Source organism: Delphinus delphis, chromosome 5 (assembly GCF_949987515.2).
Source record: "Delphinus delphis chromosome 5, mDelDel1.2, whole genome shotgun sequence".
Taxonomy (NCBI): Eukaryota; Metazoa; Chordata; class Mammalia; order Artiodactyla; family Delphinidae; genus Delphinus; species Delphinus delphis.
This window is the reverse complement of record NC_082687.1, coordinates 20,736,093-20,807,975: the sequence shown is the minus strand read 5'-3', so window position 1 is coordinate 20,807,975 and position 71,883 is coordinate 20,736,093. Positions and strand designations below refer to the sequence as shown.

At 44.2% G+C, this 71,883-nt stretch overlaps 1 protein-coding gene and 1 pseudogene across 1 annotated transcript; both read left to right on the top strand.

Annotated features, from left to right (window-relative positions):
* The first annotated feature begins 1,955 nt into the window (after positions 1-1,955).
* On the top strand, positions 1,956-13,225 carry LOC132425683 (transmembrane 9 superfamily member 1-like; annotated as a pseudogene).
* Positions 13,226-21,984: 8,759 nt separating this feature from the next.
* Positions 21,985-71,175, top strand: SETD7 (SET domain containing 7, histone lysine methyltransferase). The gene is made up of 9 exons (XM_060012072.1): positions 21,985-22,114; positions 22,803-22,935; positions 31,481-31,610; positions 42,546-42,747; positions 46,654-46,843; positions 53,149-53,230; positions 55,459-55,576; positions 60,235-60,392; positions 65,478-71,175. Exons 1-9 carry the CDS (start codon positions 22,085-22,087, stop codon positions 65,656-65,658), a joined length of 1,224 nt encoding a protein of 407 aa, XP_059868055.1. The 5' UTR covers positions 21,985-22,084; the 3' UTR covers positions 65,659-71,175.
* The last annotated feature ends 708 nt before the right edge of the window (positions 71,176-71,883 follow it).

The following is a 71,883-nucleotide window of genomic DNA, read 5'->3' as shown; positions in this document are numbered from 1 at the left end:
TCTCTTGTTATGGAGCACGGGCTCTAGGCATGCAGGCTTCAGTAGTTGTGGCACGCGGGCTCAGTAGTTGCAGCTCGCGGGCTCTAGAGCGCAGGCTCAGTAGTTGTGGCTCACAGGCTTAGTTGCTCCACGGCATGTGGGATCTTCCCGGACCAGGGCTCGAACCCATATCCCCTGCATTGGCAGGCAGATTGTTAACCACCGTGCCACCAGGGAAGTCCCAGGCTCTTTCTTCCTTAGTTAACTCTGACCAACTGAGCTGGCTTCTTGCTACAAAAAGGGGAGGAAATGAGCTGCCACGGCCATGTGATTTTCTTTCCTCTGAAAGCATCACACAAGAAAACATGTGAGGAATCAAGCATTTGCTGCCCATGGCAAGGGTTGAACTCAGCTTTTCCAGTTTCTAAGGCCAGAGAGCTTTCCACTTCACCGTATTGCTTCCACTAACAAGTCAGCCTAGAAATCATTCAGAGTGTAATTGAAACTAATTCCAAATCTCTTAGAGTCATAAATTGAAAAGGACATGAGAGATAATATAATTCAATCCGACATTTGCAGACAAAAGTGAGACTCAAAATGGGCATTTATTAGGTTACCAGTATGAAGTGGCAGAGTCAGGCTTGAACCTTCATCTTCCAAATCCCATTTCCTCCTAAACTGCAATAAAGTGCAATGTAAACTTGTTTAGCACACAAGTCACATAGATCCTATTAAAAAGGGCTTTGTGGCTTTAATGTACAAAGTTTGAGGAAAAGACAACAGCTTCCAGAGTAAACTGAGAGAGTAGCAGAGCCAAAGATGATTGATTCATTTTGTTCAAACCCTTGGAACCTCCTAAATAAGAAAGGAAAGCTAGATAATTTAGCAAATAATGATCAAGAGAACACTACTTATTAACATCTATGAGATGTAGTCAAAGATTTATTCAGAGGAAAAGTCATAATCTTAAAACCTTTTTAGCTTAAGAATGAATATGAAGGAAGCGACTATTCAAGAAGACTAAAAGAAGAATAACTTTTAAAATCTAAGGAAAATAGAATTTAAAATGAAAGCAGAATATGATGATGTTGAAAACAAAGTCAGTGGAATTGATTGTTGGGAGACAGTGCTCCCATGGGTGGCTTGCATTTCTGCACATCTCAGGAGCAGACACACTGACTACTTTTGTCCTAGACTTATCTTTTCAAGGAGGTTTGTGTAGCAAACAGCTTGGGAAGCTAGAGAGAGTGCCCCTACCTGGAGCCAAGGGCAGGCATTCTTACTTTCCTTATGAAAGAGTTGAGTTTGCTAAGCTTAGGATTCGGATTCCTCTCCTCCAACCTACTACGTGAGAAAGCATCACGCGGCCTCCATGGCAAGGACCTGTGGGAAGTGGCAAAAATGCTGATACTCTAGCTGTCTTGGACCTGGGAGGCTTGCATCCTCTACCAACAGACTAACTAACCTGTTAGCTTGCAAATAGGATAAAATCTCAGACCCTTTGCAGGTCTTCATATCGATAAAGAAATCCAGAGCTGGTTCATCACAGAAAGGAGAAAACAGCTACAATAATAAATAATCCACTAAGTTAGTCTAATCAAGGAAAAAGGGGAAAAATACAAATAAAGTTAGGAATTAGAAACTGGATTAACACACATATATAGGAAACTATAATTCTCTTTTTTTTTAACTTTATTTATTGAGATGTATTTGACATATAACATCATATTAGTTTCAGGTGTAAAATAATGATAATGACTTGATATTTGTATGTAAGAAATTAAAATTCTTGTAAAAGAATCATTTGTACAAATATGTATTCCTATTTTCAAAGTCTGAGTGAAATGGGTCGTTTTTGAGGAAAATATAAAATATCAAAATTCATTCAAAAAGAAGCAGGAAACTTAAACAGGCCCATCTCATACCAGAAATTGAGAAGCCAAAGCCAAAGTCTTGGTCTACTTAGCAGATCAGCCATGTTCTCCCAGGACTTGTCTGCTTGCTTTTTCCTGGCCATCGATCAAAGGTGGATACCTCAGCCGGCAAGGCCGGTGTGTGTCTCTGGCTGGAGTTGAAAGTGGAGGTGAAATCTGCCAGTCTTGACTCCAAACATTACGATGTGATAAAATGACCTAACAAGTCACACTTTTTTCACTGGAGAAAGGGGTGGGGGGGAGGGAATAATTTTTATTAAATAATATATACACATATTTCTTATGAACCCTATCCTTTAAATCTTATGCCATTTTCTTTATTTATAAAATAATACCTTTGCCCTGGAAATGCCGGCTCAGAAGTGACTGATTTTGATTGGACAAGGACAGTAAGATCACCAGAAAGAGTCTTTGGGTGCATGTCAGTGCCTTTCTTGGGTTCAATCTGCTACCATGTACAATGGCCCTTGCCCGGACACTCCACTCACTACAATAAAGCAGTGGTTCTCCAACCCGCAGCATCAGCATTACCCAAAAACTTGTTAGAAATGCACTTTCTCAAGCCCCATCCCAGATCTACTGATTCACAAACTCTGGGGGTGGTACCCAGGAGTCTGTGTTTCAACAAGCCCCTCCCCTCTGGGTGATTCTGATGCACAGACAAGTTTGAGAAGTGCTGTAATAGACCTCATTCAAGTCATCAAATTTAGCATCTATCAGAGCCCACTTCCTGTTGGTTGCATCAAAACGACTCAGAAGGAAAAAATTCCACTCTTTTGCAGCCCCCCTCTCGCTATAAATAGTGAACACTTGCTTACCAGCAGCTGGAGTTGCGGCCCATCCTTGTCGGAGCTCTCCATCTCCGTCAGACAGCTGCTGCAGAATACCAATAGCCAAAAGAACAAGGATATTCAGCTGTACTGGGGGAAAATACGACCATCTTTTAGGTCTTGCCCAATAAAGTCACAAAGCAGATTTGCAGTAGAAGTTTAGGAAAGGAAGGGTTGCCCCACTTTTTTTTTTTAATGAGCAAAGTTAAGATGGAACTAATACACAGCTACAGACCCTACTCCTAACTACATGTGAGATTTAAAGAGACAGCAAGATCTAATGCTGAGGCAACAAAACTGAAAGGACCAGAAACCTGAATCCTTTCCCTGTCTCGGTTACTAATTCACCACCTGACCTTGGGAACATTACTTAAGCTTTTAATTCTTTACTATTCCTGTCTGTGAAATATGAGCGATAATAATCCCTCCTCCCCCCATCACAGATTGATGGGGAGATTCATTTCAACCTCCAGAAAAGAAGTTTTTAAGAGAAAAGAGCCACAGGCAGAGATGGCCCTAAGGTACCTCAGGCCAGTCTCACCCACGTCCTCCCAAACTCAGGGAGAAACTGGGGAAGAGCTAGGATTTTAAAGACTCCCTAGCTCATGCACATGAATAACCTGAGCTTCTAACCCAGCACTGACACCCGCAAGAAGGCAGACGGGGCCACTCCAGCCCTTGGCTTGTCTCTGATTGGGAGGGTGGGGAGAGGTGTAGGGTGTCTTTTTTTTTTTTTGGTTTTCAAAGCACCTTTATGGGAAATGATCTGATTTGATTCTAACTACAGCCTCATGTGGCAGGCAGAGCAGGTACTAGTATTTGCATTTGGTTGATGAAGAAACACACTTGCTCAGAAGTAACTTCAAGATTACATGGATAGTGGATTGCAGAGTTGATATCAGAACCCAGGGCTCCTGACTCGAAGCTTCTCTGTCGGTAATAAGGTCCCAACTATCACTCCTACGTAGTCATTTTCTTCCATTCCTACCTCTCTGCTTTTTTAACTGGCTCCTGTACACTCTACCTAATTTTCTCTGTCATGCTTTTTTCTTCAGCAATTTCTATCTTAGGGCACTTTTCCTTAGTCTACTCCAGACCTTCCTACACCTTATCCCTCCTCTTCTAGGCCTTCATCCTGTCAAGTCATACTTGCTCATTTCGGAGAATCTCAACATACTAGGGTCTAACCAGTGGTTCTCAACAGGGGGCTTTTTCTTTTTTAAAAATATTTATTTATTTATTTGGCTGCACCGGGTCTTAGTTGCGGCTTGCAGTATCTTAAATTGTGGAATGCAGGATCTAGTTCCCTGACCAGGGATCGAACGTGGGCCCCGTGCATTGGGAGCGAGGGGTCTTAGCCACTGGATCACCGGGACAGTCCCTCAACAGGGACTTTTGTCCCTCAGAGACATTTGGAGATATGTCTGGAGATATTGTTGATTGTCACCACTGGGGGACGCTACTGACATCTAGTAAGAAGCCAGGGATGGCGCATCGTACAAGGCATCGGACAGCCTCACAACAAAGAATTATCCAGCCCAAAATTTCATTAGTGCTGAGGGTGAAACCCTGCTCTAATCCAATGCCTGGGGAAGCCTTGTCTGACCCCTGGCTTGCTCTCTGTAGGTGGAACGGCTGCGCCAGGCCATGAAGGAACTATACTATTTTGAATTTGTGGTGGACAACTTGCCAATCTGTGGCTTTGCGGGCTACGTGGAGGAGAGTGGCTTCCTGCCTCACAGCCACAAGGCAGGACTCTGGACCCATTTAGACTTCCACCTAGAACACCTAGAGACTGGATTATATGTGCCAGAGTCTCAGGGCGGGACGTCAAGCCCCCCAGTTTAGATGGGTTACGACCTCAGAAGTTCCTAGGCCTCACCCACACCTACAGCGTGCGCTGGTCTGAGACGTCAGGTGAGCATTGGAGTGACAGGTGCGTGGCGACGATGGCGGTTTCTTTCCCCAAACACTGGAAATCCAATGGTAGTCCATCATCAATCCCATGGTGCTTGTGCTTTTACTGGTGGGTTTTGTGGCTGTCATTCTCATGCGTGTGCTTTGAAAGGACCTGGCTCGGTACAACTTGGATGAAGAGCCAACCTCTGGAGGTTCTGGTGATGACTTTGACCAAGGTGACAATGGCTAGGAAATGATCTATACAGATGTCTTCCACTTCCCTCCATATCGTGGTCTGCTCTGTGCTGTGCTTGGTGTGGGTGCCCAGTTCCTGGCCCTTGACACTGGTGAGGTGATAAAAAATTAATCAGGGATTTCTCTCAAGGGGTAGAACTAAGTAGGTGGTTTGTTCAGAAAAAGATCTGCAGATCTTCTCTTCTGTCCAAGGTGAGGGGCAGACCTAAGGGGTGGATGGCTCTAGCAAGGATGTGTATATTCTATTGTGGGTTTTCTAGACAACAGAACTGGGGGATATTGTTTGGATGGAAGCCCTGGGTCTGGGAGAAAGCGGGCTAGCTGATTCCTCTGAAATTGCCAGAAGAGGGTTGGGTGAAACCTGACACAGGCTTTCCACTACCACCCTGCAGGCATTATTGTCATGGCACTGCTGGGCATGTTCAGTGTGCACCATCCTGGGGCCATTAACTCAGCAGCCATCTTGTATGCCCTGACTTGCTGCATCTCTAGCTACATGTCCAGCCACTTCTACTGGCAGATCAGAGGCCAGTGTTGGGTGTGGAACATCATTCTCACCACCAGTCTCTTCTTCGGTGAGGACAGCCCTTTCCCTGGTGGGCCAATTTAGGAACTTAGAACACATCATGGAACCTGCTTCCTCATCCTGGATCTGCCAGTTCGAGGCTGTGCTGACCCGCAGACGACTGAGCACCGGTTGCGAAGGTGCCTTTTCTTAATTGAAGTATAGTTGATTTACAATGTTGTGTTAGTTTCAGGTGTACAGCAAAGGGATTCAGATATATATATATATATATAATATTCTTTATAATATTTTTAAAATATATATATTTATAATTTATATATATATTCTTTTTCAGATTCTTTTCCACTACAAGATATTCAATATAGTTCACTGTGCTATACTGTAGGTCCTTGTTGTTTATCGATTTTATGCATATAGTAGTTTGTATCTGCTAATACCAAACTCCTAATTTATCCCTCCCCACCCTTCCCCTTTGGTAACCATAAGTTTGTTTTCTATGTCTGTGAGTCTATTTCTGTTTTGTAAGTTCATCTGTATCATTATTTTAGATTCCACATGTAAGTGATATCAGATGATGTTTGTGGAGGGTGATTTTCATGATTCTCTCTTATCCCATGGCCACCCTGATCAAATGTTTAGAGCCCAAAATAGGGTTAACTGCCTCACAAATGAAAGGTAACTATAGAGAAACTAGGTGGGTTTTTCTAAATCAGAGGGTAAAGATTACATCCCACGTCACCGCCTGGACAATCTCTCCCCCAGCACAAGCCCTTCTAAGAGGTCTGTGCTCCGCCCCACCTCCTTCCATCGGGAGCTTCCTCAGAACCTGTCTTTTCTGTACTCTTTCTTTATGCATTCTTTTTTTTAAAAATAAATAAATATTTATTTATTTATTGTTGTCTGTGTTGGGTCTTCGTTGCTGCGCGCGGACGTCCTCTAGTTGCAGCGAGCAGGGGCTACTCTTCGTTGCGGTGTGCGGGCTTCTCATTGCGGTGGCTTCTCTTGTTGCGGCGCACAGGCTTCAGTAGTTCTGGCTCATGGGCTCTAGAGCGCAGGCTCAGTAGTTGTGGCGCCTGGGGTTAGTTGCTCCGCGGCATGTGGGATTTTCCTGGACCAGGGCTTGAACCCATGTCCCCTGCATTGGCAGGCGGATTCTTAACCACTGCACCACCAGGGAAGTCCCCCTTTATGCATTCTGACTGCTCAACACATGTTTATTAAACGAAAGGTAAAAGAAGAGTGAATGGCTTAATTCTTCCCCTTTGAGAGAACGCTCGACACACATTTTATCCTACTTTCGCCTGCTTGGTACAGTCAGCCACGTGCCCTGCATTATCCCCACCGAGGACTGCCTGGGGCCATTGCTTCTCGAGATGTAGGACTTTATCACAATAAGGAGCCTTAGTTGTTGTTCAGACGACCTTCTTTTACGTATTAAACTGAGGCTCAGAGAGAAGATATGACCTGGATAGCTGTTTTGTCTAGAAACTTTGTTGTTAAGGTATTAAGTGATTGAGTGATAATCACTATATCAAAGGGCTTAGAAACCTTCAGAAGCCAAGAATAGATCTGGGATAAAAATAACATCTGGGCATTGTCTTTGAGGCATGAAGAGCGGACTCACGCAGAATTCAGCATTTACCCCTGTGTTAATACAACCCAACCAATTCAGCCACAGTCAAAGAGCGTGAAAGTTTAGAAATAGGGTTGATGCATTTTGGCTCCCACAGACCTGCCTGAGTCCTTTCAAGGGCTAGAGACTGCCCCTTCCAAAGCCCTAGGGGAGAGGGCTTTGGATCCCTCAAGGATCTCTTTTTTTTAAATTGAAGTGTAGTTGATGTACAGTGTTGTGTTAATTTTGGAGGTACAGCAAAGTGATTCAGATATATTATATATATATATTCTTTTTCATATTCTTTTCCATTATGGTTTATTATAAGATACTGAATACAATTCCCTGTGCTATACAGTAGGTCCTTGTTGTTTATCTATTTTATATATAGTAGTTTGTATCTGCTAACCCCAAACTCCTAATGTATCCTTCCTCCACCCCCTTTCCCCTTTGGTAACCATAAGTTTGTTCTCTGTGTCTCTGAATCTGTTTCTGTTTTATAAATAAATTAATCTGTGTCATATTTTAGATTCCACATATAAGTGATATGATACGGTGTTTGTCTCTGTCCGACTTAACTTCACTTAGTATGATAATCTCTAGGTCCATCCATGTTGCTGCGAATGGCATTTTTCCTTCTTTTTTATGGCTGAGTAGTATTCCATTATATATACACCATATCTTCTTTATCCATTCATCTGTCGATGGACACTTAGGTTGCTTCTGTGTCTTGGCTATTGTACATAGTACTGCTATGAACATTGGGGTGCATGTTTCTTTTCACATTAGAGATTTCTCTGGATATATACCCAAGAGTGGGATTGCTGGATCATATGGCAATTCTATTTTTAGTTGTTTTTTTAAAATAAATTTGTTTATTTTATTTATTTTTGGCTATGTTGGGTCTTCATTGCTGTGTGCAGGTTTTCTCTGCAGCAAGCGGGGGGCTACTCTTCATTGCAGTGCGCGGGCTTCTCATTGCAGTAGTTTCTCTTGCTGCGGAGCATGGGCTCTAGGTGCGCGGGCTTCAGTCGTTGTGACACATGGGCTTCAGCAGCTGTGGCTCGCGGGCTCTAGAACACAGGCTCAGTAGTTGTGGCACATGGGCTTAGCTGCTCCGCGACATGTGGGATCTTCCCGGACCAGGGATCGAACCCGTGTCCTCTGCATTGGCAGGTGGATTCTGAACCACTGTGACACCAGGGAAGCCCTATTTTTAGTTTTCTAAGGAACCTCCACACTGTTTTCCATAGTGGCTGCACCAATTTACATTTCCACCAACAGTGTAGGAGGGTCTCTTAATGTATCCCTCAAGGAATACAATCAAGAATTTGATAGCTGTTCTGATCTCGCCTCACGTGTTCTAATCAATGTATGAGGGAGGCCTTGGGTTTTGTCCATCTTAGAGATGAAAAACTTGGGACTTGGGGAGAAGTGCTCAGGTGGACGAGTCATCATCCAGAAAGGAATTCAAAGCTTAAAATGAAGTCCAGGGCTTCCCTGGTGGCGCAGTGGTTGAGAGTCCGCCTGCCGCTGCAGGGGACGCAGGTTCGTGTCCTGGTCCGGGAGGATCCCACATGCCGCTGAGCGGCTGGGCCCGTGAGCCATGGCCGCTGAGCCTGCGCATCCGGAGCCTGTGCTCCGCAACGGGAGAGGCCACAACAGTGAGAGGCCCGCGTACCGCAAAAAAAAAAAAAAAAAAAATGAAGTTCACCCAGCAAGGTAGGCCTAGGTGGAGTTCTAAGGTTCAGAAGCCTGTCCTGTCTTTGTTGGCCCCGCTTTCTCTGCTCCTACATTTTGTCTTACTTTCTTTGTAGATGTTGTGTCCTCAACCTCATGTCTGCCCAACACCCTAGTGTCTGGGGCTTACCCTCTCTGGCCTCACCTCAGGTCCTCTCCAAAGCCAGCTACACTTTTCTACTCGAGGCCTCCCCCTCGATCTCCCCTCCCAACATAACTTGCTTCTCCTGCATTGACACATTTTTGCAAAGTAAAAGGTTGCTAGTTCAGATACAGCAACAAGAGACCAGAAAGGGGAACAGATGGCCAGAGACAGGGCCTCCTCCCTCTGATAACAAAGTCGGGCCATGTTCAATTCATACCACATGGTTTGCTAAAGTGGTATGCTCTCTCTTGGAAGGATATACGCAGAAGGCCTCAAGCAAGACAGAAAAATGTCCCCACAAGTCCCCCAAACATAACTCTTCCATGATCATAGCACCGCCATTCGTATACTGTCTACCAGGTATCAGACACCCCAAGTCTCACCCCCATCCTATGAGGTGCTACTACCCCCATGTTACAGATGAGAAAACTGAGGCTCAGAGACATTAGTATGTGGCTAATTGGTGAGAGAGCTTGAATGTGAAGCCAGGTCTGCTTGACTCCAACACCTGTGTTCCTAACTTTCCTCTACATTCAGCTTAACTGAGACGGCTGACTCATTCCAAGCGGCACCGAGAGCCAGACAGTGTCCTAACATGTGCAGCTGCATCATACTCCCCTCCCTCCTCTTCTATATCCCAAACTCTCACCTCTGTGGGAACCTGATTTCCTGCCGTTTTTTCTTTCTGCCCTGCCCCCGCTCTCTTCGACCTCTCTACCTCTCATGGGTGGTTTCTGATGGAAAGGTGTTGACAGCTCTTTATAACTATCCTTTTAGTTCTCCTTTAAAAAAAAAAGAACTACATTCATATTTTAAAACGTGGAAGCATGGCTCAGTGATATAAAAAATTATGTCAGAACAAAGAACATAAAAGACAGAACCCTTAGAAGGAGACGTATCAACCTGCACAGCCCACTGCAAAGCTACACGACGAATAAATCACAAACGCCTCCGACACCTGCTGTGCCCTGGAAAGGCTCTCTGGAACAAGCAGCAGTGAGAGTCTTCGTGCTTACCTTGCAAACCTCACCAGGGTTAAAGCCCTGGCACCATCGGAGAAGAAAGTTGGAGCATGGAGCCAGCCCTTAACTAGGAGTCAGTCAACTACTAAATACTGAGCAAGCATGCAGCGTCAGTCAGCCTCTCTGGGCCTCATCTGGAGAGCTGTTTGTTTGTTTGTTTTTGTTTTTCTGGAGAGCGTTTTTAAGGTCCAGCTCTCCCCTGCCACTCTGAGTGAATATCTCTCAGATGAAGCCTAGGAATTGCTATATTTTAAAATTTCCCTGAGTGATCCCTACCCACGGCCAGATTTGGGAACCACTGAATGAGATGATATCTAAGATACCTTCCAACTCTAAGGACTTATGATAGTTTCCCTTACCCCACTAAGGGCAACTTGATAGCATCACCACATAGCTGGTATTGCCAAGTACATCCCAAATGTCACAGAAAGCAGGGACACTGGTTTCTGTTGCAGAACAGAGACCATGAGGATGGATTTGAATGACCATTTGAAATCAAGACCCAGGGAGGGGCTTGGCTGCCACCCAGAAGAGAATGGGGTTTGGCTCTTATCTGTCTGGATGGAAGGGAGTGGATAGGGCACTGGTAACATGTACTTGACAGAATCCTGCTGGAAAGGGTGACTCCTTTAAACAAGGCAAATTCCTTGTTTTCAAGTTTATTGACAAACACAGCCAACTTAAGAGTTTATGTTTTGTATCTAAATATCCTTGATGAGCAAAATTTCAGTGATAATAACATCTGGTGGGGAAGAGATTTTAGACAGCAAAACGTGAGATGCTAGTTCTTACTTTAGAGAATTTTTTTTTTTTTTAATATATCTGGCTGCACAGAGTCTTATTTGTGGCATGCGGGATCCAGTTCCCTGACCAGGAATCAAACCCAGGCCCCCTGCATTGGGAGCGCGGAGTCTTAACCGCTGGGCCACCACGGAAGTCCCTGGAGGCTTTTTTAAAAAACTTCTATTACTGTTATGAGTTGAATTGTGTCTCCAACCACCGCCCCACAAAAAAAAAAAAAAAAAAAGATATGCTGGAGTCTGAATTCCGGGACCTTAGAATGTGACATCATTTGGAAACAGGATCTTTGCAGAAGTCAAGTTAAAATGAGGTCATGAGTGTGGGCCGTAATCCAGTGTGGCTGGGTCCTTATAAAAGGAGGAAAATAATACACAGAGATAGACATGCACTCCGGGAAGACCATGTAAAGACACACATGGAGAAAATGCCATGTGCCTGGAGTGATACACCTGTAAGCCAAGGATTGCTGGCAAACACGAGAAGCTGGGAAAAGACAAAGGATTCCCCTACTGGTTTCAGTAGGGAGCGTGGGGGAGGGAGCGTGGGCCCTGCTGACACCCTGATTTTGGACTTAGCCTCTAGAATTGTGAGACAATACATTTCTATCGTTTTAAGCCACTCAGTTTATGGTACTTTGTTACAGAAACCCTAGGAAACGAATACAGTTACCAACCTAGACTTTAAAATAATAATAATAATAACAACAACAATAATGGCCACCATCTATTGCTTGGTTTTACATGCATGGTCTCATTTAATCCTCTCGATAACCATGAAATGGGTTTATTTATCATCCCGACTTTTATTTTATTGTCCTCTCCATTTTTTTAAAAAAGGCGGGTGTGACCAAGTAAGATTAAGAAATTTGCTGAAGATTAGACAGCTCTAAAAAGGAATGGGATGTGAACTTGATCTCGGGCTATCTGACCCCAAAGCCTTGCTGCTGCTGACCCTAGAGTAGCCTCCGTGGAAGAACTAAACCTAGAAAAGTAAACCTAAGCAGTTCCTCAACGACTGATGCCAATATTTATGGCCTAGTGTCATTATTTTGTTTAAAATTGCAGGCCAGATACCTATGATTAGGTAAATACCAAAGCACATTAAGTAAAATGTAAAATGGTTTTAAGTTAAGTCATCTGAGATTTAAATCAAATAAGCGGGGATAAGACCCTGCTTCTATCAATATAAGCTAATCAATGATTGAGTCTACGTATTTATAACAGAGGTGACAAAAACAGTGATATAAGAAGTATGACTGTTTTTATTTTACAGTTGACGAAACTGAGCCACTTCAGAGAGTGAAGTTTTTATCTTAGAGATGCTCTGTACAAACTTCCAGAATTAGGGTTGATTGGAGTTGTTTCAGGATAATGGGTCTTTCCCAAACGGAACACTTTCTTACACAATATAATACAAGAAATTTTAGAAGCTCCCATCAAAGGAGCTCCCCTGTTTTCTGAAGCTTAACTTTTAAGCAATAAAAGCTTTGACCTCAAAGTGGCAGCACAAAGATCAGATACAGGGAAAACATGACTGAAATTACCTTGTGGTATTTTCAATGATGAAATGATGATTTTCAATGATGAAACCAAAACGGAACCTATTCTTTTTTAAGCTGTGTTGTCATGTTTATACGTAGGTAACTCAAGCAGAAATTTCCTGAGAAAGTTCATGGGTCACCAGTATGACATACTTGGAGCTTGACCTTATGGAAGAATTCTCACATGTTGATTCTAGCCTCTAGAATTAAGCGTGTGAAGAGTTGGTGTCAGCCCTGCCTGCCCTCTGTTGGCACACAGATCTGCTCCCTCAGACAGGCTCAGACATGCCCGCGCCTAGGAGATGTGGCTTTTGTAGACCGCCTCGGTCCATCAGATGCAGGAGTGAGGCATGGCCATGACAGCTGGGCATCCCTCTGAATCGTCCACACCCTTCACCCTACTGCCCCCTCCTCCTTTGTTGGGAGCTGCTTTTCCTCAAGCATTAGTATTCAAGGTAAACATTTCAATTGTATTTCTTATTCATTTTCCCAGTTTTGTTTCCTAGATTTCCAAGGTTTGTTTTTTTTTTTTTCCTACTGAGCATGGTAGGTTAAATAGGCTTTTGTGGGCTAGTCTGGGAACATTGTTTCCAGTAAAAAAATGCATTCTGTGTTGGAAACAAACAACATACACAGAGAAACGTGGTGAACACCACCTCTTTGTAGAGTGGGGACTGCCTGTCCAGCCTCATGTATCTGACTGAAAGCCTCCAAGGGTTCTCTTTTGAAACCTAGTCAGCCCTTTTTTTTTTTTAATGTCTCAATCTGGGTTGGAAAGCTATGAGTCTGGCCACATGTGGGAGAGCCTAAGAGATAAACGGTTTTGATGTTTGTATCATCCGTTTTCTAACTGGCAGAGAGGGTTAGAAATAAAGTGATATGACTCCTTCTTCCTCTTTAGGAAAACACCAGCCCTCGGAGAAGGTGGTGGGAAGTGATTGAACTGTTCATTCACTTGACAAAGATAATTTACTTAATTAATTAAATCATCCAGCAACTATATACTGAGTGTTACAACCAGCTGGTCACTGTTCTAGGTATTCCAGCGGAAATTCTGACTGAACAAACAAGGTCTGTGGGGTGACTGACACGAGGTAACAGAATAATACAAATAAACAACAACATGTCGCAAGTGCTATGATGAAAATGAAACAGAGGAAGAATTAAACCGGAGAGGTGCGCCCAGGTAGCTCCTTTTGACTGGGTGGCCAGGAAGGCCTCCCTGAGGAGGGACTTCTACACTAACACCAAAACCCAGCTATGAGGGAAGCCCCATACCGCATTGTTGATAGAGGTTACTATCGGTTGCTAGGATTTCGAGTTTTACGTTCTTCTTTTCGATATTCTACTTTTCTAATATCTCTACAAGTAGTGTTTTTCTCCTAAAAGTAATAAAGTAAATGGTGATTTAAAATTATAGCTTAAGAGTGGATTGTTGGGGGGCTTCCCTGGTGGCACAGTGGTTGAGAATCTGCCTGCCAATGCAGGGGACAAGGGTTCGAGCCCTGGTCTGGGAAGATCCCACATGCCGTGGAGCTACTGGGCCCGTGAGCCACAACTACTGAGCCTGTGCATGCAATGAAGAGTGGCCCCCGCTTGCCACAACTAGAGAAAGCCCTTGCACAGAAACGAAGACCCAACACAGCCATAAATAAATAAATAAATAAATAAATAAATAAAGAGTGGATTGTTGGGACTTCCCTGGTGGCGCAGTGGTTAAGAATCTGCCTGCCAATGCAGGGGACGTGGGTTCGAGGCCTGGTCCGGGAAGATCCCACATGCCACTGAGCAACTAAGCCCATGTGCCACAACTACTGAGCCTGTACTCTAGAGCCCGTGAGCCACAACTGCTAAGCAACCTCCGCTTGCCATAACTAGAGAAAGCCTGCACACAGCAACGAAGACCCAATGCAGCCAAAAATAAATAAATTAAAATAAATTTTAAAAAAATGACTGGATTGTTTTGGGGCATTCCCTGGCAGTCCACTGGTTAGGACTCGGTGCTTTCACTTCCAGGGCCCCAGGTTCCATCCCTGGTCAGGGAATTAAGACCCCGCAAGCCATGAGGCACTGCCCTCCACACCCCCCCCCAAAAAAAGACTGGATTGTTTTTAATTTAATGAAGTTCTTCAAAAAACATTTTTCTGTCCTATTCCATGTCCATAGCTCAAAAATCATCTGTCAGACATAAATTGCTCCCAAGATGGCTATTCTCAGCAACCTGTTCCTGATGGGCTTGTTTGGATTGGTCCTTCAATGGCAGAGAACACCTCCTGGCAACAAGCTCCCACACATCTCCTAGACACCTACGTGTCCAGACTGTACTAGGCACCCCAAGTGCCTAGCGCAGCAGCAAACGTAACTTCTGCCCTCTACCTCAGCCACCATCACCAGAAAAACAAACCAAACAACGTGCGCCAAGTAGTATGTCATCTCAAACACGAGAAGGTCACCCGGGACGCCCCCATAAAAGCATACCTTCAAAGGTGGTCAAAAGGTACAAACTTCTGGGCTTCCCTGGTGGTGCAGTGATTGAGGGTCCGCCTGCTGATGTAGGGGACACGGGTTCGTGCCCCGGTCCGGGAAGATCCCACATGCCGTGGAGCGGCTGGGCCCGTGAGCCATGGCCGCTGAGGCTGCGCGTCCGGAGCCTGTGCTCCGCAACGCGAGAGGACACAACAGTGAGAGGCCCACGTACTGCAAAAAAAAAAAAAAAAAAAAAAGGTACAAACTTCCAGTTACCATGTAAATAAGTACTAAGGATGTGATGTACACCATGGTGACTACAGTTAACACTGCTGTATGATCTATAGGAATATAGTTAAGAGAGTAAATCCTAAGGGTTTTCATCACAAGAACAAAAAACTGTTTTTGCTTTTTCTTTTTATTGTATCTATATGAGATGACGGATGCCAACTAACCATACTGTGGTGATCATTTCACAGTATATCTAAGTCAAACCACTATCCTGTACACCTTAAACTTATAGAGTGATGTATGTCAATTACATCTCAATAAAACTGGGAGGGGGCGGGGGTGAGCATACCTTCAGAGATAAAGTCGAAGTTTCCTCTGCAGTCTGAGGCCAGCCATGTATACATATGCTCTGTGGTTTCATCCCCCATAATTCCATTTTGCCTGACACCATGGAAATTGATGTAGGGCTTCCTCAAGTACTTTTCCTTTACCCAGCCAGCTTCTAGAATTGTTTCTCCACCACTGTCCTGTCATTCCCCTTTCCTCTGTATGTGGCTTGGACAGCTATGGCTCCAATCCCAATACCACTCCTGATACGACCGCAGATGAGTTATTTAAATTTATAGTCTCAGTTTTCCTCATCTGTAAGTGGAGATAATACTCTATAAGGTCATTTTCAGGATTAAAAGAAATCACATGGATCAAAGTCCTGGGATACAGTAGACTGTCTCTGAGCACCATTTTCTTCTCACTTGTCTCCTGCCCTCCTATGCCCACCATCTAAAGGATCTCATCACTCTGCCTGAGACGTGTGGTATGTGAAGGCCCAATGGGCCTTGATTTGAGCTCCATTCAGCCATGTTTTTGATGTGGGATCCTGGGCAAGTCTTTAAATCATCATGGTCTTGAGGATTACTTTGAGATACTAGAAGAGTATGGTAACAAGAGAAATAGGCCCTTGGAAAAAAATGAATCTATAAATGAGATACATCCACTGCATAACCCCAAATTTTTCAGTAAGCATTTTGAAATAGGAAAGTTAATTGCAAAATACCCAAATCTTATACAGGATTGGTGGGAGGTAAGAGAAAATTGACTTGCCCCTCTTTCTTATACACAACTTAGAATGAACCTAGCCTGCTTCAAATCACAATCTTTTGTCACACCTGAATGGGCAGGGAATCCCAGGGGAGGCCAGTCCAGAGAGGGGGAGCATAGTCAGCATGGAGAACGTGCCCTGTCTTCCCAGCTGAGCAATAACTAGGCTGCCCACACCCATAGAAAACCCATGCACAGCCCATGCTTGAGGAACTGCCCAGATGCCAGGTTGGGAAAGGATGCTCAGGGCTTGTAGAAGACCTGCCCACATAACACGGCTGCTCAACTAGCATTGTTCTCCAAGGCCCTGCACTGTCCTGCCACGGGGCTTCTTCTTTGTGTTCCTCTATCTTGAGCACAGGAGCATCTGAGCTGGGTTCTTTAAATTGGGCTGAAAGATATTCCAAAGTTGGCCACAGCACTTTTTCCTGGGAACTGATCTATGGACTCAGCAAGGAGGATCGATAGGACTTTAAATGACCTGAAAGGACACTCTACATTTAAAAAGGCTGCAGGTCCCCAACAAAGTCCATCTGGGGAAGGGGTGGCTTAGCAACAAACCCCTCTGGGTGGGGGCTACCTATGTGTCAAGGATGTCATTTCAATGTCAGGGGTTCCAGAAACACTCTGTCGATCTGTCCTTGTTGGTAACTTGAGTTAACAAGGCCATGTGAATATTTTCATTTCTGGATTGAGTTCAAAATCAGAGTCCTGTTTGCTCTCCATCTATGTTGGAGTAGATAGTACCTGCATCCTCAAGGTGAAATTTCACAACTTAAGTCATCATAGCAAAAGGCCAGCCTCTCTTCTCACGCAGAGAAGAGGAAAGATATCTTTGAGTTGGGTGCCCAGGAAAAGGTGGACAACTCTATCACATCACAGGACCTATGGACCTTAATAAGCCTGATCTCTTTATTCAAAGTGCATGGTGGCCAAAGGAAGGTTAGGTCACTGTTGGTAGCCCATGAAGCAAAATGAGCTGCTTCTCCAAGAATCTGGAAACCAGGTCACCCTCAGAAAGTTAGACTAAAATCTGCGCGTATGATGGATTGGACTAGAATTCAGCGGGAGTAGACCAAGACAGTGACAGAATTTGTGACCGAAGAATTTGGAAATGCCCCAAATTCCCAACAAAGTGACTTGACTGCAATATCAGGAAGGTAGATATGGAATGTGATTATGACTTTAAAAGTGTAAGTCTGCCTAGTTAGGTGTATAGGATGCTGTGTGGAGAAACTGGTTTGAAGAGACTAGTGCATACGGAAAGGAAGCCCAAACTCTCAGAAGGTGGCAGGGCCATATAAGCAAGGATGGATGGGGGTGGGGTGGGTGCCTCATTCTTTCAGGGCATTGTGTCAGGGGCATTTCTCTGTGGACCATACAACAAATTTCATTTATTCTAACTCCAGGCTAAGCAAACATCTGGATGGAACTTGTCTTCTCAAGTACATTTATCTATAGAGACTGATCTTGCATGGCAATGTGAGTATTCTGGTCTGCTGGTCATAATTTGGGTATGTCCAACAGTCTCTGGGGTCTGGTTAATGCGAGTTTATTTGAGGAAGGTCAGGATCTCGGCCGTGATGAATGTTGTGACATTTGTGATAAACAAGACAGCTGGAAATGCCCTTCCATTCACTCTGTGGACAGTAATGTACCCACCCCTGGGTACACAATGTACCCACCCCTGCAATGTTAGCATTTGCATACGACTGATTACAGGACCCAATAACTTTAATTATAGCCCAGTAAAATAATTTTTTTAAAAAGCAATAAAATAAACTGATACTTAAGAAAACACATTTGGTTTTGATGGTCATTGTAGTTTTCAAATTCCTGCATCCTATTGATTTTTCTGAAGTACTTTCTAAAGCAATCACCTCTTTGAAATCGTTTCCAATTTTTCTTTCTTCTTCTTTTTTTTTTTTCAAATCATGTCATTCAGCAGCTTCACCAGACCCAAGCCTGACAAGGGTTTTCATATCCCATAATGGAAGACCAAAAGAAGCAGGCACACTGCGGAGGAAGAATATTTGTCCAGAGTGGACCCAAATAGGGAGACCTGGGCTGTGTCTTCCTTTCCTCCATGCCCCCAAAGGGCTAAATTTAGTTTACAGGATATACTGCGATGACATTAACATGTTGCAAGAACAAGAATCAAGCCAAAGAGAGAAAAATAAGCTTAATGTGGTGCAAGATATTTAAATGCCATGGCAACTGTGATGTCTTCTCTCTTATTTAATTCACTTCCTCAGGTCAGGTCATCCTGCCCTCTCCCCCCTGCACTTCCTGTTGCTGTAATCAAATCAGGTCACCCTGAATTTGTGAGTCCTCTTCATGACCGCAGTCGTGTCTATTTCCAGCAGAATGAATTTTCTCCATCTCTTCCTTTGCTCCCGGACCTTTATTTGGTGCCCTTGATGTTACCAGTTGCTCTTTGCTCCACATGCTGTAAATGCTTCCCTTTCATCCACATCTCTTCCCCCACACCCTTCTCCTCAGTGCTGCTCTCCCCGCCCCTCCCTCCAGCTTCTGCAGTTGTCACTAACACAGTTAGCCATTTGATTAGTAACTCAGTGATTCAGAAGCCAAGAACCTTGGTTCTTCTGAAAGGCCCAGGCTTCTCTTCCTAGAGCAAGATGAAGTTCCTCCCTCACCCCCAGATCTCAGTGCCCTTACTCTGAGATGACACGGGGGCTTGAATATTCCATTTGCCAGGGTTGCCCCTGCTTCTTCCCCTTTCTTTTTCCGTGCATGTCCCCAGAGCTCTTCATGCTCTATTTAGCTTTTCCCCAGGAAAGGTGGACAGAGAAGGTTTGAGCTTAGCATTTTGGTAGCCCAACCTCCTCATTTACAGATGGGAAAACTAAGGTCCAGAGGGCTTAATTGACCAGTTGCATGGCTAGCCCTTGGAGGAACCAAAACAAACAGGGTGAAAACTCAATCACATTGGCAGATGTGGTGGGAAAAAGTCTTGTTAAGGGGTGAGCAGTGCCGATAAGAGTATTGATGATTATTTAAGAGTTCCTTCACTCATTCTGCCCTCATCTCCCTGCCATTAGTGTAAGCAAAAGATCAAAGCAGAGCGGGCACGCCAGTCATAGATCCACCAGGACACCTGACGAGGCTCTGCCTCGTAGGAGCATGAAGACCCTGAAGACCTCCTGGGCCCCTCCAGCCCCTACTAGCAGGACAGGATGAGGGCTCAGTGACAGCCAGACTAATGAATTCCACACAAGTCCCACATCCACTAGGCTTTTCGCTATTTGCCAGCACACATAGTGGTGAATTGACAGAATTTTTCCCCCTCAGTGTAAAAAGACGCATAAAATACATGATGCCTATGAAAAGATATTTATTGCAAAAGTTATATCAGTCCTGTAAGTAAGCACCAGCCTTCTCTGTGGAAAGACATGGGTGGTAAAATGAATAAAATAACTCAGTATTTTGACTGCTTCCTGCAGTGGAAGAGGGACTTCTGTTTCCCAAGCTGAGTGGGAAGAAAAGGATTTATCCTTGGATGCAGAGGAAGAAAGGCAGGGCAGCTCAGAAGAGCCACTCCTTGGCGTGAGCGTGGAAGCCAGTCCCACCCCAGAGCCTGGCTGTGGGGTGTCCTGAGCCACCCCTTTCGTCCCTGGTAGGGCTTGTTCTGGTGCATCGGGATCTGCTGAGTTAGGAGCTGAGCTCTGCTGCCGCTGCCCCACACTGTGATTAAGAGCTCAATGATTGATTTTCTAGCCCATGACCACACTGGTGGGGACAGAGTATGACAGAGGAGACTGGCGGGAAGCCAAGTGGAAAGAGGGTTTATGAAATGAGCTCTCAATGAAGAAAACTGTGGGAAAGAATGCAATGGAAGCAGATTTGGGGCCAGTAGATGTGGGAAAATAGAACTCAAAAACGCTCTTCAGACTCGAACTGAAACAAAGCATTTTGCCAAACACAGGAAGAGGATGCAGTGTGTGAGAAAGACTCAGCACTGTTTATATAAAACAGAATATTCCTCTCTGCACAATCATCACTGACAAAGCTTCACCTTCCTTCTGTACCAGGCACTGTGCTGGGTTCTGGGGCTATAAAGAAGAATCAGTCAGTCAGTCTAGAGAAGGGGATTGAAAACACACAAAATGATGTGTAAAAATGCAAATGGCTCTTAAGGGAGTCATCAAAACATTTTGCCTAAACTTTGGGCCCGGAGCCAGCAGGCACGAGTGGTGGGGGGAGGGGGCTGGGACTGTGTCCCAGGTGTTGCCTGCCTCATGAGCAAACCTTTTTTTTTAAATTTTATTTTATTTATTTATTTTTGGCTGCGTTGGGTCTTCGTTACTGCGCGCGGGCTTTCTCTAGTTGCGGCGAGCGGGAGCTACTCTTTGTTGTGGTGCGCGGGCTTCTCATTGCGGTGGCTTCTCTGTTGCGGAGAACGGGCTCCAGGCGCGGGGGCTTCAGTAGTTGTGGCATGTGGGTTCAGTAGTTGTGGTTCACAGGCTCTAGAGCACAGATGTGATGCACGGGCTCAGTTGCTCTGCGGCATGTGGGATCTTCCCGGACCAGGGCTCGAACCTGTGTCCCCTGCATTGGCAGGCAGACTCTTAACCACTGCGTCACCAGGGAAGTCCCTTGGCATCTTTTTTTTGCCCTGGAAACTGGAGAAGATGATTATCTGGCAGGTTTTTGTGCATCAGTGTAACATGTAAGAGAGGAGATGATATGTTTAAAAGGGGAAAATGACAAAAAATATCATATAACTCAAAACCAGTGAGTGACCAAGCTCAGTACATGATGGCTGGTTTTTGTTTGTTTTTCTTTTTAATCAGAAATAAAATCCTGTTTCTGTGGGTCATGTTTGAAAATGATGTAATCCAAAGTGGGGCTTTCATCTTCCACTGCAAGAACCTCTTCTCTTTGCAGCTTTGGAGCCCAGGTATCTGCTCTGGAGGACTTTAAGGAGGTTCAATTTAAGCCAGAAGACTTCAGAAACGTATCGACTAAGCCTCTCATCAACTTAGCCTAAGCTGGGGGGAACTCAGAGCCTCTAGTCTAAGCTGGAGGGCCTGACACCAGTGTAGCCGAAGCCTGGGATCTCCTAGGGGAGGAATTCAGGCTGGGAAGTGTGTCTTCCCAGGGCCCTTAGGCAGGTGAGCAGCACGAGGACCCAAGTTTCCTAACGCCTGGTCCAGGGCCCTTCCCTCTCTTTCTGAAACAGTCAGAAGGGGTTGAAATTTCTGGCAGTGTATGGGACAAATGTCCCTAGCATTGTTCTCTTTTTTCGCAGAGGAAAAACTGAATTTAATAAGAAACTCACAATACTCGATAAAAATACCTGGCATTTAAGCACAAAGTCAAAAGCAAGGCATGGTCTCCCGGGTACTGGAAGTACTTTGAAATCCACAAAGTCTCATTCGTGGTTCGGAAAACAAAATGGAACAACTTTCTCGGCTCTCTCCTATCCTCCCCCCGCCCCCTCCGTGCAGTAGCTGTTCTTGGCAGACACCCAAAGCGGCACCCGGCAATTCCACGGCACATTGTGTACATTTGCATCCATTTAACCAGCTATTTACAGCCGCCCTTTGCCGCCACCTGTAAGAGGCAACGCCATAATGACGCTAAGTGGCGGGGCTGCAAAGCGGGTGCCCCGTGATGTTCTCCGCTTAAAGAGCCCGAATCTGTGGAAGGTTGGCACTTGGAGAAACAGGGAGACGGCTGGGGACATCACACGTACAGGGGGGGAGGCGTGCCAGACGGAGGGTCCCTCCTCAGTAGCTCCGCTCGGTGGCTCCTTTTCTTTTACCACAAGCGCGAGGAGGGAACTGCCAGGCCTTCCGCGCCGCTTGTTTCCTGCCTGATAAAGAGCCCGCTGCCATTTGGATCTGCTGAATTTCTGAATCACCCGAGACGCCTGACGGTCCCGAGGAGGGTGGGGACGCAGCGCGCACGGGTGGGAGCCGCAGGCCCGCATCTGGGCTGGATGTCACCCCCTTGAGTTTGGGAAACCTGCTCGCGGATGTGATGCGGCAACGCGGAGACACCTGCTCTCCAGTGCGTGCCGCACTCGTGCAGCTCCGGGTGGCAAACGGGGTGAAGTGGGGGCGAGGGCGAGAGGAAGTTGAGGCGCTGGAGCTTTAGGAACGCTGCCTTAGCTTGCCTTGCTCTTTGGAGGCTGTCCCGAGGGGGGACTGGCGGGCACTGCACGCGGACTTCCAAGTGGTCCCCGGCACAGTTGGAGGTCGGAGTTCTGAGCCCCAGAGGGCGGATACCCAGAGGTCCCAAGTGCCCGCGAGGAGCCCGCGGCGCCCAGGACCAGGCTTGGCGCTCGGAGCGCACCAAGCCTCGCAGAAGCAGAAGATAAACCCTGATGGGCCCGGGGGCTGGTGGGCTGGGGCGTAGCGTCAGCGCGGACCCCGAGCGTCTTTCGTTTTAAGGAGCCTCACTTCTGGGAAGGGACGGGGAACTGTCAATCAGCGAGGGAGGGAGCGCACCGGCGCTGGGTGATGTCAGCGGATCAGCTGCTCGATAACAAAGAGGGGGTATTACAGGAGAAAGTTGCAGCGGCGGCGGCGGCCACGGCGGCACCCCGGAGCCTCGGAAGCGAGGGGCAAGTGGGCGAAGGAGGAGGGACGGCTGCTGCGGGAGCGGCTTAAGGCCAAGGAATTGAAAGGGCTCTAGGGGGAGGCAGTGCGAGCCAGCCCCGACTGCTCCTCCTCTTCCTCCTCCTCCAAACTCGCAGGGTTCAGCCCCAGCGCTCGCTCAGCCGCCGGGAGCACCCGGAGGGACGGGAGGCAGCCGCGCGGCTCCGAGCTGGGCAGGGTCCCCAGCCGCCATGGATAGCGACGACGAGATGGTGGAGGAGGCTGTGGAAGGTACAGGCATTTCTCTGGGGCCCGGGGAGGAGGCGCCGAGGGCACGGAACGCGGAAGGAGTGGCGGGCTGCGACCTGCGCGGCGCCGGGCCCCGCGGCCGCCACTGTCCCCTACGCGGGTGGCCCGCTGCTTGGGCAGGGGCCGGACCGCCACGGCCACGCCACTGGGAGCGCGCACTGCGCGGCGGGGCGCAGGCCGGGAACGGGTCTCGGCTGGGCCGGGGTCTCCGGGCGAGCGCTGCTGCTCCATCCCGCCCGGTCACCGCCTGCATCCGCCTTCGGAGTTGCGAAACCTGCCGGGCACTCCGGCCTTCCCCCTTTCGGGGATGGGAGGTGGAGGTGCGCAGGAGTTCAGCCCCCCGCGGCCGGCCGTCTCCGTGGAGCAATCCCCCCGCCCGTTTTTGGCAAGCCCGAGCCCCTCTCCGGGCGCCAGCCCTTTCCTTCCGCTCGCCGCTGCGACCCGCGGTGACCGCGGCCGCGTCCGGGTCCGTCCCCCGGCGCAGCGCACGGGGCCGGACCAGGCACGTGGCAGCCGCGGTCCGGGCGGTCGCTTCTCCGAAACGATGAAATCATTGCAGAGCCATGGACAACGCTCCCGACCCGGGGCTTGAACGCACGCCGACGGGGAGGCGGGTGGCCCTGGCCTCTGCTGCCCCCGAGCGAACTCAGTCAAACCGCCCTTCCCCCTTCCTGCTTCCCAGGCGGGTGCCGCCGCCGCCACGCTGTGCAGGCGCGCCGCAAGCCCGGACTGAAATTGCTGGGTGACACTTAACTTTCTGAATTCCATGCAGTTGGCTGTGGGTGATATCACCGCCTTGGTGTCGTGTTTCTCCGCCCCTTCGCTTCCAGCGCCCCTCCCCCGACTTTTCTCGCCACTTTGTTTTGCTGAGTTTCTCCACCTTTTTTTTTTTTTTTTGCTGGTTCTAAAAAGCGAGGTGGGGACGTTATACAATCTAGTTGTTTGTATCAGGAGATGTTATGATTTTGTAACAGTGAATACTGGAAAATACTCTTTAGCGTATTTATTTATTTGATTCTGCCGTACACAGTACGTCGTCATGTTTTGCAGTGTTGCGTGATATTATTCCGGAATATTTTAACCAGATATCTAGGTAAATATTTTTTAAGCTTTTGGTTGAATATCTATCTAATTTGTATAAACAAGCTCTCAGAAACGGTAAAGAAAGAGTATGCATACTTATTGCTACTTTGGGAGAAAAAAAAATCAGTTTTTATGTCAACATAATTGACTCCTTTTGTAGTCCCAAGGTCTTAAGGAGAGATTAAGTAGAATAATATTTCTGAATTCTATAAAAGCTAACTGTCTTAATGTAACTATTGAAACTTCTTATTTCTTTATCCAGCTTCAAGGAGTGTTGATGGTGGTGTTTTAATTTCATAGTGTCCTGAACTGTTTATCTCCAATGAGTAAAGCCAATGCTGGGACTTACTGGGGCCCAAAGATGTTAGTTGGAAGCCTTCTTTAAATGTAAATTATTGACTACGTGTGCCTTCATATTACGAAAGATAATTGAAAAATGCTCTTCTCAAATTGTTAGGACTGGCTCTCATTCTTCAAAGTTTACTTTTACTCATAAAAATTTAATGCAAACCCTTGATCACAGGCAGTGCTCCCGAGGTTAACCCATCTTCCCCTTTGAAGCTGTTTGGAAACACAAGGCCCAGTTGTCCACGGTCCCAGGCTCCTTGCAGAATGTGAACAAGCAGCTTTAGAAATGCACCGATGTTGTTTTTGAGATTGCTCAGTGGGTGAAAGCAGAGAAATTTCTTCATGTGAGCAAGGAAGGTTCTGTTATATAGGGTGACCGTATGCATTATTGTCCAAAATCAAAACATACTTGAGAAGGGTCACTGTTTAATACTTATGCTGGGACAACTGGCTTAAACCTTGAATGTCTGGGGCAATCTGGGACACATGGTGACTCAGTTGTACCTAACAGTAAACAACTAGAGTAACACAGAAATTTAAAAAGTCCTTAGATGTACCGAAGGCTCAGACTCAGTGTCTAGAGCATGTGTAAAAGTAGGCTTTTCTTTAGCCATTCTTGGACTTTTAAGTGCTGTCTGTAATAGTCTTTACTTAACATCTAACACATGCATGGGGGACTGATAAAAGGCCAGTCTGAATATCTTGGTGTTGAAGTACCAACTAACCTACCTCTCTCCACTTACAGAGCCTGTGCTCTCGGTAGTTTGTCTTAGCTGAAATTATCATTGCTGTAATTGTTTAGTCCTTACGTGTGCAGGCTCCGTGCTAAGTGTTTCACACATTATCCATTCAGTCTTATCACATGACTAGTAATATTATCCTAATTTTACAAAGGAGGGAACTGAGGCTTAGAGAAGTTAAGAACTAATCTGAGGACATTCAGCCAGGTGGGAGACAGGCTTGGACCTCCAGAACCCCACTGCGCCATACCAGACTGTCTCTCTACATCTTTCTTTTTTTTTAATGAGTCAGTCAAGTATATGAAGTAGTTGGTAACTGAGTTTGGAAGCCACAGTTAAATGTTGCATCAGTGTCGTTCTTTATTAATGTCACTCTTTAGAGGTTGGTTCTGAAAGAGTTTGGTGACTTTCAGAAAAGTGTATTTGGGGAAAGAGAATTTAACTTACAGTCTCTGCAACAGATAGACTTTTTCTTCTTTTTCTTCCTCCTTAGAAACATACTCTGGGGAAGAAATTGGTCTCTTCAGGACTTGAGTCTTTTGTCACCTCACGTACATTTTGATTCTCTGTTGGGTGGAACTGTAGCTTGGGTGGAGTTCTAAGCTCAGGGTGGATGAATCCCCGAGGGCAGGTGGGTGGAGGGAGTGTCTGTGTACAGTGCTGGCTGTGCTCCCTTGGGAAGGTAGCCCCGGGCCTCAGCAGGCCTGCAGACACCACCTGAACTCCTGCTGTGGTTTTTAAAAAACTCTTTGAGGCTCATTGGTTCTTCAGGGAGTGATGTTTAGCTTTGGGACTAGAAATCGTCATTACGTCTATTTCTTCGTCTACCCGTAGACACAGAGATGAATACAATGTGGTCCCTAATATAATTTGAAATAAATATATCACATCTAAACCGATGAATGATGGTGGTTAAGAGGAAGTAAAAATTGCATCTAGCTTGGGGAAATAGATGGGGGAGGATTTCCCGGAAGAGGTGGCGTGGAGATGAGTCCAGCCCAGAGGGGAACTTTGGGAGTAAAGAGAGGTGTGGAATGAAACAATAATTCACAAGAAAAAGGCAGGTGACCAATAAGCATTTGAAAAGACACAATTTCATTAAATAAATACAAATGAAAATGTAGAGATAAAAGTTTTCTCTAATTACATTGACAAAATTCAATGAGACGGATATCATCCTACAAGGAAAGGGACACCCTCACGTGTGATTCATTAATATCATCAAGGAATTTCAGCTAATTGAGTACTAACCCAGGAGCACAAAGACATTAAAAAGAAAGGGGAAAAAAAAGAGAGAGAGAGGAGTGGAATTATGCAGGCACATTCAGAGATGAATCCCTGGGTTCGGCTGTAACAGAGGGCCTAGGAGGAGAAAAGTGGAAGGTGAGACAGGGAAAGGCGGCTCGTCACAGGCCGAGATTGTGGACTCTGTCCTGGAGGCCGTGGGCCATGTGAGGGCTCTTTAGAGCTGGGAATGGAGGATGAAGGCTCTGCTCTGGGAGGGCGGGAGCATGGGATGAACAGGCAGTGGGGAGCGGGTGAGGCGATCACCTAAAAGGCTCTTTGCAGTAGCGGTCACGAGGGTAGGAAAAAACAGAAAGGCCTCGAAACATAAAGGAGACATCGAGGAAGAATCCTCAAAAATGGGAAATAGCAGAGTCTCCAGAACTAAGGGGCCAGAATGAAAACGAGCATCTCCATGTTTCACTGTCCCAACCCCTCAAATACTAAGAGCATTTCTAACAGTCCCCCTAATACCTCAACCTGCCTGTCTCTAATAAGACTGCTCATGCAATGTACTTAGGAAAAATACAGGCTAGGTGTCCTGGTAGCACCCTCTACGTGGAGGCCTCACATTAAAATTAAGACCCTCACAACTAATAATTGAGTTCTTGCAAGGGATTACTCTCAAAACTCAAATCATGTTTTGTTTTTGTTTTTGTTTTTTTTTTTGCGGTACGCGGGCCTCTCACTGCTGTGGCCTCTCCCGTTGCGGAGCACAGGCTCCGGACACACAGGCTCAGCGGCCATGGCTCACGGGCCCAGCCGCTCCGCGGCATGCGGGATCCTCCCGGACCGGGGCACGAACCCGTGTCCCCTGTATCGGCAGGCAGACTCTCAACCACTGCGCCACCAGGGAAGCCCTCAGATTATGTCTTTAACCACCAGCGTAAGTGTATCATCATGAGGGCACATTCTTTGCACTAAACAGAATAAGTTTGCCTTTTTATTATTATTACTTTTTTTTTTTAAGTAGTTCTATTATACAAAACCAACAATGCATGTAAGGGCCTCTGGTTCTGAGGGAAACACACACATATACACACACACACCCAGATGTCCTGTGAATAAGTCTGAGGCAGTAAGCAGCCAGATGTCCGATCCAGAGGGAATTTCCTGTGCTGAGAGGTACCGTCACTGCATAGAATACAGGCCTGGCTCTCATCAGGTTCAGGAGAAAGCTCCGAGGGAACCCGTGGGGAAAAAATTGAACTTTCTCTCTGTTCAGTAGATAATGATCTTTAGAACAGAGTGAAAAACTAGACTTGTGAGACGATTATGTTTTATTCCCTCTTCCTCTGACTTCAGTCAATATTTAAAACCATGCTGCAGACAGATATACGGCACACGAGCTGGGACCGCATTCCCAACACAGAGCAGTCATTCAAGTGGGTTTTCCCTGTTGTTTGGGTTGGCGTTCAATCTCTGTTGAGTGGGAATTGGCCCGGAAGGCTGTTGGCTGACTTGGCGCATTGCACAGATTGATCTCAATCAGAGCAAGCTGGACTAGCATTTCTCTTTGCATTGAGTAACACTTGGAAGAGACAGGCATTTGCCACCAGGATGTGCTGGTGAAGATCCTGGTGGTTCTGTGAGAACTATCTTAACTACAAAGGCGTCTTCCACTTCTCTGCCTGGGACTTGAGAACACCTCCCTCTTTAGAGGTTGCTTCTTCCACCATCGGCAGGGAAGAAAGGGTGTTCGGCCAGTTTGCCCTTGACCAGAGAGAAGAGGGATTGGAGGATTGGGGGAAGGGGCCTTCAGCATCCATGAACGCGTTCAGGGTAGCAGTTAATGTATTTCTTGGGCACATAGCAGTGGCTTCCTCATCTATAAGAGTGGAATTTGAGGGATGGTTGTAAGGTTTAATTTAGATAACAGGAAATTACATAACCCAGTGCCTGATGCATAGTAGGTATACAGAGTTTTTTCTTCTCTGTGTATCAGTCTCCCTCTCCATTAAATTGACTGTTGCTGGCAAGACAGATATTACATGATCTTATTGTCCAAATGGCAGCGGAACAAGAGTTGTACCAGAAGCTCCTCTCGCACTAACATTGATAGGAGATATGAGGTCTCAGCAACCTAATCTCTTCTCTTTTTTTTTCTTTATTTTTCTTTTTAAAATTAATTTATTTATTTTTGGCTGCATTGGTTCTTTGTTGCTGCGCGGGGGCTTTCTCTAGCTGTAGCGAGCAGGGGCTACTTTTTGTTGCGGTGCGCGGGCTTCTCATTGTGGTGGCTTCTCTTGTTGCGGAGCACGGGTTCTAGGCATGCAGGCTTCAGTAGTTGTGGCACACAGGCTCAGTAGTTGTGGCTCACAGGCTCTAGAGCACAGGTTCAGTAGTGGCTCACGGGCTTAGTTGCTCCACGGCATGTGGGATCTTCCCGGACCAGGGCTCAAACCCGTATCCCCTTTATTGGCAGGCAGATTCTTAACCACTGCTCCACCAGGGAAGTCCCAGCCTAATGTCTTTTCTTCCTGACGTTTCTTTCCTCGGAAGGTCCCTTAGTTGTTGTTATTGTTTTGGTTGTGGCTGTTGTTTTAAACATAAAGTTCTACTGCTAGGAACACCACCCCCGGCTGTTACATATTCAGGGTGGAAGTCTTGAATTATCGCAAGCCTTAACTTTTAGCTCCTTTTCATTGATCCCGGTCATTGATCACATCCTGGTCATTGATCACATCATCCTCCTTTTGGAAGGATGAGAAGAAAACAAAACAAATGAGCCAACCAGAGGATTCTGCTGTGATCTGATAGAGGGAGATTTCTCACAACAAGCAGCCTAAACACCTTTAGAAAGGCAGGGAATCGTCACAAGTCTGAGCCTTCTTTCTAAACACACAGTGTCCCCAGAGAAACAGCCATCATTCAGCAGCTTCTCTGTTCTCCCTCCCTAGAGCCTGACAAGGTGATGGGACTTCTGTTCACTGGCCTGTGGAAGGAGGCATGGGCATAAGCATCCTTCATGGAGCAGGGGTGATTTTTTTGCTTTCATCTCAGTGGGGTTCAGTACTGTCCTTCAAGTGCTTTTAGTGTGTTCTGTGATGCTTCCCAGTTTCTCTGATATCTAAATGCCATTGCTGAGGGTGCACCTGCAGTGTTTGTTCAGAAATAGGATAGGACTATTGCAACTGAGCAAAGGTGGAAATTAATTAACATTGGATTTTTTTTTCTTCTTAGTGTTCATGTTTATCATAATATTTCTCTTGATCTAAAGTAGAATAACTAATTTTATCAAACATTAACTTTATAAAGTCTGAAATATGTGAACTGTTTTCTATGGGGAAAGCGTTTTCAATAAATTAGTAAGTACCTCGATATAAGGTGAAAATGATTATTCTGATAGTTATACCTAAATCAGAAGTGGAATACTAAATTTGTAGGAATGCAAGTAGCTAAATTTAATTTGATCTGAGCAACATTTCATAAAAGGAAGCTTTTAACTATACACTGAGTGGTTTTTTTTTAATGAAAGGAGAAAAAGTAGATATAATTTATTTCAATGAGAGAAACGCCATCAGTAGATATTTAGAAAATAATTGTCCAAATCACTTCATATGACTCAAGTGTCATTGAATTATGTCAGGTACAGTTTTTGGTTTTTAAGCAAGAAGGAAGCAATTGTGGCCTACTTCCCTCCTAACCATTAATTTCCTGGCCCTTGTTAGAAAACAATTTGGGTTAAGAGGAAAGGAACCTTATTGATTGTGATTTATTTAAGTAGCCATGTTTTAATGTAATATATTCCAGGTAGTTCATTCTATGCAGAATCAGATGTAGCAATAAAACAGTGCATTTGTTCATTTTTATTTTATGTTTATGTAATAATACAAATAAAGAGCTTTTTCGTTCTTTATAAGAGAGCTTACTTCCTATCTCTTCTAAGGGATGACATTCGTTTATCACTTCAGAAGAAATTCTTTTAGGAGAGTAAAGCATTCGTTGTGGTGAAATGGTTTGTGTTTTCTTTTATGTCTGTGAGCCATCTGGAAGCCACATTTAAGTGTTTAATGTCCCTGCATTGCACACAGTATTTAATGCTTTTATACCTTTTTCATCCATGACTCAGGTCATTAACCCAGGAGAAAGCCAGTAGATTTAACTGCTGCCTTCATTTTCACCTGCCTCTGCAAAATTAGTTCACCAGAATGACTGGGGAGGCACCAGTGAGGTGACTCTTGGGTTTTGTGAAATATGTAGATAATAATAAAAAACCTAAACATTGACTGTAAATGTAAATATAAGAGTACACCAATCGGTGACCCAAGAAGAACCAGCAGTTTAAAGATCACAGTGTAATCATCGCTGTTGATGTTCAAAATCACGGCTTAAATGGTCATGTGGACACTTCTAACTACATTTAAAGCACAAACCCTCTGAACACAGTGGGTAGAGGGTGTATGACAAGGTGATTACCGAACATTCAAAGCTGAAAGATTTTGTGAAGTAAAGCAGTAAGTTCAATGTTAAGCTTAAGTTTAAGCTTCGAGGGACTCTGAGTTCGTGTGTTCGTACCATGAGGTGTAGATATTCGGGCAGTCTTGAAGACGTGGCTCTATCCTTTTCAGAGGGCGCCTGGCTAGCAGGGCTCCACATACTACATAAGGATGTATGAAGTCGTATTGTATACTTAGTTCTAGAACCAGATAACTTATTGCCAAGACAGTGTGCCATCTCAGCTGTGTTTCCGTTAAGCATGAGAGCTCGGGGGCGCTAATTCCAAACGTGAGCAGTACCCTGGGGGGAAGTACTGGGTCAGCTGAAACTCACACTGCAGGTGTTATTATTGAGAATAACTCTCAGTCCCCGGTGAAATACGAGCGTGGCTTTGGTTCATAACCTTACACGTGTCTAAGGCCCTCTGTTGTGGACCTGTCCTTTCTAAAGTGTACCTAAGAGCGGAGTTGACGGTGCCGATGCGGGCAGGGAAACCTTGGTGTTCGCTCTCCCCTCAGGCAGGGAAGGGACCCTTGAGCTGCACGGGGCACTTGCTGGCAGCATCTGAGCACAGATGATGGTGGGTGAGCGTGGACGATGTTAAGGTTTGCCTTGTGGTTCCCTTTCTCCAGGGCACCTGGATGATGACGGATTACCGCACGGCTTCTGCACAGTCACCTACTCCTCCACAGACAGATTTGAGGGCAACTTCATTCACGGAGAAAAGAACGGACGGGGGAAGTTCTTCTTCTTTGATGGCAGGTAGCACTCACGGTTTTGTTTTATTTTGTTTTTTGGGGGGGTGGGGACTAGGTACCAAATTACTTTATTTGGAGGAATGATATGAATGAGAGAATTTAAGTGAATATTTTAGTACAATTTATAGAAAAAGTCAAAGTAACCCCAACGTGCATGTACTGCTTGGGGGACCGGGGATGTCAGCCACCCCCTGTTACTGAACCAAACTTGGGTCTGCTCAGCCGTGTGCAGTGAAGCCAGTCTGACATCTGGCTGTGGTGAAGGCAAGTGCAGCGTTGAGTGCAAGCGCCAAGCAATGAACCCAGGGTAATTAGTGCTCAAAACACCCGGACTCCCAGGTGGGTTTCGGGAAAGCATTTTAAACACCAGGTGAGGGAGGGGAGTCCCAGAGCATGTGATCAACTTGCACACATATCTCTGCTTGGTTGATGGTGAGGGAACAGGGCGGTGTCACAGGGGTTAACATTACCAGTAGGTCTGTGGGCTACATAGTCATGACCCTGTATGACCTCAGGTAGTTCATTTCTTCCATTTGGTGGTGGTTTTAGCATCTGCAGAACAACTCCGGAAATGTGCATCAGCGCCTGTTATCTGGGTACTTCAGAGAGGAGCTCCAGCGGAGGATATGGGCGAGGGGTCTGTCTCGGGAAGGTCCCGTAGCGTCCTGCTTAGTTACACCCCCGTGGCTATGGCCTAAGACTCAGCTCTGCCATCATTGCCTCTAAGGGTGTGCTTGTCAGAGAGAGCCTCTGCCGTGCCAGATTCAGGGACCCCCCCTCTTGCACAGGTTGGTTAGGTGGTCACGCAGGTCTTTGATGGATTTCACCTCCTCGTTCAGATGATGAGTCTCCATAAAGTCACACAGGTGGGGACCGTTTTTGTCAGGGACCACTGTGTGTAGTTCCAGTAGTGGCTGATTGACACTCTTTTCCAAGCGTAATGCACACTCACTCTGTGTTCAGCACACTCTCAGACATCATGGTCCAGTTTCTTGATCTCCTTTTGAAAGAAGATTCAGCCACCTTATTGGTTCTGCAGCTTCATAATTCTCTCAGCATATTCTCTTTCCTCCTGAGATTAGTCAAGAGACTGTTTAGCAAAGTTCTTCAAAGCCACGTCATCGCGGTCCAAGCAGTAAGATGGGTAGATATAGGAGGGGTACAGCTGCAGACTCACAGTGTTCTAAATGCTTGTCTTTGGGATGACTGGACATTGTGTGCGATACCTTAATGCTGATGTCGTAACTAGTATTTCCTGTGTTCTACCACTAGTGAAAATACTTTTCACAGCAGGGTTCTTTTACCTTGTTTTCACCCCCCCCGTATGAGAACGCTGTGAGGCAGAAGCTTCTCACCCTCTTGAGATAGGTGGAAATAACTAGGACTTTTCTCTTCCAAGAAGAGATGGGGTTGCATGGGCCAACAGTGACTTTTAAGCCGTGTCCGCTTCAGAAATGAAAAGTGGTCGTGTGAATTTCTCCAGCATTTAGAGGAATTCAGAGCCATGGAGGGACTAGCTCTGTTCATACCACTTGACTGGGTAATTCAGAAATGGATTTAGCTAAAGCAGGTTATAGGATTCTGTGGGACACAGCACCGCTTACTGTAAACTCTTGACATTGGTGATAAGCTGAAGCTTCCTTATTCCTTGGAATTCCTTCAGGAAAGAAAACGTCTAAGCTGATAGTTGAAGGGTGATCGCAGGGACTGGCTTGTAACCCACAATCCCTTTTCTGTAGGTGGAATGAGTCGCTTTTAAAAAATATTAACAGGTCCTCAGGCTCTCAATTATCTGATATAAGGAGGGGTGAGGAAAGCAATAAAAACCTATCAGAGAACTTTTGTAAATTTTTATTTTAATTCCAGCCTTCTCTTTCCCACTGTCCTCAACCCCACACCCCACCTCTTTTTAGCAGAAATTGGTTTCCAAACTATTCATGTTAAATGGTCGAATATTCTGCTTCCTTTCTTCTGCCCTGGTGGATAACTGAGTCCCGTAGCAGCCTCTTACTCGATGTGGTATATCAGTGCTTTCTTCTCTCACGATTCCTTTAACCTGTCCAGAAGGAAACTTTTCCTGCCTCACTTCCATAGAAGTTTATTTATAACTCTTTTCTGGAAAGTGTCACTGTTTACCTCATGCAATTATTCTTTTATTCATTCAGCAAATATATATTTATATACATGTCTTCCTTCCCCTACAGGAGAGAGGTTTCCTTGAGGGCACAGTCTGTATCTGTTCCATCTTCTATGCTTCATAGCACTTTCTGTTAATTTGGTATTAAAAAAAAAAATTCTTGCTGAATGAGGATGGGAGACGAAAAAGAAGGTAGCACTCACACACACACACATACACACACGCACACACACGTGCACACGCTGCTGTTTTAAATCTCGTAGTTTGAAGGTCATACCCAGTAACTGACTGACTCTGGGAAAACAGTCCAGCAGGCTTCGTTGAGTTTAGTATTGGTTACTGGCTCGCTTCACGGACCGGAGACTCAGCGAGCCGAAGGGCTAGGCTGAGCTTCCCAACCAGTGTGTCAGGAATGAGCCCTGCGGGGCTGAGTGGGGCCTGAGACTTCCCAAGCGCCTCCCTCCCTCCCTGTGTCAAGCCAGTCACGTCTGGCTCTGACCAGCTTCATCCAGTTCCCCCAGTGTGCTGTACAAATGCAGTGATCTGCATGGGAGTCATGACCAGGGAAAGCTGGAGCAGGGGCTGAGGCTGAAGCACTAGGCCAGTAACTATCTATGGAATAGAAAGAAATTCATTGCCTTTCTTTTTTCTTTTAGAGGCACGAATTCACTGGTTTTTATACCTACCACTCAAACACCTGGAGAGACTTGGGTCCAATGGTAGACTCAAAGAGTGGTGGTATTAGCAAGGACCTGAAAAGTTTACCCTTGTTAATACCTTGAGGGGAGAAGGTCAGTATCACTGCTTTTATGACATGGGATGAAGCAGTGTGGTGACAGTTTCTCAAAACGTCCTCGTCACCTTCATTCGTAAGCCCAGTGATGATCATGTTATGAGACATCTGCTTAAAGCATTGGCGGAAAAGTTAGTGAGTCTTATGACTGAAATAAAGGCTGTGGAATCTATTAGATCTTTCTAAGGGGGATGCAGGAAGTGGTCGTGGAGAAGTCAGTCACCTCTAATGAAGCAGCAGCTTAGTTTACACTGCTCTATTAATTTTTCTCCCTATTACTGCACCCCATTTTTAGGGTCTGATGTATCGGGTAAAACAAAGTAGGGGCTTCCCTGGTGGCGCAGTGGTTGGGAGTCCGCCTGCCGATGCAGGGGACACGGGTTCGTGCCGCGGAGTGGTTGGGCCCGTGAGCCATGGCCGCTGAACCTGCGCGTCCGGAGCCTGTGCTCCGCAACGGGAGAGGCCACAACAGTGAGAGGCCCGTGTACCGGGAAAAAAAAAAAAAAAAAAAAACAAAGTGGGCACTCAGTGCTTTTACTGCCAGTCAGGAGGCTTTAGTCTGGAAAAATTCCTCCCAAAAGGGTGACATCAAGGTTTTGAAATAACAGTTGAGGAAACAAAAGGTTTATGGTAGAGTTTTTAAAAGTTGTTCAGACCTGTAGTACTCGCTTATGTTCCCATCAGAGGCTTTATTTGCAGTTACAGGAGGCTGTGTTTGGAAAATTCTAGTGTAGTGACAGAAGATTTGGCCTGATGCATTCTAATCTTATATAAAACCTGATTGCGATTTTTTTTTTAAACTAGAGACATGATTCATATACAAAAGGCTGTACCTATTTAACATATACAACTTCATGAATTTGGAGTTAAGTATACGTTCATGAAACTGTCACCACAATCTATGTCATAGACTGGGTGTGTGGTTTGTGAGAACGTTTCAAACAAAAATTTATATCAAGAAAGTTCTGGAATCAGTCTTCCCCTTTACATAGAATATGATAAACCTGAATAAGAATTTTAAATATTCAGATCACCAGGAAAGATGGCCTGGAAAAACAGAAGCAGAATATTTTATTTTTTTTTAATTACATAGGTAGCAAATACTTGGTAGAAAAAAGAACTTCAAGAAATACAGAAATGTATAAAGTGAACATGCTCCCCCCCTTTTTTTTACCCCCGTCCTCAGGTCACAGAGGTAAACCACTGTTGGCAGAGAATTTAAGCATCTTATTCTCTGCCACCACTGTTGGCAGAGAATACTCGAGGTAAAATAAGGAACTAGCTATCTATTTCTAAACCAGTTTAAATAGCCAAAATGTACATTTTTACCTTTTTACTACTGTGTCAGCTTCAGAAGCTTCAGAATGTTCGCTAGTTTTGAGATATTTTTTTGTTTGTCTTTTTTAAATTTACTTATTTATCTATTTGTGGCTGTGTTGGGTCTTCGTTGCTGCGCGCGGGCTTTCTCTAGTTGCGGCGAGCGGGGGCTGCTCTTGGTTGCGGTGCGTGGGCTTCTCATGGCGGTGGCCTCTCTTGCTGCGGAGCATGGGCTTCAGTAGTTGTGGCTCACGGGCTTAGTTGCTCCGCGGCACGTGGGATCTTCCTGGACCACGGCTCGAACCCATGTCCCATGCGTTGACAGGTGGATTCTTAACCACTGCGCCACCAGGGAAGCCCTACACATCTCTACTTTTTATACTAATCCCAGATTCTGGATGTTCATGTTAATGTATTTTTTTTCCTGAATTGTTCTCATCTCAAACAAGATTGGTGGATGTAAAGACAATTTAGCAGGACTTCTCTAAATCTTAGAATGGTAACAAGAAAGAGATATTTCAATGCAGTTTGGCTTTGGGCTGTGAGATATTAGGGCATCATGTGGTTTTTAGCCTGATTATGAGAGAGAGATAAGTGAATTCATTCAGGTTTTTTTTTTTTTTTTTTACATTATTGATGCTTCCTCCGGACATGCCAATTAGATTTCAAGATATTATTTGCTACTCCATGACTTATCCTCCTCTGCCCAAGTCATCTTCTGATGTTGATTTGCTCCACTAACGAATCCGACTAAGCGGGCTCCTTGTAGTTGATCATTGACCAGGTAGCCTAAGAGAAGCTGCCCATCTGATGAGCCACTGAGAAGGCTGATGTTTTCCAGGTGTCAGGTCCATGCAGGAGTTCTTTTGTCTGGTTTTTAGAAAGTGCTTGGTCACATTTTAGAGAAATTGGAGCTGGAACTCATGTATCCCAACCTCCCACACAAGGCAAAAGTCCCTTCTGTATCGCTTTTGTTGGAACCAGGCTCAACAAATACATTCATCTGTATTCTGAGGAACAGTTCTGGTTGAGGCAAAGATTTTTGTGATGTATAAGAAAGGGAGAGGGAATGAGGTGGATAACTTTGAATACCTACCATCTGCTCAAACGCTGGACACGTAGCCTTCACAACAATCTGTGAAGTAGATTTTATAATCCTTTTTTGTTGTACTTATGAAGAAACTAAGGCATAGAGAGATGAATTAACTTGCCCCAGGTGACCTCGTTGGTGAGAGCTGGAGCTGAGATTCAAGCCAAGTTGAACTGGAAGTTTGTACCCTTTGACCAGCATCTCCCCATTTCCCCATCCTCCAGCCCCTGGCAGCCACTGCTCTACTCTCTTTCTATGAGTTAGGCTCTTTTAGATTCCACATAACAGTATTTGTCTTTGCCTGACATTTCACTTAGCATAAGGTCCTCAAGATCAAGGATGGACTATTATTGTTATCATTATTACTATTATATTTTATTACTGCTGTTAATTATTATCCGTTGATAACAATGGCCAGCAGGGTTTTCTCAGGGTTTATTTTTAGAGAACAAAACTAAATTTCACTAATTGCTCTTCAAATATTTTACTGTTATCTTGAGACTTTATAACAATCAGAAACTACGGACTCATAGATCTTCTATTAAAGGATAAGAAACTTTGAAGATAGTGCACTGGATTACATGGAAGCATTACAGAGCTCCATTCAGTTTGCTTGTCACATCTTGGAAGAAGCTGAAGTTTCTCGTTGCGTATAGCCCCAGCAGATGATTTGGGTTTGTTATTGATGTTCTTCTTTACTTAGTTTTCAAGATTTTAAGAGATAATATGTAGTATAATGTTATATGTTAGTACTATCTCAATTAAAAAAAAGAGATAATATATATTGTCATATAACTAGTTCTTAAGACAATGTTTTAATACTAAGAGTCACAATTTAATTTGGTTAGAGACAGGAATTTAAAGTAAAATTATCATTCATTTAAAATTTCCCTCTTGATTCTATACCAGACAAAAGAAAGGCAACACAGTGGGGGAGGGAACAGAGTTTATGCCTCAGGAGCTGGAAAGCCCCAAACCTTCTAGAGGCCAAAATATGAAGGAAAAGCCAAAGCTGTTTAGTCTCCTAAGAACACTTTTGTGTATTCAGATATTAAAGAGAATTTTAAAATGAAAATAGTTGAATAGATTGCAGCTGTATCAGTCTAGGTAAACAATTATAAAAAATTTTCATTTCTTCGTACGTTAGATTTTCTCATTTAATTTAATACTGGAAATTTAAGTACAAGAGCTTTGATAAAACAGATGAAAATGGTCTGTGTATATGGAAAGAAAGAAATCTAATTAAAATTGATTTTTAAATTTTCTCCATGTTTTCGAGTTATTTGATTCAGATGCTGGTACCAGAAAAATCAAACCAGTTTTGCAGCTTCTTAACATACTAAAAAATCTGCCAAGATGTTGAAAGAAATTTTAAGAAAATACAAGTCAAGAACATTGTGTATGATATGATCCCCTTTTTTGTTAAAAAAAAAAAAAACCACACAGGTGGGAAAATGCTTAATATATAAATGGAAAAAAGTCTTAAATGGTAAATTGCCAAATTGGGTAAGAGTACTGGGAGTTTCTACATCTTTATAGTATTTGATTTATTTGTTCACTTTACAATGAATACATATTACTTTTTTCACTTAAAGAAGCATTTATTCCATCCTTCCCTCAGACAGAGAGGGATCTTTCTTACTTGTGTGGGTTTTTTTTTAAGTAATATATATAATTTATTTATTTTTGGCTACGTTGGGTCTTTGTTGCTGCGCGCAGGCTTTCTCTAGGTGCCGTGAGCAGGGGCTACTCTTCATTGCGGTGCGTGGGCTTCTCATTGGGGTAGCTTCTCTTGTTGCGGAGCACGGGCTCTAAGCGCATGGGCTTCAGTAGTTTGTGGCATGTGGGCTCAGTAGTTGTGGCTCACGGGCTCTAGAGCACAGGCTCAGTAGTTGTGGCGCACGGGCTTAGTTGCTCTGCGGCATGTAGGATCTTCCCGGGCCAGGGCTCGAACCCGTGTCCCCTGCATTGGCAGGCGGATTCTTAACCACTGCGCCACCACGGAAGGCCTTACTTGTTTTTTTTTTTAAGTAGATTTAGAGCAGTGTTGTCAGTTTCTTTGACGATCTATTCCAGTGTCTCATAACTATTTCCCTGCTGCTGCTGTTTTAGGCCAAGTTTCTCAGTAGAAAGCTCACCATCATGTACATGAAAGTGCATGCTTAATAACAATAGCTGTTATTTATTCGAGCAATCATTATGTCCCAGATCATCTTCTAAGCACTTAATATGTATTAACCCATGTACTTTTTAATAACCCTATTAGCAGCTGCAGTTTACAAATGGAGAAATAAAGCAGAGCGTTTAAGAAACTTTCCTAACTTGCAGACTGTATGCACATACACTTCATATAAAGAATCCTCCCTGCACTTGAGAAATACTCTTAACATCCTTATGTTCCCTCTCAATTTTCTCTTCTCAAAGCAAGATTATCCCAGTTCCACTCTTTCATTTAGGAAATATCACTTGAAGATATGCTGTGTTTATATGTTAGGGAGGAATACATAATGCCTAATTTGTTCCTCTAAAGGGCTTACAATCTATTTAGAGAAATAAGACCCGTAAGCTGATCATGGATAAAGACGTGGCACATCCTGTACTAGTCCATGACTAGGCTTCAGTGACTGTGGTTGCAGAGGTCAAGGTAGACTCTGTGGGAAGTACGGCTCCATATGGAGGATGGGTAGGCTCTCGGGAGGCCAGTGATGAGAACACCTTCCTCCACAACACAGCTCCCAATCCAGTTTCAGCAAGGAAGATTAGAAAGTTATTCCTCCATAGCTACTTCTCAGATATAACCAGATATTAATGATTGAGTTGCTACAAAATAGTGCCATTTTCTCATAGTCGATTTCTTTCTGAAATAGAAAAAGACCAGAGGTTGGAGAATATTCATTCTTTTCCCAAAGTCATTTTTGTTTTGAATTTAAAAAAAGGAAAATGTGACCCGTAACTTTTTTTCCCTGAATGTGTCCTCAGGGATTTTAAAAGTTTGGTTACATATGTTTTAAGGGAAGAGGCAGGGAAAACATAGTATAGGAGCTAAGATACATAGATGTGTGCTTGGGGCCAGTGAATAAACTAATGTGAGCAGAGGATTCTAGAGCGGGAGTCGGCAAACTTTTTCTGCCTGGGGTGAGATAGTAAATATTTTAGGCTTCTTGGGCCACATTCGGCCTCTGTTGCAACTATTCAACTCTGCTGTTGTCATATGAAAGCAGCCACAGAGGATTCGGAAAGGAATGTTCATGGCTGTGTTCCAGTAAAACTGTATTTACAAAAACAGGCAGCCGGCCATGGTTTGCCAGCCTCCTCTGGAGGAAAAAGTTAGAAAGAAAGGTGGTGCCTTTAACACCAGACTAAGAAGCTTTTATTTCCTTTGAAATAAAAGGATTTCAAAGCCTTATCATTTTTTATTGCCCTGGAGACCCCAGTTCATGTGATAACATGCCCCCTTTTTGTTATCAGATTCCATCCAGCTACCAAAAAAATGTACTAAGGAAGCTAAGCTGTTTCCTCAGGCAGGGGCTGGAAAACAATGCAGTAAGTTTTGCTCTCCAATACCTAAGAATTTGCATTTGGGAATCTTAACGTTCGTTCAGCTACGGGAAAGAGCAGTTTGTTCTTAGGATTATGATACTAATAAGGGAAGGTTCTGCTCTGAGGGAGGGCGGGACAAACTACGGACATGACCTGGGGGAAATATGTGCAAACCCACATGACTGGTTAACTGATTCGTGAGACCCATGCCTTGTAGATTTCATCATAAACCTAAGAAACATTGGCAGACTAGTCTGTCAGGGGATAATTCTGCACAAACATACACAGTAACATTTTGAATGCTGCTGAGAATTCAAAGTCAATAGGGTCACCAGGTTTAGCAAATAAAAATCCAGGGCACCCAGTTAAAATGGTTCAGGTAAGCAACGAAAAATATTTTAGTAAAACTATATCCAGTTCGATATTTGGGACATACTTATGCTAAAAAATTATTTGTTGTTTATCTGAAATTCAAACTTAACTGAGCATATTCTGTTTTATCTGGCAATCCCCAAACTGAAGACAGATGATTAAATAGTTTTTTGCCCTGTCTATTGCATCATTATGTCAGTTGATTAGTAATCCTTCACCAAGGTTCTTTTTTTTCATGGCAGGAGTCTAATGACAGCCGAATCTCCTTAATTCCGACCTCACTGACATAGAATTTTGATTATTGATGCAAGGGCTGTGCTAAAGTGCACCTTTTTCTCTTCATGAATTTACTAGGCCTGTTTATCATTGATAGTACAAACAAAACTGAAAGAGAACGATTTATCTCCTTGGGAGACTACAAATAGTATAATTACAATGTAATCAGAGGCTATCGTTATTTAGACTGTGCTTTTCATTTAATAATTACAGATCATTCTGTCATTCATTAGAGCAAGACAGCACTTTTCCAGGCAGACTCAGGTGCAGCCACCTCGGTCCCCATGGCCCCCTTTGGGTCCCACCTGTCCCCAGTACCTGTCTCCTGGTTCTGTGTTTGTCTTGTTCATCATGCTTTCTAGATCCTCACACGACGCTCCCTACTTGAAGGCACCCTGTAAATGTCTGTTAGTTGAATTAATGAATGAGTGTTATCTGCACATGTTAAAATAATCAAACTGTCTTTGTTGCTAAACATCTTACTTTTTAATTGTAAAAAATAATTTGAGCTGGTCTTTCCCCTCATTCCAGATTCCAGTTCATGAAGGGAATTTTTGGATAAAGTTAGTTTCATTGCATAATGGCCTTTGCGAGGCTGACACTGAAAACACGTATTGAAATTCCAGACGTGTTTTATGTGGAGAGAAAAAGGTTCTTGTAAAATCACCACGAGCACCCTTGTGAGCTTTCTTCTGTTCTAGGACGACGGGTCTCAAACTTTATCAGGCTGCTAATGATAGTAGCAAGGTTGAGCGGGCCATCTTCCTTACTTGCCCCTATTTCCCATGATCGCACGCACACACGAGTAAATCCCCATATATCTTCCAAAGAGATGGATGGGGATACTTTTGATTGGATACCAGTTATGGTTGTCACCGATAAATAATGCATTAATGGCTTAAGACAGAGAAGCAGACATCTACACGTTCTAAACCACATTTGTATTACTAGAGACCACTATATACAAGCCATCTGAAAGACCCTTGAGAACTCCCAGTGAATTCTGGAACTCTTGAGGGAAATTAAGCATGAGTGGTTTATGTGTGGAAAGGGTGGTTTATGTGTGGAAAGGGTAACACCAGAATTTCTATTGCCCGGTATTGGTTGGCATCTAGCCTTGGAAACATACTTAGATGAGGCTTGTTCTTTTCCACCTGTGGCTTCTTTCTTCTGTATTTCCTCCAGTAGAGAAATTGGATTAATAGGAACCAGGAGATTAGGAATTAAATCTCCCTTTCAGTATCTAATCCTACCCATATCTTGGGAGTATTTTTCCTAGCAATCTCGGAGAATTCAGGAGGATGTACTGAATACAGGCCAGCATTGGAACAGAGCTGGGCGTGGTGTGATCCTTTCTTTGAAGAGAGTTGAGTCACTGTCTGACTGTTCTCTTTTGTTCTCCCTTCTCTCACAGCACCCTGGAGGGATATTATGTGGATGATGCCCTGCAGGGCCAGGGAGTTTACACTTATGAGGATGGAGGAGTTCTCCAGGGCACATATGTAGACGGAGAGCTGAATGGACCTGCCCAGGAGTACGACACAGATGGAAGACTGATCTTCAAGGGACAATATAAAGATAACATTCGGCATGGAGTGTGCTGGATATATTACCCAGTAAGCCTCACGACTGTTCATTTTGCTGGAAAGTAACGAGTTTTAAGACAATGCTTCGAGTCTTCCCAATGAATAACAAAATGTATTCTCTATCTTAGGAAATGTGAGGCTGTGAAACTTGAGAGTCGGTAGCTGAAGCCAACAGCTTAGGGGGATATCCTCTCACAGTTTCACTATTGACTTTGATTGTTGTGCTCCGATCTACTATGAATTTCTCCTCAGGGTGGCTTTGGAAAGGAATGATTAGTCATGATGAAAACAAACTGGGACAAACTGGTTTGATTGTACCACTAATAAAGACAAAAATATATTGCTTTTTAAGAATATTCCTTTGGGATATAGAAAGAGATGGTGGAATGTCTCGTTGTTGCAATTAATGTTATTCTTTCTCATATGTAAGAACTAATCCAGCAACTTCCCATCTTTTTGGACTTACTACACTATTGTTACTTGATTTTACAATCCTACTCCCTGCTTTCTGGTTTATCTTGCTTAAATCAAGGTGATTAAAATTAACTTGCCTCTGAGTATTTGATAACATTTTATGATCTTTCTGGAGCTGACTAGAGCAAAAAAATGTGGCAAAACCCATGGCTGGGAATTAATGCTGTAATTTTTGTTTGCATTTCAAATACATCATCTGTTTGTAGTGAATTTCCAGAAAATGTTTCAGAAAATAAACCTGAGGAAATATTTTATTTTGTCCAGAGCTTAAGTCAAAATACGTTTTTTTCCCTTAGTCTTAACCGTATCCTCTTTTGATTTAAAAGTATTAATAAAAACATGTATAACAAGGAGAGTAGTCCCAGCTAAATCTATTTACACGTTATTGTTCCTAAAAAGTAAGTTATACTCTAGGCATAAGAAAAAATATTGTAAAACATTCTTTAAAATAATTAGGAAAGCATTTACACATTCTCTTGGTAGGATCTGCAATAGCTCACAAGTCCTTTCAGTTACAGAGGGAGAAGAGATGGAGGTACTTACCAGTTAGGAAGCCTGAAACTTTCGTTGCTTCATCAGTAGGCAGGATAAGCTTCCTGCTGCCCAGTGCTGGGGAGCTGCCGATATGACAGTGAATCTTGAAGCCTGGGAACGTGGAATTCCTCATGAGGGTGGGTCTAGGAAAGAGGTAACGGATTACCAGATTCTCCCACTACCTGTCATTTTACTTGTGACTATGATCAATTTAAGTCCCTAGAGGAGATCAACGATGAACTGAGGTGAATGGATCCGATTGGCTCAATGTAGTTGCATTTTGAAACCTAGAATGTGCAGCTGCATTTTAGCCTTCAGCCTTAATCACTGTCTTTTAAAGCACCGAGAGAAGACTCTGCCTTAGGAAGGAAGAAGCACTAGGGACTTACAAGCTTTAAAAATCAACTTGGTTGATAACACTTTGTATATAGTATCTGTTGGCATTTGGGGTCGGGGCTGGGGGAGGCTGGTAATCACACCCCACTGCTCTGCTCTCTGGACTGGGAATCAATTAAGAAATAGACGTGGGTATCAGGGATCAGGATGTTGGCTTCATTATGGCGGAGTTGGACTGGAGATGTGGCCTGGGCTTCTACTCCTGCCCCTCTGAACTAAACGGATGGGCCAGCTGCCCACAGAGCAGCCAGAAAGCTGCAGGTTTCCCTTGAGGAGTAGGGCTGCTTGGGGGAGCTTCCCCAGGGAGAGGAGAGGACCGAGAGGGGAGCAGGTGCAGCCTGTGGGCACTGTCAGTTCCCAGGACAGGTGAGCGAAAGTGCAGAACACATGAGAGCAGCAGCCTTATGCCGTTAACCCCTACCCAGTAGAGTTGGGTGTCAGTGGGTGTCAGATCCTGCCTTCTCACTAACCAAGTGAACGATTTCTCCTCCCATGAGGGGGAGCCACTGAGCAGAGGAGAAAAAGGAGCAGTTTCTTCCCCAGCACCCCTGACACAGCCAACAAAGAAGTGTTTGTGACGCGAAGTCAAAGCAGGAACAAGGGGAGGCAAAAATAATGATCCTCCCTACAGGATTTGTAAGCTCTCTAAGGACAGTTTATTTCTTTCAAAATTTGACCTTAAAACAGTGATGGAAAGTTTTTAATTAAAAACTCATAACTCCGGCCTTCCCTGGTGGCGCAGTGGTTGGGAGTCCGCCTGCCGACGCAGGGGACACGGGTTCGTGCCCCGGTGTGGGAAGATCCCACATGCCGTGGAGCGGCTGGGCCCGTGAGCCATGGCGGCTGAGCCTGCGCGTCCGGAGCCTGTGCTCCGCGACGGGAGAGGCCACAACAGTGAGAGGCCCGCGTACCGCAAAAAAAGGAAAACAACTCATAACTCCTTTTGGAAAAAAAAGAAGAATCTCTGCTTTATCGTTCTAGACAAATAAAATCATTTGGCCCCCAAACTGGAAGTTTAAAGCACATAAGGGGGAAGAAAAACATGAGACCCTAGAAAGACAGAATCCTGTTCTGAAGAAATAATCATGTTGATGGCTTATATTAGTTATGGCATATAAGAAGCATAAATACACCATTCAGCTCAGTCACTGAAAGCCTGAAGGCAGATCTTGCAAAAAGTATCATCCCCGTACGGGCTGGGTTATTAAGAATTAACTCGGGAAGGAGAAAGAGCAATAATACGTCGCTAATGCACTTTCTATCCATGAAAAATGCTTCCAAGTATTTTTGTTTCTATGGAAGTGCTGTGATTCATTTTTTAATTGATAACCTTTTTTCTCCAAAGAGCAATTGGACTACGATGAACTGTAGAAATCCTGTACCTGGTGGTATTTCTTCCTGCTGTCTCTCTGTAAACAGCATTTGGAATCACTTAAAAGTCATCCCACGTCACTGACTTTGAGTAGCTGCTTCTAGAACCTTTCAGTTGGGGGAATATCCAAGCTTTTAGAAGATGTCATGGGCTTACTAGTCTTGTGTCAGACCCACGAAGGTCTTAGATTTTCAGTTATACCATAAGGACCTTCTGGATGGGAAAAAAAAAAAAAGGGAAACATCTCTTGCATCCTAGATTAGATTTTTAAAAATTATTTATTGGTTTTAGTATCCCAATTCAGTTTTAAAAATATTTATATCATCTACTGTATCCCTAGCACTGGTACCAGGATGCAGAATTCTCTGATAGCCTCTGCCCTAAAGCATTTAATGACCCTTTGGAATGAAGCAAATGACAGTTAAAGAGGAAGCACAGCTGACTTCTCTCCTGGAAGGAGGGAGAAGGGAGAAGTAAATAAAGACGAGTGGGAAGAAAGAAGTGATGGGGAAGGGTGTAGAATTTAGTTGGTCGTTTTTCACTTTTCCTTCTAACTCCAAAAAAAGTGATGGAATAGAATTCTCAGAAAGGCAGTGTCCACAAGTCCTTTTGTTTATCCCTTAGAAAGTGCGGATGACTCCCGTTACTCATGTATACTGAGCTAATTCTTAAGTACCTTTGAACTAAAGATTTTCTTACTAGACCAGAAATCCAGAATTCAATATTTGAGAAGTGAAATCATAGGAATAGTAAGACTGTCCTGCTACCTCATCACATTTGATATTGCCCCAAAGTAACCCTTAGTTACATTTCCTTTCGATGATTGTAACTTATATCACAAATACAACGTTTGTTTCTTAGATAACAAACCAAGTTAGAGTATCAGGAGCTTGTCCAAGGATCATAAAGCACAGCTCCGTCTTTGACTCTCTAAATCAGGCTATATGCCCCCCGTGCATATAACTTATAGGGGACTGGATGGGGAGGAGAGAGCTGCCTCATGCTTTTCACGCTCATGTGAAAAGCTCTGCGTTCTGAAACTGTTATGATCCATATTAGTGCTGTTAACAATGGCAGTGCACAAGAGAAATGTCTTGAACTCATGTCATATAGATAAATACTATATATAATATGTTCTGGTTTTGGGTTTCTCCCATCAGGATGGAGGCAGCCTTGTAGGAGAAGTAAATGAAGATGGAGAGATGACTGGAGAAAAGATAGCATACGTGTACCCTGATGAGAGGACTGCCCTGTATGGAAAATTCATTGATGGAGAGATGATAGAAGGGAAACTGGCTACTCTTCTGTCCACTGAAGAAGGAAGGCCTCACTTTGAACTGATGCCTGGAAGTAAGTTGAATCTGCTTCAGACGGGTTGCTCTAATTCCAAAACGGGTTGTTGAGGTTTAAGAGAAGTTAATTTCTTTGTCTAGTCTGGTGTATTAGCTTGGCTGCATAACAGATACCTCAGCATCTCAGTGGTTTACAACAGCAAACACAGGTCTGCTAAGCAACTGTACTCGACTGGTCCAGGTGGGGCGTGGCCAGGCCAGGCTGGACCTGAGGCTTCTAGTCAGCTCTGAGTCTGTTCTATGTCTTAATTCTGGGCCCAATCTAAAGGGACAGTGGTGGCCTGGGTCAGTTTTCTCAGGTGGTCACAGGAAGCCAGAGCATGAGCAGACACCTATGATGCCTCTTAAAGCCTCAGCTTGGAACTGACACAAAGTCCCTTTCACCCACTTCTCATTGGTCAAAGCAAGTCACATGGCCAAGGCGGACATCAGTGAGACAGGGTAATATACACCGTGCACTTTAGTGGCACATGCTAAAAAGTCATCTGACAAGGGCATAGCTGTATAATTCTAACGCACAGAAGGAGTGAAGAAATGACAGCAGTAATTTAATCAGTTTTAAATATTATATCTCAGGGAAAAAAACAGTTTAATGATTTAACTGATAAAGAATCAAATTAGGTAGATCTCCAAGTTGGGACAGATTGTAATGCTGATTCAGCCTGAGCTTTGACTGGGAAGGATAAATGCACATTGGTACCCGGGCCCTCTTCAAAGTCTAGCATCTTCTTGGAGGACATATTCCATACATGAATGATCCTATTGGAATCAATGTTAGAAAAAATCCTATTTCTTTTTAGAAGTACAGGATGGCACACCAAACTTTTTTTCTGAGTATAAAATTATTTCTTGTAGAAAATCTGGAAGATATACAAAGAAAAACATCAAGATTTTGTATTTGCAGTGGCACAATATTAAGAAAGCTAAATCGGTCTGATTCCTTGAAATATGCATATATGTATTTCCAATCCAAGTTAAGGTATAAGGAGAATAAAGTAGAAAAGATAATACAGGGATTTCCCTGGTGGTCTAGTGGTTAAGACTCCACACTGTCAATGCAGGGGGCCTGGTCAATCCCCGGTCCGGGAACTAGATCCCACATGCCGCAACTAGAGATCCCGAGCGCCGCAACTAAAGATCCTGAGTGCCTCAACTAAAGATCCTGCATGCCGCAACTAAGATCTGGTGCAGCCAAATATATAAATAAATATTTTTTTAAAAAAAGAAAAGATAATATATATAGGCATTGATAGGCCTAAATAATATTTAGCTGTTTGGATTGGAAGGAGATTCTCCAAAGGGTGGTAGTCCAAAAATAGGAAGCCTAGCACTTACATTTAGGTCCAACTTGGGTTGTTATAAATGTCTCTGGTTTTGTTTTTTTAAGTTAAAAATTGAGGCATTTTAAATGCAATATGGGATTCTGGATTGGATCCTGGAACAGAAAAAGGACATTCGTGGAAAAACTGGTGAAATCTGAATAAAGTCTGGAGTTCAGTCAATACTAACGCAGCTATGTTGGTTTCTTAATTTGGACAAATGTACCATGTAACACAAGAAATTAACATTAGGAGAAGCAGTGAGGGGCATTGGGAACTCTACTATGTTTGCAACTTTTCTGTAAATTTAAAATCATTCCAAAATGAAGGGTTTTTTAAGTGTAACAGTAATCTTTGAACTTCAAACTCTAATATCTGCACTTTTCACATCCATTCCAAAAGGAGACAGTGTTATAAGGTTTAGAAATGAGGAGACTCCAGCTAGGGGAGGATCCCACTTGGTGATGCAGATTTTAAAAGTGGCAGCATTTGGAAGTGGCAGCATTTTTAGTGGCAAGAGTCCTGGACTTAAGAGTCACCTCGTTTGAGTCTCAGTGCCAACATTTACTGTATTATGGTTTGGGGCAGGTTAGTTATCCTTTCAGAACCCGTTTTTTCATCATAAAATACAGATAGTGGCACCTACCATAAAGCCCCCATCAGGAAAGTTACTGTGGTTATTACATTCTTCTTAGTATAAATACGAAACACATTTTGGGAAGTGAGAGGGGAATGATGATTTTTCTTAGAACTCCTGGTTGCAAATAACAAACACCCTCTTCAAACTAACTTAAGGCCAAAAAAAGGAGGGGGGTGGATTTATTGGCAAGATTCTAGCAGGCGCAGTTCTTTTAAGGATAGGTTGAACAATTTGGGTCTCAAAAGGGTCAGGAACCATAGTTGCTCTGGGTGACTGGGAGGCACCGGGCGCGGTGTTTACTCTGTGTTCTGCTCCTTTTGTTTCTCTCTCCTTCCTCTTCCAGTTACAGTGATTGACTGACTGGCTGACAGATGAGGGCTTTCGGGTCATGTGGCCTCTGGTCCAGTGGTTGAGGGAGGGGAAGAGGGAAACAGAAATCGAGTATCTCACCTAAAATCCTCCTACAACCGCCTTCTCCTTTTTCTCTGTGCTTTTGGATCCACAAACTGCTTCTCCGTCTCCACTTACTTCTTGCTGAGTTTCTCCTTGTGCCTCTGCCTGGAATTTCTTTTCTCCTCATCTCTTTGCCTCTTTCCATAGGAATTCCATTCCCTGGCTAATGTCTTTTCCATCTTTTTTTTTTTCTTCTTAAACACAGTTATCAGCATCACCTGGATGTTTCTTAGAAATGCAGGCTGTCAGGCCCACTTTGGGACTATTAAATCAGAATTCCCATTTTTTTAAATTTGATTAAAAAATTTTTTTTTGTTGGAGGATAGTTGATTTACAACGTTGTGTTAGTTTCAGGTGAACAGCAAAGTGAATCAGTTATACATAAACATATATCTACTCTTTTTTAGATTCTTTTCCCATATAGGCCATTACAGAGGACTGAGTAGAGTTCCCTGTGCTATACAGTAGGCCCTTATTAGTTTTTATTTTTTTGGCTGCGTAGCTTGTGGGATCTCAGTTCCCCGACCAGGGATTGAACCTGGGCCCTAGCAGTGAAAGTGAGGAGTCCCAACCACTGGACCGCCAGGGAAGTCCCTGCCTATTCCATCTTTACAGCTTGGCTCACCTCTTAGAAGTAACATTTGTCAAGTGAATGGATGAATTCTAGTCACAGGTCATAGTACCAACGATAGGGGAAAGGAGGAAAAGGAAAGGGTGCCTTCTGTTTTCCTGGAGCACAGGCCTGTCTAAGGGAGTAGAGGGAGGGACGGTATGCGTTGAAGAAGATGCATCCTTGAGGGCAGGAAGAGATGCGACTCCCACTGGTATCTGCACAGCCCCTAACACAGTGCTTTACGTGTGGTTGGCACTTAGTACATTCGTGAGGAAAGTATTAGTCTAAGGAAGGGAGATGGGAATTCACAGGAGAATTTCTGCACAACAGAATGTGTATTCCACAGAAATGTTTGGTTTGAAAGTGGTTTTTTCTTCTTTTTTGAACTAACTTCCTTTAATGGGCTGTGTGCTGGTCCGGGTGCATTCCTCAGCCTTTCCCTGCCCTGCTTTACTGCATGGGGCTTCTGCCCCTTGCAGGCTGCATTCCCCAGGCTCTTGTGCCTGGGGCTTCTGTCTGGCTTTGGCCACAGGCTGGGAACACGGAGAGGGACAGGAGCAGGGAGAAGCCCTCTCTGTGTCCAGCAGAGTCCCCAGCAGTGGCCTGTCTCCTGATTCCATCTCCCAGCAGGACGGTCCCCCACGGGTCCAGCTTCCCTGGACTCCCCCAGCTCTAGAGCTCCAGGAATGCCTCTGCCTCTGTCCCTGTGGCTCAGGGTTTTGGCCTCCTGCTCTTGCCAGTTTCTGGGCTCTTCACTGCCCTGTTTGGCTTCCCAGCTCTTCCAGCCTCTGTGTAACCAATTCCCTGTATTAAATTCTCTCTCTCTGAAATACTCAAATGGTCTGTTTCCTGGTTAGACACCGAGTGATCTGGATTGTTTTCTGACTTTTACTTTGAGACATTAATTTGGGTTTTATTTATTTATTTATTGTAGTTTTGGCTGCGTTGGGTCTTCGTTGCTGTGCATGGGCTTTCTCTAGTTGCAGTGAGCGGGGGCCACTCTTTGTTGCGCTGCGCGGGCTTCTCATTGCAGTGGCTTCTCTGTTGCGGAGAACGGGCTCCAGGAGCGTGGACTTCAGTAGTTGTTGCATGCAGGCTCAGTAGTTGTGGCTCGTGGGCCCTAGAGCGCAGGCTCAGTAGTTGTGGCGCACGGACTTAGTTGCTCCGCATCATGTGGGATCTTCCCGGACCAGGGCTCGAACCCCTGTCCCCTGCATTGGCAGGCGGATTCTTAACCACTGTGCCACCAGGGAAGCCCATTAATTTGGGTTTTGATTGTATAAAAAAAGGAAACAGAAAGAGGACCTGGTAGCCATTGGTGACCACTTAGGAATTGCTTAGTGGAATAATTTGTGATGCCTTAGTACCTAAAATAATTGACTTTGCTGGAGTAAGCCCTCCAGTTCCAAAACTTGTTTCTTTACTTATTAGCCTTTGGAACACCGTATGTCTTCCTTGTGCTCTGGGAGGATGCTCTGAAGCTAATTCTTTGCAGAGAACGAACATTAATTCTAGGACGGTTGTGTACCTTCGTTTCTGGAATAAATTACTAATTGGCTTCTGAACCACTTTAATAGAAATAAGATGACTTTGTTAATGCTTTATCAAAAGCAGTCTGTTCTCCTTAATTCTGCTGAGGCTGAATTTATTTTTAGTGAAGGAGACAATTGCCAAGGGTGGGTGGTTGGAGTCTATAGACTGTGTCTAGTATCAAGAAAACCACAAGAAAAATTTAAAACTATTATCCAATCTGATCTGACCAGAGAGATCTCCAATTTTCATGACAAAGCTTTTTCTTGATTAAAAATTGTAATTACACAAGCAGCTTTTAAACCATATGAATAAAGAAAATTCAAAAGCAAAAATGGGATTTTAAAAGATACTTCTGATGGCTGTTTATTAAGACCTGAGAACGAAACTCCAGAACAAACCTAAAAACTATCCATTTATGTCTTGCACAGCAATCTGTAATGACTGGTGTAAACCTGCCTATAGGAAGCATGTTACCTAGCCAGTCAGCTACTATCTCATTCTATCACATATTTTTTTTTACACAATATTCCCTTGGCATTGAACTTTTTTTAATTTAATTTAATTTTATTTTTTAATTTTTGTCTGCTTTGGGTCTTCGTTGCTGTGCGTGAGCTTTCTCTAGTTGCGGCGAGCGGGGGCTACTCTTCGTTGCAGTGCTCAGGCTTCTCATTGCAGTGGCTTCTCTTGTTGCAGAGCACGGGCTCTAGGCACACGGGCTTCACTAGTTGCAGCACGCAGTCTCAGCAGTTGTGGTGCATGGGCTTCGTTGCTTCATGCCATGTGGAATCTTCCCGGACCAGGGATCGAACCCATGTCCCCTGCATTGGCAGGCGGGTTCTTAACCACTGCGCCACCAAGGAAGTCCCTCTATCACATATTTTAATTAGAACTAATATTACCACATGTTACCGTTCCCATCTACTAAGCATCCAATCGCTGTATTCAGTAATAACCTAAAAATATCTTTTAGCGACTCAATTCGACATCACAAAGTTCAACAAACAAAACAGCAGATTTTAATCCCCTCGTATGAAAATATTTGACGTTATGGCAATATTTGTTATACTTATGATTCTCCAATCATAAGTGATCTTAGAGGTGTAACATCAGTTGTACCAAATGGTGTGGGTGATGCTTACATGTAGAGCACCCAGGTAATTCCAGATATTTGTAGAATGAAAGAGAGAAAGTAAATTATGCTGTATAACATGGTATCCATCTTCATTATTCTATTCTTGAATAAAGTGAAAGCATTTCAGGAGTAATATAAAAAAAGTATTTCTTTAGATTAACCTTTTCCTGATTATCTGTATGTATTTTTTCCACTTAGATATTCAGGAAAAGAAATAAAACCCATATGTGTATCTTTTACTGCGTAACAAAATGAGGAGTTGGGATTTATCTATTCACAATCGTAAATTCTCTTAAATATAATGGATGTTATTTTAATCACCAAGAGATTCATGTGAATATGATGGAGAATGAAGCTAAGAAATTTATTATGTTTGCACATTTACTCAGCATAAGTAAACTTTTCTTTTCCCCTAACCCGCACCACTAAACTTTCTTATCATAAAAACCTATTATCATTTTAGAAAACTATCCATTTATATTGAAGAATTTCATTCTAGTTGGCCTGACTTGAATAACACTTTTCATTATTTAACTCTTTCTGGTCCTGTGGATAGAGAGAACGCTCTTCCCTAACTCTGGGCCTTGTACTGAGATTTTTGTTTGCTTTTTAGGTTCGGTGTACCACTTTGATAAGTCAACTTCATCTTGCATTTCTACCAATGCCCTTCTTCCAGATCCGTATGAATCAGAGAGGTAATTTTTTCCATGTGGTTTAAACAGCACCATTTATGTGAGATTAAATAACCCTTGTGGTAGGAATTATTGGCCCTCTGCTAAGGCCGAGTTCTTGAGCAGAAAAAAATAGTCATATATTCCGAGGAAGAGTGTTTTTATTGTCATATAGAATCTGTCCCTGTAAGGAAGTTTTTCCACCCATAAAGCACAGAACAGCTTGTGTGTCAGTCCCAGAATGAAGCTTCTACAAAGACAGCAGTTGGGCCAGGCAGCCAGCTATGCCCTGCTCAAGTGTCCCCTTTCTTGGGGCTCTGGTGCCACAGTTTGTGCCTTAGCCCCTGCTGGCCCCTAGGGAGCATTTCACACTCTTGAAAGCTCTAGCCGAGGCAGGGACCAAATGCCTCCTTTTCTACTTAGCCCAGCTGAGGGGGTCTGGAATGTGAGATAATTTCTTTATTCACTAAGGGAAGACAGGAGTGAAACAAAGAAAATACAAGAAGCATAAAAACATTCCAGCTTATAAATTACAAGTTTCTGATTCTCTAAGATCCCTCCCAGAGTGTCAAGCCCTGTTCCATTTCATACCCTAGCTAAACTCTAAGCTCCTGGTATGGTTTTCTCTGGTCCCCTGCCTGGGGTTCTTATTCCCCAGCGACTGGCCTGTTTGTGGGTAAGAGTGCCATCTGCAGTTGGCTTTCTCTTGGCCTCACTCTGTAAGCGTGGCTTCTATTCAGTTTCTGTCCCGTCCCCATCGGAGAAAAGGCCTCTTCCCTGGTTTAACTGACAGGGCTGACACCACAATGTCACAATGAATGAATGGCCTCTTTCTTGACACGAGGCTCTGGCCTGTTGGCAGGGAGAAAGGTTTGGTCTCTTGTTAGCCCCCAAAACACAACAGTACCATAACCGTATGCATCAGTCATTTTTTGTTACTGTCATTGTGATGATGCCACATAACAATACCCTCAGACTATCAGTGATTTATGAAAGCAAACATTTTCTTTTACGCTCATGCTTCTGTAGATTGGCTGACGTTCAGCCACTTTTGACTGGGCTCAACTCGGCTCAGCTGGACTAGGCTACACTCCAGGTTTCAAGTTGGGTTCCAGTCTGTCTCACATGCCTTCATTCCAAGACTCAGGCTAAGGGAGCAACAGCCCCCCGGGGCATCTTCTTCTTGTGGAGATGAATGGAAACTCAAGGAAGCTGGCAGAAACTTGCCATGCTTCTTAATATCCAAGACCTAGCTTTGCAGTCACTTCTGCCTAGTTGCAAAGCAGATCATATGGCCAAGACCAAAGTCAGTCAGGCAGGGATGTATCCTCAGCCCAAGCTGAAGGGCAGTCATGCGGCCAAGCAGCAGGACGTATAATTCTGTCCCAGGGAGAGAGTCAAGAGGTAAAAGCAATAATTCAGCCTTCCAGCCCATCAAATAAGCAGAAGATCTACATAACAAAAATCCCAGATGACCAGTTCCACCAGAGTCATTACATCACAGGGGCCAGAAGAACTGAAATCCTGTGGACGGGGCATGTACTTACTTACTAAATCCAGTTCCGTAATCATGAGTGCTGTTTTCTTATAAACCAGTGGTGGGCAAACTTGCCCTATAAAGGGCCATGTGGTCAGTATTTTAGGCTTTGTGGGTCTCTACTGCAACTACTTAAGTCTACCTTTGTAATGCTAAAGCAGTCATAGATAATATTGAACAGATAGGTGTGGCTGTGTCCCAATAAAACTTTATTTACAAAAATGGACACAGCCAGATTTGGTCCTTGAGCTGATCTGCTATAAACTCCTTTGTTGGGAAGTGCTTATTGGATATATTTTATTATGTAAAAGATTCATCTTGGGGCTCCATTAAAACAGTCTTTCCCTCCTATTTGGCACTGAGAAACTTAGGTATAGCTTTAATTAGCTTTGGGAAATGTTTGCCTTGTCTAGGAAGACAGTGGAAATTGTCATTAATTAAAACAGACAAATTTTTAAAAACCTTCTATCAAGCACTGAGTTACCTTGTGAATATATACTAATAATCCCTTTATTAGAGAGCAGTGAGAGAAATAAGTAACAGTTCTCCAGTTTCTAATGCCAAAATATGTGGTTTCACTGTTTCTTACTTCCTCATTGGATTATTATGAACTGACATTTTGTATCCCGTAGCTATAAGACTATTTTGGTGGTTGATGTAAGGGATGACATATCAAACTAAAAAAAATCATTATTTGCCCCTTTTTTCTGTTTAGGGTTTATGTTGCGGAATCTCTCATTTCCAGTGCTGGAGAAGGACTGTTTTCAAAGGTAGCAGTGGGACCCAATACTGTTATGTCTTTTTATAATGGAGTCCGAATTACACACCAAGAGGTGAGCGGGGTAGAAGTGGAAAATCAGCGTGATTGGTTAAAGGGTTTTGTTTCAAGCACCCTTATTAATTTTCTCATTAGTCCTTTTACTTTAATATTCACTAGGAATATAAAGGAGCAAAAAGCTAGGGTTTTTTGTAAAATGCTTGGATATTGTCTTATAGCCAGCCTCAGACTGCTTTAGCAAAGACACCATAGATTATGTAGCTTATGAACAACAGAAATTGATTTCTCACAGTTCTGGAGGCTGGGAAGTCCAAGATCAAGGTGCCAACAGATTCAGTGTCTGGTGAGAGCCTGCTTCCTGGTTCATAGATGTCCCTCTTTTTGCTGTAACTTCATATGGCTGGAGGGATGAGGGAGCTCTCTGGGGCCTCTTTTATAAGACACTAATCCCATTCATGAGGGCTCTGCCTGCTGTCATGACCTAAACACCTCCCAAAGACCCCACCTCCGGATACCCTGACATTGGGGATGAGATTTCAACATATGCTTGGAGGGGGGACATCAACATTCAGTCTATAGCAGATATTTTCCTCTTATTTTTTTTTAACTGTTGTGAAATCAAGTCTATTCATCTTTTTTTTTTAAATATATTTTAATTTATTTATTTGGCCACACTGCACGGCATGTGGGATCTTAGTTCCCCGACCAGGGATTGAATCCGCACCCCCTGCAGTGGAAATGCAGAGTCTTAACCACTGGACTGCCGGGACGTCCCAATTTTCCTCTTTATTTTGAGCCTTAGTATGATTTTTTTTTCTTTTTTTTACATTCCACAGCTATTTTATAGAGAGTGGGCTGGTACCATCAGGGAGACAGTAATTGCTTTGTATTGGACTACACCCAGTATCTGAAAAATTGAGATCCAACCGGACTCTGTCAATAATTAATTTATGACCTTGGGTGCGGTGCTTTACAGGAAGGGCCCCTACTTCTGTCTGTGCAAAAGCCATACAGTAGCCTCCATCTTACCTGGAAGGGTTCTATTTCCAAAAAAAATTAAAAGTTGAAGAGTTGAATCACCTCTTGCCTTGAAGACACCATCTTTGATACACTTCTCAGATTTCATATATGTTTTTTTGTTTTTGTTTCTTTACTTCACAACTAGCTTTCTTAAGTGTCTGCTTAAGGGTGAAAGCTTGATGCTTTGAGCACAGCTAGGGCTCTGTCCATCCTGGTCTCACTTGTGTGAAGTTGGGTGGGACTTAAGCCCATCACTCACGTCCCACCTTCACGTCTTCATTTTTCGTTTGTTCCTATGGAATGATAAAAAGCAAAAGGCCGAGAAATAATCAAGTCACTGTACATTCAAAGCAGCCGCCCAGACAAAGATGTCAGTGCAGAAACCGAGCTGTGATCTGCCTCGCAGTGTCCCCTTGTGATGGTCAATCCAGAAAGTCCAAGGAATTCAGCCTGTGGACGGTGGCGCGGGATACTGACACATAATTTATTCAAACGTTTTACATCTAAGGAAACTGAAGCCAAGAGGGGTTAAGCAATTTGCCTAAGGTCACAAATATAGTAACTGGCAGAATTCAAGCAAGGTTTCTAACAGCAGAATCTGGCTCTGTGCTGAAACTCACTATATAAATGAATGAGGGTGCCTCCTTGCCTTCATGAAGTTTCGATGAGAAAAATACACAACTAGTGGCAACATAAGGAAGATGGTCCTGAGTGTCATATATCAAATCACATAACAGGTCTGGAATATTAAGATCCATGAAGATTTTTTCACTTTCATCACTGCTGTATCCCCTGCACCTAGAACAGTGCCTAGCATATGGTAGGTGCTCAGTCAGTATCTGTTGAATGAATATCAGATACAAATAAAAGCATAATTGTAGCTTACAGACAGGAGAGATGGTATACCTCTGAGTGTCAACAGTTTTTGAATGAAAGTGGGATCCTGTTAGTTCCGAAACGCTGTCCTTGCTGGCATGCACAGATGCTGGGGCCTGTTGGTCAGGACGGGTTGGGAGAAGGGATGCCTGCTGCTTGCACAGCGGATAGTGAGTCCTGCTGTGGGTGAGAAAGCACACTGGTTGTCCGTGACTCTGCTGGTCACACCGATTGCCCATCTGCAGCAAAGGTGTAGGACTTTTCTGGCGCTCAGTTTTGCATTCCTTAGGTTTCCGGTTCTGTTTGATGTTCTTACTTTCATTTTTCTTTGGCTTCATCCTGCTCTCTGTAGAGGTTCAAGGGATTTGAGGGCTGATTAAAGAAAAAGACCACAAGAGGCAGCAGCACACAACAAGCTTTATAGATACGGGGTGGTGATTGGGCAGGGCTGCATGGGAGGGGGTGTCCTCCCAGCATGAGGCTGTTCAGAGGTTTATGGCACAGGGGCCAAGGTCCAGAGGGGAGCAGGGCAACGGAACTCCTGGGAAAAAGAAGGACCGGAGAGGGGCTTGACATGTCTAGGTGATGTGTAGCCTGGGAGGGGTCTCTGGGCCAAAGAACTCCAAAGGAAGCTACAGTCTGGCGTCTTTATGGTCCTGGGTTTATCTATCTGCTCCTAGCAGATGTGGGGTGAGGTTTTGTGGATGAAGCAAACTCTGAATGGCTAAAACTCTGCTCTGTTTGGGCTATTTAAAATAACAGTGGGGTATGTAAAAATTTAAGGTTGGTGGTGATGGGCTTTTAAGGTAACAGGTCTCAGCCCGTAGTGGAGAAATAAACAACCTAGGGGCCCATACACAGACGCCATCTTTGACTCGTTGACATAACATTCACCTGCTTTTAATTCAAGACATCTGGTGATAAATGTAAGGCCCGACACTATGAAACTCTTAGAGGAAAACAGGCAGAACACCTTATGACATCAATCACAGCAAGATCCTTTTTGACCCACCTCCTAGAGGAATGGAAATAAAAACAAAAATAAACAAATGGGACCTAATGAAACTTAAAAGCTTTTGCACAGCAAAGGAAACCATAAACAAGACGAAAAAACAACCCTCAGAATGGGAGATAATATTTGCAAATGAAGCAACTGACAAAGGATTAATCTCCAAAGTTTACAAGCAGCTCATGCAACTCAATATCAAAACAACAAACAACCTGGGACTTACCTGGTGGCACAGTGGTTAAGAATCTCCCTGCCAATGCAGGGGATATGGATTTGAGTCCTGGTCCGGGAGGGTCCCACATGCCGCAGAGCAACTAAGCCCATGCGCCACAGCTACTGAAGCCTCCGGGCCTAGAGCCCGAGAAGCCACTGCAATGAAAAGCCCGCCCATCGCAATGAGGAGTAGCCCCCACTCACGCCGCAACTAGAGAAAGCCCGTGCGCAGCAACGAAGACCCAACACAGCCAAAAATAAATGAATAAATTTATTAAAAACAAAACAAAAAACCCAATCCAAAAATGGGCAGAAGACCTAAATAGACATTTCTCCAAAGAAGATATACAGATCACCAACAAACATATGAAAGGATGAAACATCACTAATCATTAGAGAAATGCAAACCAAAAGTACAATGAGGTATCACTTCACACGGGTCAGAATGGCCATCATCAAAAAATCTACAAACAATAAATGCTAGAGAGGGTGTGGAGAAAAGGGAACCAACCCTCTTGCACTCTTGGTGCGAATGTAAATTGATACAGCCACTGTGGAGAATAGTATGGAGGTTCCTTAAAAAACTAAAAATAGAACTACCATATGACCCAGCAATCCCAGTACTGGGCCACTATATACCACTGTATACCCTGAGAAAACCATAATTCAAAAAGAGACATGTATCACAACATTCATTGCAGCTCTATTTACAATAGCCAGGACATGGAGGCAACCTAAGTGTCCATTGACAGATGAATGGATAAAGAAGATGTGGCACATATATACAATGGGATATAACTCAGCCATGAAAGGAAACGAAATTGAGTTATTTGTAGTGAGGTGGATGGACCTAGAGTCTGTCATACAGAGTGAAGTAAGTCGGAAAGGGAAAAACAAATACCATATGCTAACACATACATATGGAATCCAAAAAAAAAAAAAAAGTTCTGAACAACCTAGGGGCAGGACAGGAGTAAAGATGCAGACGTAGAGAATGGACTTGAGGACACGGGGAGGGAGAAGGGTAAGCTGGGACGAAGTGAGAGAGTGGCATGGACATATATACACTACCAAATGTAAAACAGACAGCTAGCGGGAAGCAGCAGCATAGCACAGGGAGATCAGCTCGGTGCTTTGGGACCACCTAGAGGGGTGGGATGGGGAAGGTGGGAGGGAGATGCAAGAGGGAGGAGATATGGGGATATATGCATATGTATAGCTGATTCACTTTGTTATAAAGCAGAAACTAACACACCATTGTAAAGCAATTATACTCCAATAAAGATGTTAAAAAAAGTAGACATCTGGTTACTTTTTTGTGTCTTTATAAAAGGACTTTAAATCCTTTTTTTCATATAAGATAGGGTAAAATCAATAAATGCTAAGTTGAGCTGCCCGGCGCTGCCCACATACGCCTTTTGCACCATCAGTGCGCAGGGTTTGCACCATCGAGGTGCAAGGGATGCCTTAGGCTCTTTCCATGTATATGGCACTCAAACCGTGAAGTTTAAGGATAAATGAGTTAATATCTCCGGTGTCCTTTGAGCTCCTGGGAGGAAGGGCCTTTCTAATGTTTGCTTTCTTGTTTTCTGCAGGTTGATAGCAGGGACTGGACTCTTAATGGGAACACCCTCTCCCTCGATGAAGAAACAGTCATTGATGTGCCTGAGCCCTACAACCGTGTATCCAAGTACTGTGCCTCCTTAGGACACAAGGCAAATCACTCCTTCACTCCGAACTGCATCTATGACATGTGAGTAGGATACCAAGCGGCCAGTGGCTGGGGCCCCGAGAATGAGGAGGGTACCTCAAAGGTGTCATCCTGCCTCGAGGAAGGTGGCTTCCTCAGAATATTCGAGGGTCCTCTGGCCAGGGGCCTCATGGTTATAACTTGAAACTCAGATATGGAAAAGTGCTTCGAAGAGTAGAAATGCTGTGGAAATGCTGTACTTAGTGGTTGCTGTTTTAGTGTGGCTTTTTTGTCCTTTAGTTGTCTCATTCTGGAAAATTAAGGGTAGTGTCCTTTGAAGTAATAGTACAAATTGAAATGACTCTGCACAGTGGAGATTAGGGAATCCTTTTATTATGTGCAAGGAAGGAGAACCCAAAGATCCTGAGCCTAGGGTGTGAGCTCTCAGTATTGGGAAAAAAACGTGTAAAATCAGAGTCCCTATCATTTAACAATCAAGAGGAATGAAATACTGAACACATGCTGCAACATGGAGGAGTTGAAGACATGCTAAATGCAAGAAGCCAGTCATGGGGACTTCCCTGGTGGTCCAGTGGTTAAGACTCCACGCTCCCAATGCAGGGGGCCTGGGTTCGATCCCTGGTGGGGGAACTAGATCCCGCATGCATGCTGCTACTAAGAGCCTGCATGCCACAACTAAAGATCCCGCATGCCGCAACTAAAGATCCCACGTGCCGCAACTAAAGATCCCACATGCCGCAACTAAAGATCCCACATGCTGCCACGAAGATCCCACAGGCTGCCACGAAGATCCCACGTGCTCGCAATGAAGACCCAGTGTAGCCAGAATAAATAAATAAATATTAAAAAAGAAGCCAGTCACAAGAGCATGTAGTGTATGATTTCCATGTATATGAACAGTCCACTATAGCCGCAGAGACAGAATGCAGATCAGTGGTTGCCTAGAGCTGGGGGCGGGGGTGGGCGGAGTAGAAGTTGATGGCTAATGAGCGTGGAGGTTCCTTTTGAGGCTGATGAAAGCTTCCAAAATTAGTGGTGATGGTTGCACAACTGAAAACCACTGAATTGTACACTTTAAATGGATGAATTTTATGAGACATGAATTATATCTCAACAAAATCATTATTTTAAAAAATCAAATAATCCTACTTCCCCTTCCAATGGTGCATTGAACCTCTTGGAAACCTCCATTGATGAGAACCTTACCATTATCCACAAAGGCGGCTGTCTGGACAAACAAATACATATCATGGAATTAGCTGTTGGGCTCTGATGATTAGAAAGTTCCTTCTGTTGAGCCCTTATGGGTTTCCCTGTACTATCCAGCCCTTGGCCCTAATTACCTCCCTTTTTTTCTTGTGTACAGTGTCAGTCTCTCTTCCACATAGTAGTCCTGCAAATATCTTAGTAGTTTTCATGTGCCCTCCGAACCCTCTCTTCCAAAAGGCAAGCATCTCCGACTATGCCTTAAAGGATACAGCTGAGATTCCATGTTGTTGCTGCCCTTAACTCAGCCTGAGGACAGGCTAGGAGTCTAGGAGTTAGGCAGCTGTGTGCAACCTTTTCTGCTCAGCTGTAGTTTGCTGTCACTTAGTCCTCTAGCTCGTTAACAGAAGCAGGATCTGATCATGTGCATTTAATCTGTAGGAAAATTGCCAGGATTTGAATATCCCTTCTTGCATCCCTGAGATGGCTTTAAAATTGTTCTGGCACTGACTTGCTCTCCTTGTCAGCCAGTACCAAGTACTGAAGCTACAACTTCTGTTTAAAGGGCGGGTAGAAATGGCAAAGGACATGTGTCATGTGAAATGAAACTGACACTGTTATTAACTCCAAGGCTTTCACGGCCAGTGTGAATTAGGCCAAAGCATCTTTGCAGGCTGCCACAGCTGAACAACAACCCTTTAAAGCAGTGGTAACTAAGGATAACAAATGCTACTTAGGCTGCCCCTTAAAACAAATGAGTCCTGTGATTTCATGGCAAGAACATGATTTTTCTCATCAAAAAGAAGAGAGCACAGGAGACAAGAGAAGGAACCATTTGTGCAAAATCAAGTCCCTCCTCAGAGTTTTTTTTTTTTTTCCAAGCCCAATGTGAACGATTAGTTATTTGGGGTCATGGGGAGACTAGCTGAATAATAATCAAATATAACATTCAGATACCAATCCATGGCATTCATTTGTTTCTAAAATCATTGGTACTGTTATGCACACTGTAACTTAAACAGAACAGCAGTTCTATAAGCTGTTTTAACTGCACTCTGGTACAGCGTGCCACATGGACAGATAGGCAGGAACTACTTTTCTCGCTGTAAATATAGGTTACTTGTCGACAAGGGACCGAAGAGGGTGGCCCAGAGGTTTGGTCTGAGTGCTAATCGTGCAGCCAGTGTTTCCTGAGCACTTCCTCTAGGTCGGTGCTGTGCTAAAGCCTTCTGTGCACATTGTCAGTCAATCCTCCCAGTAACTTCGTGGGGCTCCTGGTATTACTGCTGGTCCCAGATCAGTGACAAGAAACACAGGGCTCGGGCTTCCCTGGTGGCGCAGTGGTTGAGAGTCCGCCTGCCGATGCAGGGGACGCGGGTTCGTGCCCTGGTCTGGGAAGATCCCACGTGCCGCGGAGCGGCTGGGCCCGTGAGCCATGGCTGCTGGGCCTGCGCGTCCGGAGCCTGTGCTCCGCAACGGGAGAGGCCACAACAGTGAGAGGCCCGCGTACTGCAAAAAAAAAGAAACGAAACGCAGGGCTCTTGTCAAAGTGGAGAAGTGCTCTTAACCATTGTGCCTTAGGGCTGCTTTGAAGAATCAGCACCTGAGATTGAGTTCTGTCTTTTCAGTGTGTCCATTTTCTACTCCCTGAGAATAACGATAATGAGCAAGAAAATTAAAGTACAAGAGGACGCTAAAAGAAATCTTAGGCTTCTTGTGTGATTTTTTTCCAGTGTACCAGAAGGTTACCTAGAGCTCCATTTCAGGAGTATTTTTTTTATTGAAGTATCACTGATTTACAATACTGTGTTAGTTTCAGGTATACAGCAAAGTGATTTGGATATACATATATTCATTTTCAGATGCTTTTCCATTATAGGTTATTACAAGATATTGAATATAGTTCCCTGTGCTATACAGTAGGTCCTTGTTGTTTATCTATTTCATATATAGTAGTGTGTATCTGTTAATCCCATACTCCTAATTTATCCCTCCCCCTCTCCCCACCTTTCCCCTTTGGTAACCATAAGTTTGTTTTCTATGTCTGCAAGTCTGTTTCTGTTTTGTAAATAAATTCATTTGTATCTTTTTTTTTTAAGATTCCACATGTAAGTGATATCATATATTTTTCTTTGTCTGACTGACTTCTCTTAGTATGACAATCTCTAGGTCCATCCATGTTGCTGCAAATGGCATTATTTCATTCTTTTTTATGGCCGAGTAATATTCCATTGTAAGGAGTAAATATTTTTTTTAATGAAATATTTTAATTTAGAGACAAAGAGTTGTGATTTTAATAAGGAATTCCCAAATCCCTGATCCAGGGGTGTCCTCTGTGCTGGAGCACAGTCTGAGACTCCTGTGCATGTGCGTGCTCTCATATACCCACGTGCCTGCTTACACATGTCACAACTGATACGAGTCTTCAGTTGTGCCAGGCACTGCGTGTGGTGCTTTATTTATGTGACCCTATCTTGTCACCACAATGATTCTTGGAGGATAAGGATTACCGATGTTATCATGATTTGGCAGGTGAGGAAAGTGAGATTCAGAGACACAGGCGAGCTTTCCACAAGGACGCAGTAATAATGTGTGGCACCAGGACTCACACCAAAGTCTTCGGGCCCAAATCAAGTGTGCTTTCCAAGAAACAGGACAGCCAAAGGGGGTGGACATAGAGGCCCCCTTGGAGTGAGGGTGTGGTTGTTCCTTTTTACTCCCCACAAAATATGTCCATACACTGCAGACACACTCCTCTCCCACCAAGCGCTTGCCATCAAACCCCATGTACCTCTGACTTCCGGCCTGGAACCTCCTCCTTTGGTGTTTCAATGTCCTTTGTTCAAAATGTAACTATAAATGAATGGATTTGACCAGATGCATAGGAAAACAAAGTTAATTTCTTTCTGGCCTGCCTTCCAGGTATCCGTGTTGGGTTTCAGCAGCTGTTAGAGGAGATGAGTCTCTTAATACTTATTTAGCTCCCGTTCCCCTGCAGGGAGCTGTGCAGGTGAGCCAGGCTGGGAGCCTCTGGCAGAGGAGCATAATCCTAGCTTTAGCCCGGCCTCTCCCATCACAGGGTGCATCGGAGGGAAATCTGAAAGAAGCAGGATGGCAGAGCGGTCTGAGCTTCCCTCTTGGGAAAAAGATCTTCATTTACTTTTTTTTTTTTTTGCGGTACGCAGGCCTCTCACTGTTGTGGCCTCTCCCGTTGCGGAGCACAGGCTCCGGACGCGCAGGCTCAGCGGCCATGGCTCACGGGCCCAGCCACTCCGCGGCATGTGGGATCTTCCCGGACCGGGGCACGAACCCGTGTCCCCTGCATCGGCAGGCGGACTCTCAACCACTGCGCCACTAGGGAAGCCCTTCGTTTACTTTTATGCTAGAAAATAACTCTTCCTCTATAGGTACAGGATGGAAAACAGAGGTTTTCGCTTTTGAAAATCCACAGGGCTCTTTCTTACAACTCCAGAAGTGCCCTGGCAAAGCCTTTCCCCGAGGTACAGCTGAAATGCTGACAGGCTGCACTGGATCTGATTTCTCATTAAAGACAGATTTTTGTTGAAGATCCTGATTGTTGATTTACAAATACAGAGTGGCAAATAGGCTCAGAAAGGAAGATAGGGCCGTGCTTTTTAAACCTTAATGTACATAGGAATCACCGGGGAGGGGGAGGGTGGCGGGGTGTTAGAATGCAGATTCCACTACCAGGTCTGGGTGGGGAAGCCCGGAGTAGCCCCGTGAGCACCAGGCTCCCAGGGGAAGCTGATGCCGGCTCCTCGGTGGCCCGCACACTGAGGACCTGCCGGTGGTGTCCAGGGCGCAGCAAGCACACGGGTGATTCCCGCCTCAGCCCTTCTAGCCTTTGCATCTGACCTCCCGGTCCGGCCCGGGAATGACCATGTGCATCTTGATGTCTAGGTTTGTCCACCCCCGTTTTGGACCCATCAAATGCATTCGCACGCTCCGAGCCGTGGAGGCCGACGAGGAACTCACTGTTGCCTATGGCTACGACCACAGCCCCCCGGGAAAGAGTGGGCCTGAAGCCCCCGAGTGGTACCAGGTGGAGCTGAAGGCCTTCCAGGCCACCCAGCAGAAGTGAAAGGCCTGGCTCTGGGCTTCAGAGACCTGGAATAGAAACTTGGATCTATGCACTACGTTTATCCGACAACGGGACAACCAGGGACTGCTCATGCTGTGACATCACATCCTCTCACTCTGCGTTCGCTACAACTTTCTCGAATACTAACTAGGTCTGACTGTATTACTCATACCAGATTTAAAATTAGCTAGCAACAACGCCCTCCTGAGAGGTACTGTTGAGCACTTGACAGAAGACAGCGTGATGTTCTTGGGTGGTTCAAGACTAAATCTGTACCACATTCAGAGATGCCAAACGATTAGACTGAAAAAAGGGAAAAAGGGGGTTTTTCAGTCATTTTTAGTCAGTGGCTTTTCCATGAGGTTTATTTCTGTGGCCAGTGCAAATTGCGTTATCACACTTGCATATGCGCCATATGGAGGACAGAGAATTACTACATTTTTATTCTCTAAATGTAGTATCATTTGCCTTTTAACCTTTGATCTGTTCTTGCAATAGAATGGCTTTGTTTTTTCCCTAGCGAACAGAACCCCACTTTTTGAGTCACTTCACCCCTTAGTCCTCTTCTCTATCTTAGGTATCTTTCACAAGAGAAAACTTCCAAATGGATTTCGTTTCAGTGCCAGTGTGTAGGTCTCTCTGGCTCTCTCTATATCACTGTTTCATTATTATGTCCTAATATAAAGACCTGGCTCCTAGGGCCGGGCTATTATTATAGAATTATTATTCTCGCATGTAAACAAAGGTATCTTTGCTTTAAGATGTGAGAAGAAATGAATTTACTTTGTTTGCATTAAGTTATGGAAGAGTTGTAACATATACTTTAAGAAAGAAGAGAGGGAAATTAGTATTTCTAAGCAGTAGACGTGGCAATTTTGCAATATCTTCAATAGTGCTAGTAATTTTTTTTCTCCTTGGGTACACATTAAATGTACATAACAGAGCAGTCTGGCTTGTGGCACAGTGCATTGAATTCAAAAGTCAAATAGCAAACTTGAATTATAACACAGAATTCAAAAGGTTTTCTTCGTTTTTCGTTTTTTTTTTTTTTAAATCGCTACTGTTAAGAGAGACGTACTGATCACTAGGTACAAATCAAACCTTAATGGTAAAACTCTTCATCATTGTAATTTCAAAGCACTTATCTGCTTCACAGCCTTGTGAATTAAGACTAACACCTGTATAGTTTAGAAGCAACGGTATCAATAGCATTTCAGCCATTTTTGCTAGCCGTGTGTAATCACAACTGCAGAAATAAGGAGAAAAGCCCCTGTTTTTTAGTTTAGCTAATTAGGTATGTAACCTGACTGGGATTACTCTGGGGGAACTCTGGGAGTTTGGGGTTTTTGTAAGTGCCCTCACCACACGCCATAGCTGTGTCCTCTTCAGATGCCCAGCTGAGGAGCTGGGAGGTCTGGAAAGCAGCAGTTGCTACAAGTTGCAACTGTCAGCTGGGGCACCTGTCACCGAGTCAGTTTGGTCTTGAAAGCTGAAGCCTTCCACACTGTAGCTCTGGCTAGTAGGGAAGGCTTGCTGGGAGCAGGAAAAGAGAAAAGAAACAGGCAGGAGGAAGTTTGCTATTTCATGTCAGTGACACATTGCTCTTGGGAAGAATTTAACAAAAGTGCTTCATCCAGAGCTGCTCACAACTTTCAGTTCTGGCAGCTCCTGGGCACAGGATTCAGCCTTCAAGACAGTGACAGAAGTGGCCCTTTCCCTTGGTAAATCCAGGCTTCCCAGAGCTCCCCTGTCCCCAGCAGTGCAGCTGGGTGGCCATGGTTTCAGGGAGCTAAGCTGCTGGTTCACTCGTGAGAAATTCTGAGGCTGCCAGGAAAATCTTCCACGAAGTGAACTGAATAGAGTTTTTAGATTAAAAGGCACCAGGATAGGATCGCTTCTATTCTGTAGAAAGAGACCGTTCCATAAACTGGCCGATGGGCAGAGTCTTGGGACTTGTATTCTGATAGGTGCTTTCATTCAAACGCGTCCCAAAGTGACTGTCTTCAGGAGAAAGATGGCTTTAATCAGCCCCAGTGAGTTGGGTTGTGGAGCCAGATCAGGGAGTGCGGTCGGTCGGGGGAGGATGGCGCAGGACTGCAAAGCAAGGACTTCAGGCTGCCGGCTGCCATGGGGTGTAATTTCTGTCCCAATGGGCTTCCCCATTCAAATGGAATTTTTCTTTTCTTTTGACAAAAGTGGCTGAAGAGTTGGAAATAGTGATTAACCAGCGAATCCATTTTTCAAATAAGATAGTGAATAACCCTCTGAGTTTAAAGCCTGGCAGTGTGTCTGTCTGTGACGTTCAGACAAATCAGAGGAAGCAGTACATCCAAGCTGAGCCTCTCCACGTCCTCTCTCCTGTCTCCCTTGTTCTCTGGCTCTTCTTTCTCCTGCCCTACCCGCTCCTCTCTCTCTCTCTCTGTTGTCTGTGAGAATGGCTGGTGTTTGTACATAACAGCGTGCCAGCTGATCCCTCCGGCCGCTCCCTCTCTCCCTCCTCTCCTCCCAGTCTCTCTGGCCCATTGGACCCTCTGTCTGTCTGTCCCTCTGCGAGTACCTCTCTCCATCACTCTGTGTCCATGTCTGGTTCTGCTGCTTCTCTTGTCCCCCTGACACCCCCCCCCAACCAAATGTAAGGCTTTGTCACAGGGTGGGGTCGTAGGGGGCCTTGAGATTCACTGTGTTCTGTAGGTAGATAAAACAGTCAAGGGGGTTGGGGTCCCATGAGGAATTAACTGGTGAGGGAATAGGGTTTGTTCCCTGTTTGAGCCAAAGCTGAGGGGGAAGCCTTGGGATGTATTTTTCTACTGAATCTTGATGTCCGATGTGGAAGGAAATATGTCAGGAAGCAGGTAGTTTCATCAGCATCGTAACAAATGTGGAAGAGTCCAGGTGGTGGGGATAAAGGAGTAACTTTCTGCTCTCCTGCAAAAGGGCCGGTGCCGAGGAGGGTGCCTGATGCCATGGTCCCCATCAGATTCACTCAGAGCCGTCTCAGTCCAACTCCTGCATGACTAGATCTTTCCTTAGCAGCTTTTCTATGACAAAATATTATCTTGTGTTAGAGTTAGGAATAGGAACTAATCTGTAGGAGTATGTCCCCAAATGGGCATTTGAAAGGACTCACAAAAAACAACCGTAAGGACTGAATTTCTGACACAGAGGAATGATGAGATTTAAAAGCTACAGGCAAGGAAGACTTGAGTTTTGCATTACCTATTCTTATTTTAACCTGCTTCATCCCTGGTCTGCCTGAGAAACTGAGAAGGAAATTCGTTGTTCAAGACCCCTTTGAACCTGTCTGGGGCTGTCATTAAACTTATTTGCCTTCTGGGGGTTCTTCACATTGAAAAACAATTTCCTTACCACCAACAACCTGAAAAGGCCCAAGTGAAGGCCAGGTGTAACCATTGACAACATTTAATTGTAAGGGTAAAATTGCAGTAACTGTGAACAGTGAGTTCGAGGGTTGTCTTCTCAGTGAGTGGTATGTGGCACTTCAGTAAATTTCCTTTACTATATGGAATTTTAAATCACTCACTGCAAAATGCATTTAAGATCTTCCAGGAAGGTTATTGTTTTCTGTTGTGCTTTGTTTTAACACAGTTGCCTCAAGTTTCTGTCTTAAGAGTAGTGATTTAGAGTCCAGACATCTTTCATTTTAGAAAAACAAGCAAAACCATGTTGCAAGACTGATAGTCGTAATGTTTATTTGCCGCAGATCAAAGGTTCACAAAATATATTGAATTTACATCTACTTGAGGTACCTTGATAGACTGGGTTTTTTTTGTCTTTGATCTTTCCCTTCAGGAATGTGGAGCCTCAGTGTCCATTTTGATTTTTAAAATCCTAAATTGTAATCGTTTTATTTTGCCAAATGGGTGCAGACATACTCAAAGCAATGAAAACTATTTCAAGCCATACAACCACAGGGATGGAAACCCTTTTCACAAATTTTAACGTGTTTGTATGTAAATAGATGTTTGTATGAACTATTTTCATGGTAGAATGAATATATTTAAGTGAAGTTGAATTATTCCAGTGCTATTTAAACAAATTGCAAACATTTTTGGTGAGAATTCTCTGAGTCTATTGAGATATAATGCAGATCAGTTTTGATTTTTACAAAATCAAAAAGCCTACAGAAAACTCTGACTCGTGGCAACTTCCCTGCGTTGTTGCACCTGACGTGGAGAGAGCTCGTAGGCTTCCCCAGTGCCTCAGCCGCTTCCTGGTGGAAGTTAGGTGCTCGTGGAGGTATGTCCACCCTTAGTGACATCACTCCGGGCCTTTGGGGGCCCGTGAGTGACTCAGAGGCATTAGAGACACCGGTGCAGTTATCCGGAGCACAATTTCTTTGCAGGGCAGCAGAATCAGAAGCCAGACGTGGCCACGGGAACCTTGGAACCGGGTTTTCTGGCCGCCATCCACCGCTTTCCTTACTGCCTAGTCACACACGTCAGGGAGGCTGCCCTCAGTGGAGCTGGGGTTCAGACCCCCGGGTGGGACCTCACGGTTTTGCCAGCAGTCCCTGCCTCTGGGCCTCCACCTCGAGAGAGGACGGAGGAGGGTCCTGCTGGCAAGGGGCCCATTTCTCAGCACAGTACACTTCCGGTCTCAGCTCTGGGAAACTATGCACCCAAGCACCAAACTTCCAACCAGAGAGAGACATCCTCGGATAACGCAGATCCTTGCTTCCTCTGTCTGTGACTTTACACACCGTTGTTAGAAGTCGTTTTAACATCAAGACCAATCACCTCCCTATAGGACATACCTCCCAACTCCCCTGACTCTTACTAGAACACTCCTTTATAATGATATTCAACTTGAGTGGTTTGGTTTTTTTTTTTTCCGCTTTAGTCCTGGATATAATGAAATGATAAATATGATGACAAATTTTCACTGTGTATACTAGCAATATGTACACACATACCAATGTATCTTAACATACAACTTGGTTACATTTTGGGTGACTGTCATTCATCTCAAGTCATGTACTGGGAAACTACAGGGACTACATGATGTCTGCTTATCATAGAGGAAAGTTGGGTTCATGGTTCTGAGCTCCCTACTTCAAAAGTTTTTCCTCCTGGGTTTTCTGTGTTCTCTTTTTATCCTGAAATGCATTGATTAGGTTGTGAGGTATGTTTAAGGATTGGAAGCCAGGGGAATGCTTTCGGCATTTATTGCAACCAAAAGTTAACCTCATCACAGTTAACGAGCATCTTTGATTGGTCTTTTGTGGAATTTGAACTAAATCTATGAGCCTTATTCAATATCTATAATTCTATGATTTTTTTAAATTATGGGAAATTAATGAAAGATGTTTACATGAATAATGTTTGCCCTTACTGTGTTATGAATGAGTTTTTTGTAGTGTGTCTGGGTGCATGTGCAAGAGTAGGAAAAATGTTTCTGAAACAAAACTTGACAAATATTTGTAATGAAAAGTAAATTTAAAGATTGCTATAATTGCGCTATAGAAACAATGCAAGTATTAAACAAAATATACAATCACCTGTCGTTGTCTTCCTTTGGTTGCCTGGGTCAGGAAGGCAGTAACATATTTCTCTGCCATGTCTTCTTGTATATTTAAATTACTAAGCAAACTTTACATTTGAAGTTGTTTAAAAATGTTACAGTAAGTCCCCTACATACGAACGAGTTCCATTCTGAGAGTGCGTTCGTAGGTCCACTTTGTTTGTACATCCAACAAAGTTAGCCTAGGTACCCAGCTAACACAATCGGCTACATAGTACTGTACTGTAATAGGTTTATAATACTTTCACACAAATAATACATAAAAAACAAACGCAAACAACAAAGAAAACATTTTTAATCTTACAGTACAGTACCTTGAAAAGTACAGTAGTACAGTACAACAGCTGGCATACAGGGGCTGGCATCGAGTGAACAGGCAAGAAGAGTTATGGACTGGAGAAGGGAGGGGAGGTGGGAGATGGTAGAGCTGAAGGATCGTCAGCAACAGGAGATGCAAGGCAAGCTGCAGTTTCACTCATGCCTGACGCTGATGAAACGCACGTTCGTATCTTTGAAAGTTTGCAACTTGAAGGTTCGTATGTGGGGGACTTACTGTGTTAACCTTTTACCTTTTTCAAAGCATCATAGTAAGACCTGAGGGAGGGGTATGAAAGGTGAGGAGCCTGCTGTGTATTTGGCATGGCACCCCATACACCCATGAATCCAGAAAAATTAGCCACATCA

Bases quoted from the DNA above. Each gene is read 5' to 3' on its own strand.
- SETD7 (XM_060012072.1), top strand. From the start codon at position 22,085: ATGCGGCAACGCGGAGACACCTGCTCTCCA. The intron at 53,231-55,458 runs GTAATTTTTTCC...TTTTCTGTTTAG, and splicing joins GATCCGTATGAATCAGAGAG to GGTTTATGTTGCGGAATCTC. The intron at 55,577-60,234 runs GTGAGCGGGGTA...TGTTTTCTGCAG, and splicing joins TCCGAATTACACACCAAGAG to GTTGATAGCAGGGACTGGAC.